Source organism: Lygodium microphyllum, chromosome 22 (genome assembly GCF_053477565.2).
Source record: "Lygodium microphyllum isolate KBCC chromosome 22, Lygodium_microphyllum_v1.1.10, whole genome shotgun sequence".
NCBI classification, from domain to species: Eukaryota; Viridiplantae; Streptophyta; class Polypodiopsida; order Schizaeales; family Lygodiaceae; genus Lygodium; species Lygodium microphyllum.
The window spans coordinates 30014404-30086492 of NC_141156.1; the positions used below are offsets into that span (position 1 = coordinate 30014404).

General features: G+C 40.3%; 1 protein-coding gene across 2 annotated transcripts; it reads right to left on the minus strand.

The window, feature by feature from the left end:
- Nucleotides 1–6737: 6737 nt before the first annotated feature.
- LOC148016998 (SMAD/FHA domain-containing protein) lies at nucleotides 6738–43378 on the minus strand. Of its 2 annotated transcripts, none has more exons than XM_087662409.1 (13): nucleotides 42967–43378; nucleotides 12658–12863; nucleotides 12463–12566; nucleotides 12192–12293; nucleotides 11885–11979; nucleotides 11625–11711; nucleotides 11321–11523; nucleotides 9392–9593; nucleotides 9207–9257; nucleotides 9019–9117; nucleotides 8865–8924; nucleotides 8562–8683; nucleotides 6738–8456 (listed from the first exon to the last, which is right to left on the minus strand). In XM_087662409.1, the coding sequence occupies exons 1-13, from the start codon at nucleotides 43198–43200 to the stop codon at nucleotides 7007–7009; spliced, it is 3015 nt and encodes a 1004-aa protein (XP_087518535.1). In that variant the 5' UTR covers nucleotides 43201–43378; the 3' UTR covers nucleotides 6738–7006. The 2 variants fall into 2 exon arrangements, with proteins under 2 accessions (XP_087518535.1, XP_087518534.1); XM_087662408.1 differs by having other exon boundaries at nucleotides 11858–11979; nucleotides 42967–43377.
- Nucleotides 43379–72089: the final 28711 nt, after the last annotated feature.

The following is a 72089-nucleotide window of genomic DNA, read 5'->3' on the forward strand; positions in this document are numbered from 1 at the left end:
TGGAGGTCACTCTCAAGTGTAGAGAGAGCATACGAGTTGTACTTGTGAGCAACTTACTAAGCAAGATTTCCTTCTTGTACTTGAGCTCCCTCTCCCTCTTGTGCACACATCTTTATACTCTCACTCTGATTTCTAACAACATCGACACAAACTATTCAATTTCAAGGTATCACTTTAATTATACCATTTACATGAAATAGAATGGAAAGAGTAAAATAAGAATACTCAAAGAATTTCGCAAAAAGAAATAGCATTATAATGAATAGGAGTCTAATCTAACTCAATATGTGGTATAAAAACGTAAGTATTAAAGAGTAGTCGATACAAGGATGGTAGCCACATGGCATGCAAATCTAAATAGGCACATTGGATTGGCACGTGAGATCTTCTATGACTCAACACATTGTGTGTTGTATAGATTATTTGATACAAGAGTTTCATGGATCATAACCAATAGGCATGGAGATCCAAATGGACATGTAAGATCAACAAATCAAAGGATTTTTAAACCTCCACTTCCCACATATCCATATCGTCAAGCACAAAGGAATCACTCACCACCATAGCAAAATGCTTGATCAAGAGTTTTGTGCTTCACCTAAACCTTGCACAATACCTCCATGTCACAAAAACATAGCACTTCAATAATAACAAAAATAAATAATTATTCATGAGTTCTTGCAATATAAAAGAGAGAATTTACTAGTAAGAGGTAGAATATCTACACTATTCTGTTGATTACACTAACAACAATAGATTTGAAACGTATGATCATCAAAACCTATTGAGATCATAAACATGAGAAAACAATGACTAGATTGTTCAATTGATGGATCCTTTACCAAAAAAATATCTAGATAGTTCATGGATACAAGTAACACAAAATTGGATGAATTTACCTATAAGTTGATTTGCTAAAGATACGATTGAATCGTTGTTGATCAAAACCTAAAGCTATATATCTTTGCTCTACCTTGTGTTCAAGTGTTGCAACAACAACTGATCCAAAAGTTAGAGCTAGCATCAAAACCTACTATAAAGATAGCAGAAAAAGGAAAACACAAAGGGGAAGAAAGAGAGTGTGTGTAAGTGAATGGGAGAGAGAAAGCAATGAGCATCTATCCAATCTTACCCAAATTGATCTTTGCAAAAAGACAATAGCAAGAGTTAGTATTTACATAAAGGTATATTGAAAAAACAATAGAAAATAGAAAAACTTAGAGAGAGAAAAAGAGAGAGGAAGAGAGAGATAAGCACTTATGCAAACTCACCCAAAATGATCTCTACAATAAAACCACAAGGGTTAAAACTAACATTATGCTATATTGAAAAGATAGCAATAAAGAAAATTCAGAGAGAGAGCAAGAGAGAGATCAATACCTTCACCTCTTGCTCCAAATGAACTCTGCAAGAAAACAACAATAATTAGAACCAATATCGAGGTCTATTGAAAACACAACAAAAAAGAGAACCAACATAGAGAGAGAGAGAGAGATGAGCACCTATGCCTCCTGCCCAAAACAATCTCTATAATAAAACAAAAATAATAGTAAGAAAGGACATCAAACCCTACTTAAAAAACATCAAACAAGAGAAATACAAAGAGAGATGGACACCTGTGTTTTACCCAAATTTTGGAGCTACAAGGAGAAGAAAGTGGAGAGGTAAGGAGAATGCTCAAAACCCTAATTACTCTCACTAGAGAGTTTCAATGGATATGAAAGTTTACCAAAATGGAGAAGAGAGGGAAAGTAGTCTGTTGTTACTAAACTTTTGGGTCAAACTGATTTCATGAGAGAGAAAAAGCAAAATTGAAAATTTGCCAAAAAAAGGGGGAAAATATGAGGTAAGAGAAACTGATTTTTGTGTACTATTCATTCACTCCTTTTTAAAATCCCCTACTATCCATTTTTTTAATCAAAAACCCAAGATTTGGAGAGAGAAGATTCACCCTCCTTGGATATCAACATCTAGCCTTCCTATTGGATATTCCAAAAGGCCCACATCTTAAACTATATTATTTCTAAGGGCCCATTTTTAGTCCAAATTTTTTCTAATGCAAATCCCACATTGATAGTGATGAAATTCTTAAGCAAGGCACTCTCCAACCCAAAGTTGGGAAAACATCAACTTCCCTTTGCTACTTGTTTTACATCTATAGATCCCAATGGCAAAGCTATTCCAACATATGAAACCCAACAACAACACCCAATGCCAATACTCAATCCAAAATGCTAGATCCCAAAGGAAAAATAACATAATCATCCAACTTAAAAAAGCAATAGCCCATGACATTTGCATCTAAACAAATGAAGATATCTAAAGAATTTACATTACCAAAGTAAAAATAGAAAATGCTATTAATAGCAACCACCCTTGATTGTTGCTAATTTTCTTCCAAAAGAATATCAAATTTCTACTATTTTCAACCTAGCAAAGGATCCAAACAAAGAGTCACTCTTGACTACCAATACCCTCAAATACATTAAGCCTACAGTTACTGCTTCCAAATCAAGAGTTGCAAAATCCTAGCGCTCAATTGTGACTATACTCGCCAACTCAACCAAGGAATAATTTTGTAGCACTTCATTGAAAATGGATAGAAAACTTAAGTAAAAGAAGACAATGCATTAATTTTACTAAAAGAATGCTCTATTTGACCAAAACCTCCAACAAACTCAAAACCTAAATTGATTGTATGGTCCTCATGGAAATGCTAGAAGAAACGGCATAAAAGAAGGATCAAGAAGTATCTAAGTGCCTCAAGGAAATTGACGATATGATAACGTACTTGCTTGGCTATTTTCCCAAGTTAACATTGTTGTCATGGCCTAGACGCATTAAAAACTTATAGCAGTACCAATGATATGAGAAGAGAAATGATACATTTACAATTGTTACCCACTAATTGTGAAGGATCTCTCACAACTTATTCTCAAAGGTAGCCAAGAGTCTCTAGTTAATTCCCACTTATCATACAATGCACTATCAAAAGAGCCTAGTGGAGATACATAAGCTAAAACAAAATGTAGAAGGAAGAAGAACATTTGAATTAGACTAGTGTACCATCCCAGTTTCAATTGCCAAAATCGGAAGTTTTCTAATCACAACCATAGAACAAAGATTATGAAGACTTCCACATGTGATCCAACATTTTCTCTGGCAATTGTATGTAAATTTCCATGAAGGAATTATTGCAACATCCTCTACTCAACAAACTCCTAACAGAGAAAGAGTTTCATGTTGCTAGTAAAATAGGCCAAGATAACATGATGCTCAACGTAATTGTCATACATCTCTTTCCTAGCCATGACACACACGTTCTTGACACTTATGCATCTCTTCGATATAACCCAAACTTTTATGAATAGCTCATTACATGGCCAAGTGACATTGTATCATAACGTACCATTGTTTGAGTACCATAAACTACCATTCTTCCTTTAAACATAAATAATCTCTCAATCAATTTTTACAAAAACTTTATTGCACACCAAGATTGTAAAAAACAAGAAAAAGTAAAATGATCACTATGTATTGTCAAGTTTGATTCATAACTACATATGATTCTTAACATTTTGTGTAGCATTACAACTAGCAAGCATAATTAACAAAGTTGTAAGAGACCAAGCTTGAAGTAAACACCAACAAAGGAAGGACCTCTTAGCATAAGACAAAGGAAGAACCTCTTAGCAACCTCAATACAAAGAAAAGATAAAGAGCGGGAAAGACCCACTATATGGCCTCAATAATTCAAGAAGATACTCGAGAATCGTGAATTGTTCATACCCTATTTTTTTCAATCAAAACACACCTTGACTTCCATCTCACTAGCAATCAACTTCCATAAGAGAAGTTGTAACTTGCCTCAACAATAGCTCAAGTTTTTCACCTACACTTCTATCAATAGATTATTTCTTCTTCAACAGTACTTCCATCGATATCAAAGATTTGCACATCACGTATACAACAACACACTTGTTCGAAATCACCCAAAATATTTTTAAAGAGAAACAAAAAATGAAAAAAAAAACACCCATGGACACAGCATTGCACTTGAGGGTTCTCAAGTTAGGGATGTCCAAGCCTTTGTTGGCCAATTTCGTCTTTAACCCCCTATCCCCTCTTTCAAAATTTCCCCCACATATACTCATGGCACTTGCCTATTGTTAGACTTTTCACCCTGATTCACTTGCATTTCTTTCCTTTACACCTACCAATACCAATTATTTTTCCCATCTCGAGTAATATCAATCTTCACCATCAACAATATATTTTGCTCCTCCCATAACCTTATCTCTCAAATCCCATCATTTCATCTCTCTAATGCAAGCCCAACCATGCTACCTTTGACAGAGATTACCAAGAGAATGGCACTCACCTAGGATTTTTTTAGATTAATTGTTGTTTAAGGAACCATATGTCCACAATGTGGGTATGTAATTTTTCGAATGTGTTACTTGTAGACATGGGGCTCTTATATCTTTGTAGAAACAAAGTGAGATCCCATCTCACTCTTATGCCAATTATAAAACCACCTAAGATAGAAGATCTACAATAGCTATGAAGATTGTGGGCAATTTCTATTATTTCTACATAAACTATGTTCACAAACTAGTGTATCCATAAAGCAGGAGGAACAATCACACAAGCCCTGATGGAAAGCAACAAGGTGCCCAACCAAAAGTGAAAGCCCTAATCCTAATGCATATATTTTGTAAAAGTGAGTAGAGAGCTCATTCTTGTGTATGCATTTTTTTAGTTCTTGCTCTCCTACCTACCTTGCTAGAGAGAGAGAGAGAGAGAGAGAGAGAGAGAGTGTGTGTGTGTGTGTGTGTGTGTGTGTGTGTGGTGTCGATTTCTGTATAAGTTGAGTGAGAAACCAACCAAGGGGTGAAGCTTATCTTCATCTCTTGCTTCCTTCTCTTCTTCCCCTCTTTCTTCCGGAGCTTGAAGGGTGAGGAGTTGAGTGAGAGGCTCTGTGTGAGGAAGACAAAGAGAGAGTTTGAGTGAGTGAGTGATGAACCATCACCCTCTTCTTCTCCTTCTTCTCTATCTTCTTCTCGTCAACATTGTAGCTGCACGATGCAAATATGGAATAGAGGCAAGGAATAATGGGGAGAGCTTAGACAGTTTAGATCAAGAGTACAAGCCACCTATATCAAAGATAATTGAGCCATAGGCATATCAAGCACTTGAAAGAATAAAAGTTGGCATCTAATGTCCTATTCTTGAGCTCTCATTGAGGTGAGAACATAAGTGTTGTGAATCATATAATCTTACCCAAAAGATGTGATAGCCAAAAAAGAAACCTCTTTGATTAGCCAAAATTTGTTATGATTTCCATTGTATCCTCCCTTACATTAAAAAGGCTTTGTTTATTATCTATTGCATGTTTTATTGAGGCCTTCGGCTGTGTTCATATAACCAAATTGAATCTTACAAAGTGCCATGGAAACTTCCACAAACTTACAAAGTTCCATGGCAACTTTTACAAACGTATATCATAAAGATCCTATATATTTCATTTGACATATTTATTGGAGGGTTCATGATGAGTATGTCCAATTAGTCATTGAATAGCCTCACATTCAAGCAATAGATTCAAGTTCATCATGCATATTAAATCTCAATGGCTAACCACAATCACTTGTATCAATTTACTTATAATAATGCATGTCCATGTCACAAAGATCTTCATGTATAACATGGCACTCTATGGTGTAGTAGCAAAGTGGACACTCAATTACATGGTTGAAGATGTCTTTGTTTGAAAAAGAGGACCTCAAAATCTGCGTCCGCGCCCCCCCCCCCCCCCATTTCCACATTTTCTACCACCACTTCAATGGCTATAAGATTATGCTTATCAATAGCCCACAAGATACATAATAATTAACCATAATCTCGAAATTTCCCTTATTGTAGTCCAAAAGATCAACGACCAAAACCCACACTAAGCCTTCATAACCATTGGTCATGAGATCCACAGTAATGCCAAAATCGCGCTCACAACAATCCAAGAGATCAACCACCACAACCCACACATTGGATTGAACTCTAGGGGTCTCCATTTGACTACTTTGATAACATGTCATCCACTAATTGCTTATATGGCTTCAAACTTAGCGAGAACTCCAGATTCCCCAACTTCTTGGGATTTTGTGAGACACACCTTAAAGGAACCCCAGGATTTCCAAAGTGCAATCACTGATTAAAGCAATTTTATTGGAAGTAGGTTTATCACACCATTTATCTCATGATAGTGCCTTACAAATCCTTGTTGTCAAGGGTATCATAGAATATTAGTGCATCCATATTACCGTTACCAACAATGTCTTTTTTCCGATTTGGTGAGATTAGGTTCCACAAAATGTTCAGCTTCACCACAGTTTTTCAGAGCTTGTTGATGCCTCGTAGGCTTACAAATAGAGATGAAAAAGAGACTCGTCTAGCATGATTTTTATCAGTTTTAGCATCTAAGCTTTGGCTTAGGCAATTTTTCCTTTGTTTTGTCCAGGTAATTTATGTGTTAGAATCATGACATCATATCTATTGGGTCTCATAAGCCACTTTAACCTCTTTAGAGACATTAATATTCTCTCACTGGGTCTCATAAGCCACTTTAGCGTCTTTAGAGATATTAATATTCTCTCTCTCTCTCTCTCTCTCTCTCTCTCTCTCTCTCTCTCTCTCTCTCTCTCTCTCTCTCTCGCTCGCTGGAACTATTAACACATCAGCATCACTGTCCTTGCAAAATTGAACAGGGTAAATTTGATACAAGCAGTTTGAATTCATGGCTCTATACTGGACAGTGTTGTCCTTGACAGATATGGTACAAGGGCTGCCTAGCACTCTCCTATAGGTGCCATTTAGGACCCACTCAAAGTCTTTTGGACATAGCAAGTGTTGGTGTAGTGACAGCCAAAGTATAATACAGTACAGCTGAAACATGCGTATGTGTACATGGTGTTATGGGTGGGGTTATTTAGTTTCCCCAGAATGTGTTTTAATACCTAGTAGAAATAGATGCAGACTGGCTCATGGGGTCTGACTCAGCTGACTCATTGTCACTTTCATGCTCCTCTTCCTCTTCTTCTGTATGCTCCTCAGAATCAGGTGCAGTTTCCATTACCCTGTCCAGCCCATGAAGACGGCTGAAGTCCGGAGCCACTATGCCAAGCATCACATTCAAATCTCTTCGCTCTTTCTCATGACGTGCAGATGTACGTGGAGAGAGCGAGTTTTGACTTGTACTAGTATCAGCTGTAAGACTTCCTCCCCTTTGCTCAGATAATTGCTTTTCTTTTGTAATATCTGCTTTAACCACCCCACCTGCATCAGTATCTGCATGCCCATCATTTGAGCCTCTCTGTGTTCCTCCCTCCATTTGAGACCAACCAGCATTATCACAATGTACAGAACCAGGAGTGCTATAAGCCCAGCTTCCTGGCGCCTCAGAGGCTAGCAAGTCAAGAGTGTTTAAAGGACCATTCTGTCTCCGCATTCCTGTCTGTTTCTGAACATCACTTCTATGCACATCGTCATCTTTTTCCTTTGCTGAGACAGCAGCAAGTACCTTTCTGTCAGGTGGTCTCCCTTGCTGATGTTTGTGACCAACACCTTGGTTCCTTTCAAGTGTTTGCCTCTTGCCCCAATCCCTACTCCCTGATTCATCCTGGTCTTCAAGCTGCATTGTCTCTCCTCCAGCCTGTTCTTCAAAGTCTGTACCATTTACCACCTTGTCTTGGAAATAGCTTTGAGAAACCTCCTTGGCCTGAGTAGCGTCATCCTTCCCATTCCCTAATAACTGTGTCTCATGGAAATACTTTCCAGACCCTGACTTCCCATGCATATTACTTTCAGATTCCAACAACTGTGTATATGCAACAATGGACTTGTGTTGAGCAGCCTCTTCTTTCCTGTTTACTACTAATTGGGTCTCATTTAGGGACTTAATCTCCATCTCCAGTACCTGTGTGTAACCAGCTTCACTTCCCACCAGTGCCAATGGTTCAGATGGTTTCTGTTCATTGAGTACTACCATGACTTGAATGTCTTTGGCTTCCTCAAGTTCATCCATTTGAGTGTCACCATTCTCGGTTTCCTCCAAAGGATTCTTGATGAAATCAATATGAACACCACATTCACCTGCAGTAGTTTGACTATCTGCATCATCCACATTTTCATTTTTTGTTTCATTCATAGTTTCACTATTGTTGTCATTGCTATGTTCATTCCCTTCTGCATCCTGACCATGCATTCCCCTAGCAGGAGTGTCAGACTCTTTGTTGATAGCATTTCTCATGTTCTCATGAACATGGTTTTCTGCAGTTATCTGATTTTCATCTTCCCCATCCTCCAGAACTTTCATCATTGCTTTCAGTTGTTCCTCTTGTTTCTTTTGAAGTGCTGCAATCTCTTCAGCTGTAGAATGAAATGCACGAAGTTGAGTTTCTCTGTGGCAATCAACAAGTGAAATTAGAACTTGTCAAAATCTTCAAAACTTTGACAATTGCCCCTTCAATGCAGTACTTTTTTCTAAAACCATGGCTTGCACTCACCTTAGCACAATCCGTTCTCGAGCCCCCTGCAATCTCTGCTTTTCAAGTGACAGGTCTCGAATCGCCGTTTCCATCTCAAGTTCTAGAGCAGCAAGTTTTGCCAAAGCTTCCTCCTTTGCAGTCTGCAATAGATGGCTTTTGATTAGCCATCTCCTGACCTTTTTATGTATTGCAATGGAGTGCTACTATTATCAAAGTATACTGATGACTTTTCTAGATTCTTGCCCACACACACAAAGCACCAATAAAATAGAACACGGATGCTTGAATTTATCACCAAGAATACTAGAGAAACATTCTAACCTTTTCCTTCTGCAATTCAGTAGCCATAGATTGCAGATCCTGCTCTTTTTCAGTTAGTTTCTGCAAACCACAAGCATTTTATATCCTGATATGGAATGAGAAGAAACTTTCCTCAATCAATCTTCAGCCACAACTTTAATCATAGGCTACTCACTTTTCTGGCAATGGCTAGCAAGGCTGATTCATCCTGAAGCCGTAACTCCAAACCACGACTTGTTCTTTCTGCACTAACCAAACTCTCCCTCGTATCATCCTGGTAACAATAAACAGATAAATGATGCTTCTGCCAAAAGACTTTGATCACCTAAAAAACCCTTTCAGACTCCAATCACCAAAACTTACCAGCTTACAACGCAGTGCTTCAATTAGAGAGCGATTATCTTTGTCTGTTTCCTGATACAGCCAACACGAGCCACAACTGTAAGACATGCATTTTTCCCCATTATCATATTTGCAGCACCCAAGCGGAAAAAGAAGATAGAACCATCTTTTGAATACTTTATCCCTCAGTAGAAAAAGTTTGGCACCTGAAGCTTGTTGATTGTCTCCAAGTTCTCTTTAATCTGGCGTGCTGCAGACTCAGATTGACGTTTAAGCTCTTCTGATGCTTCAGAACGAGCTCTTTCCACTGCAGCCTTCAAGTCTGCCTCAGCCTTTTCTCTGTCATTCCGTCGCTGATTCCGTTCATCTTCTAACTGCTCTTTAAGTTCAAGAATGTTGAGCTTCTGACTGCAAAAGTCATGATGATAAACAGACTTTTCACTTGCAAAGCTGAAAAGTAAAACATCTTACAAGGCTGAAACTGCTCGCTTTGTTAAACATTTTAGAAGGGCAGCCATCTTACATCTTCCAATAAAGCTATCTATGTATCATAGCCATTCACTACTGTAGACCTAAGATGAAATCATCTAGCTCCATCTGATAAGCAACGTTGTTCAACATTGAGTTCAGAAATGACCTAGGCGAGTCCTAGAGCTTTACATGGACACAACTACAAGGTACAAGGTGATATGCCCAACTTTTCAAAAATATTAAAAACACAATTTCAACAGCATGCTGATACCTAGAGAAATCAAAACAGATGTACCTTCAAATGAGTATGACAAGTCAAATGGAGGGCTTAACATGTGCTGAAGCTAGAATGAGCCAATATATGCATGAGCATAAAGGCAATAAAGAAAGAAAGTCCAAATTTGCATATGACCAAATCGTGTGTATGCAAGCACTTCATTCTTTGTAAGACAGCTCAAAACTGAATTTAAGAATCTCTGCTCATCTACAAAGTTAACCAAACACCCCAAGCACGCTTACTTGTCCAGAGGATGAGCACATACAATACACAAGGTTGCACTTTTGCTGCCAGAACACCAAGCATTACTGCAAGAGCTTATGAGAAGCAAGGAGTAATATGTGGGCTTCAATAGCCCATGGCTACCAGAGGAAATCTGACTTGGCTATACTGCCAAGTCCTTCCACAAAGGTCTGACATGCTGTCTCCATAATTATAGAGCACATGCTAACTGTAACAATCTCCAAGCTGCAGATAGTGAAACAAGCGGCAGAATGCTAAATGTCAATGTATGACTTCTGGCTCCTCTGGTAAGTGTCATTTTCAAGAACTTTCCTTTATTGGGGCACATTTCGTTGTGGGTACCAACTCCCAACCCAGAAGTCTGGCATCAAAATCTGAAAAACAGCCTAGTCATTGCCAGAATCTGCCTAACTTATAATTAAGTTCTGCAGGAGCATTGGAAGACCAAGGCATAGTAAGAGTTACACATCACAAGCTTGCTGAAACCTTCAATTTGTGGAATGCACAGTCCAACTGCTCAGAGACAGCAATTATCTGTGACTAGGCATTCATAGCAAATTCACCGTAAGACTTGTTTACAATGGACACTTCACATCCACTGCAACTCAAAAGCCTAAAGGACTGAAAGAAAGCCATTTGTAAATGGATTTGATAAAATAGCGGCCTAGGAGCTTGCTTGGATCTTGTAAACTTAATGATCACATGTTAATAAGTATTCAGCTGAATTTTTATTGCCACATTTGAGCTTATGGACCTTTTGAAAATTACAGACTAGCACCTCTCTTGGAGGACAAATGTTCGCAAAAGTCAATTTCTAGCTCAATAGTTTCTGTGCTACCAAGGTCAAGATGTAAATGAAGCCATTTGGTATCCAGAAAAGCAGCAAGTATAGTCCTCTGTAAGTACCACCTACCTAATGCTTCTTACTTTTCAATTTCAATGTTATGGTTCCCCTGCATCTGTTTTCAATAAATCTGAATAAGAAAAACTTCTAGCAAGGTTATTCAGGCAGAATGATACACAATACACCCTTGGAACGACAAAAGCTAAAACATGCCATCAAACCATTATATATATCCACACAACCACAGCAGAACAAATAGAAATATCAAAAAAACAGAATGACACCTCACAAAACGCATACCTCTTCATAACCTCATCTGCATCTTTTCGAGATTGATTTGCAGCAGCTAGACTTCGGTCATAGTCCTCTAACTTGCTCTGCTGCTGTGCACATAAGGAGGCATAATCCTCGATCTCCTTTTCCTTCTTTCCCAGCTCAAAGCGTAGATCCTGTATCTGGTCTAGGAAAGTAGCTGATAGCGTCTCTCTTAGCTCTTTGATCTCCTACAAAACAGAAAATTTATCTCAAAATTACAGGATATGATCATCCAAAATGCTAGGCATGATACTGTTCCAATCTGGGCAGGAGAGTGCTGAGAACCCACAGCATCATGTCGGGCTGTGGTAGCCCGAGATTCAGCACGCAGCTTTTCGATTGTCAAAAGGTGTGCTTCCAACTGATTTCGCAGCTCCTGCTTCCCTTCAAATGTAAGCCATCACTATCCGGACAATTTACATACACTGCAACTTCCTGAATTTTGTTTATCTCAATGCACACTATTGGTGAAAGTTATCCATCCATGGTCTTAATTAGTATCCAAAACAAGTAAATTGTCACCTCATTTGACCGCTGCAATCGCCTTACATCATCAAGTGAGACAGGACCATCGAGTGCTCCAATCCCTAATCCTTTAACACGTTTACTATCTCCAGATGTGGATTCTCCAAAATTCTCTTCATCTGCCAACCAAAAACCAATAAAGCCTTGTGATTTGCAGTCTGGAAAAGCTTTAAGTTCTTATCCCAGTTGAACTCGTTGCAAAGAAGCTAAATCAACTACTAAAAAGTAATCTGCTCGTTAACAACGAAAACTATGTAAGGATACTTACTATTTTCAACTACAAGTAAGCAAACTGATAGCTTAATATTCAAGCTTATTGAAAGATCATTACCATAGGCAGATTTCCTCTTTAAAATTGATCCATTAGTCTGACATGCGACTACTGTTGGCACATTTGATTTTACTTCCTGATATAGGAATGCAAAAGCATTTTCTGTTCAAAACATGACGATAGCATTACAAAGGGGAGGATATATAAAAAACAACCTGATGCTTCCTACTGGTTCAACTTGGGAATTTAGGCATAATATTCCAGTCAACAAGATGAAACCCCTTAATAAGAAGGAACTATTAAGTACAAAATAGATGTTTGCAAAGCTGACCATGCTCAGGAACATTCACCAAAGAAATAATGTCTCCATCCTTAATTCGTGCTTCAGGACTATCCCTTTTCAGTTTCTGGCAATTGATAAATGTCCCGTTTGAGCTGGGAAATGGAAGACAAAATTTATTCAAGAAGCTCCTTAGTTCAACTTTACTGCACATGAATTTTTTAAAAGAAGTTCCTTGAAGTAAACCTGGAATCCTTTATGTAAACAAGCCATCGTTCCCCAGAAACTGGCGTACTGCCTTGAAAAGGGATACAGCTCTCGTCAGCCTTGAACTGTTTTCTGAAAATCGTACAATGTTTTCCACTGACATTTATTGAGTCAAACCGATAAGCAGGATCTTTGACTAACCGACCCAAAACATGCTCGCTATTGTATAATAAGATGTGAGGACCCTGCAGATCATGTCAACAATGTCAGTTAACACATTTCCACAATTTATCATAACTAGTATCTTATCAAAATGTGTCATGATCACCAAAACAAATAATGCAGCCAGCCACACTGCTTTCATATGAGCCAAAGAGTGCACAAGCTTTTAGCCTTCATTTGGTAATGCTTATGAAAGGACAAGGGCAAGCTTGTTGGCTCAAGTGTGGAGCAATTGGGCGATTAATTTAATAGAAAATGAATGAGAATGAAAGAATTAATTGATGCACAACGATACTCCACAAATAAGCAGTGTATTAGAGAGAGAGAGAGAGAGAGAGAGAGAGTGTGTGTGTGTGTGTGAGAGAGAGAGAGAGAGAGAGAATATACAACGCTCAAGGCAATCACACTGAATAATGCCATACATATGTGCAAATGAGGTACGAAGTGTCTTTAAATGATAAAAAATGAAACCCAAACGGCTTAACCATCATAGGAAACCCTAAAATAAACCCTAACCATGGTGTCACTTAGCCAATTAGCGCATAGGACACTAGGGGTAGCAACTACATTTAATGACACATTTTAAATGTCTAATGAGCTTGGATCATGGATCAAAGGGCATCAATGCGTACCCCACGAGATGGCCTACAAACCCCCCTCCATAAATGGGAGAACTGATCTAGGAAAAAATGACAAAATCCTAGAAAATAAAAAGAAATATAAGGTCATGGTTGCACAAGTCCATCCTAATGGATACAACCACCTATCACAATAGAACGAATGATAGATCATGTTTTAAAAGGTATCATGAGTAGAAATAGCTGAATAGCTTGAAACTCTAATGGAGGTATAGCCTTCATAAAAAGATCTGTCAAAATGTCTTCTGAATAACCAACCTAATGACAATCCATGAATCCATGCATAAGTGAAGAAATAACCTTGAAGAAAAGGCAAGGGATGCCAATTATGATGCTTGATTAGGCAGCTGAATAATTTGTTGGTGATGGATTATGCCCCCCTCAATGGTGACAAGTTGGGAAGCCATAGGTCGATGAGGAACACCAACATAAATGACAGCAAGCGGTTGTTCGAAATAATGTTGTAATGCTGCAACTTGGACAGCATTGATCCTTGTTGGGAATAAAGGGCCATCGTGCCTTTTATATGTGCACAGGTGTGAACACACCCTTAGCACATTGTACTTTCATACATATATCTATCTAAAAAACCTAAAGTGGTACACTCGTCATTTGTACCGAAAAACGTGTTCACTCTCTACTCTGCTCTCTCACACTCTCTCTGTCTCTCTCGCTGCGCGTAACGACTGTCTGACTCGATCTCCGTGCCTAACCTTTCCCTACAAACTGGTATCAGAGCCAATGGCTCACTCAAGCTGTTGAGGGGTAGATCAACAGGTGTAACAGTCTTGTGGACTGTTGAGAGGTACAGGCGACACACAGAGTCTCGTGTAACAGTCTTGTGGACTGTTGAGGAGCGGGCGACAGCTACGTGACCAGTCGAGCTATGTGGCAGGTGATGGGCTGCACGACAGGGGCTCCACACGAACTGTCGACCTACAGAACGACAGGGGGCTGCACGACGGGGGCTCCACGATTGACTTGTGAACGGGCGACAGGGGCGACTGCACGGCCACCAGCTGACGCGGCGTGAGGAACCTGCAACAGGCGCCGTGTCCAACGGGGCGACCAGCATGAACGGCGAACAGGCGGCATCAGCGTCACAGCGCACGACTGATGGGTCAACGGACCCGTCATCAACTTTTTTTTTCTCTTCAAAATCCTTTGAAATTCCCCCCTCTAGCCAAGGTTTCGCACGCGCAAGCACAATATCTCAAATCTGTGCAAAATTGTCCCAGAAATTTGGGGCTTTTCCCGAATTTGGGGATCTCAACACAGAATTGGACAATCTGACTCAAAAATTGCAAAGTCGGTGCACATTTGCCCGGGAATTTTGAGGCTTTTCACATTTCAGTGAAATTCTTTCAATTTCACTGAAATTAATGCACGCAGGAATTGGAAAATTTGGGGATTTGTCCAAATTTGGTGTGAGCAAGATGCAAGAGTGATATTTGTCTCAGAAATTGCAGGAATTTGTGACAATTTGCCCCCGACATTTGGGGCATTTCATGTACATGCAAAAATTGGGCTGAAATTAACCCAATTTCTCGACATTGAGGCACATTGGACCCCGTGCAATTTGGGACTTTTGCGATTTGGGCAAAATTTGTGCGGCATTTGGTCATTTTATGTACATGCAAGTTGAATTCCGCGCAATTTGGACATCAACACTTGGTAAAATTTGGGGGTTTTGCTGAAATTGCTCTATTTTGGCAAAATTGGACTGTCCTATGCATGATAGAGGAAATGCATATGTGTGTTTGACGCTTTGAGCACAAAATTTTGGGGCTTTTGACCGTTCGTATCAAATTTTATGCTCGTAGGTACATGTACAACAAAAATTGTAGCTGAAATTTTGGGATTTCTCATGTAATGTGATGCACATGTCCTTGGAACAGCTGTAATCAGTTGGATAATGCTGTAGCACTTGGTTTGGCGCTTCTGAAAATTTAATTACAGATCTGAAATCTGTACTTCTGCGTGGTCATTTATTGCTGATTGGTACTTGTTTGTACCTTAGTCACTTGGGTGACAGTTTGGGCCTGCATTTGCTGGTTTTTTTGTCACATTTGGGCTGAAAATCATGGCTGGCAACAATGACAGCAGTAATCTAATGCACATAAAGAAGCTTGAAGGTGCACACAATTTTGCAGTTTGGCAAAAGCAATGCTACAATATCCTGTTACTAAAGAAGCAGGCAAAGCCGATCAAAACCAAAGGGGCAAAGCCCGCGGACATGGATCAGGATGATTGGGATGAGTTGAATGAGCTTGCACGCTCAACCATAGAGCTATCAATTTCTGATGCCTTGCTGTTCAACATTGAAGGTTTGGATTCTGCATATGCTATATGGACTAGACTAGAAAAACTGTATACACAAAAGAGTGTTGCAAGCAAAGTGTATTGGCTGAAAAAGCTTATGGATTTGCGTATGAAAGAAGGTACAGCAATGTCTACTCACTTGAGTGAGTTTAACTCCATTTTCAGCCAGCTGGTTGCCTTGAAGTTCATGATCGATGAGGAATTTAAGGCTACTTTCTTGCTTTGCACTCTACCAGAGAGTTGGGATACATTCAGGACTGCTATGAGCAATTCTAATGTAATCCTTTTGTATGCTGATGTAAAGAGTGTTCTACTTATGGAAGAGATGAATCGGCAGAACAATGCATCCAGTAAGTCTTCCAGTGCTTTGCATACTAGGGGCAGATCACAACAAAAGGGCAAATATGATGGCAAGCGACGCAGTAAATCACGTGGCAAAGATGTTGAATGCCATCATTGTGGCAAGAAGGGTTACTTTAAACGTGACTGCTACAAATGGAAGAAAGAGAAAGGAAAAGGCAAGAAGACACATAATTGCAAGGAAGAGAAGAAAGATAGTCAGCCTAAGAAGAGCAGTGTAAAAATTGAAGAGGTGAATGTAGTCACTCATGACAGTGACAGTGGGAGTGATGTACTCTTTGTCTCTTCACACTTTGGTGCACATACTCTACTTGCAGATACAGATGATGGCATGCATACCTGGATTCTTGATTCAGGTGCTTCCTTTCATGTCACCCCTCATCGTGAGTGGTTTTCTGCCTATACAGGGGGTCGATATGGTGTTGTCCATCTTGGGGACAACTATGCATGTGAGATTACAGGTATTGGCAGTGTGCAGTTACAGTTTCAGCACGGCTCTGTCTTTACACTTCACCATGTACGGCATGTACCTCAGCTCAAGAAGAGCTTGATTAGCACAGGGCAGCTAGATGATGATGGTTTTCATACCACCTTTGGTGATGGAAAATGGAAGATCTGTAAGGGATCTAGGGTTATTGCCAGAGGTTGCAAGAGTCATACTTTGTATCCACTTCATGTATCTAGTGTGCGTGACCATGTTGTTGCCGTGACCGAGCAGCCAAGCGTTTCTTTGTGGCATGGCCAGTTGGGACACATGAGTCAAACAGGAATGAAAGTGCTTTCTCGTTTGGGTTACTTACCTCGTCTTCGTTATGCTGATTTTGAGCATTGTGATCATTGTATTTATGGCAAACATGCACAGACTCTCACAAAAGGTCTCTTTCTTTGAAATCTTCTCCTCTAGAGTTAGTACATTCGGATGTATGTCAAATTAGTACATTCAAATGTATATCAAATGCCAAGATTATCTTTAGGGGAAAAGAAATATTTTGTCACCTTTGTCGATGATGCTACACGGAAAGTATAGGTTTACCCTATACGTAGCAAGGATGAAGTGCTTGACAAGTTTAAAAAATTATTGGCATTGGCTGAAAATCAGACAGATAAGACACTTAAGTGTCTTCGCTCTGACAATGGTGGGGAATATGTGTCCAAAGCCTTTCAAGCATTTTGTGACAGCAAAGGGATAAAGAGGGAGCTCACTGCCCCTCATAATCCACCCCAAAATGGAGTTGCATAGCGTATGAATCGAACCATACATGATAAGGTTCGTACCATGTTGTCTCATGCTGCATTACCCCATGGTTTTTGGGCAGAGGCTGTTATGACAGCCATTCACTTAATAAATCAGTCACTCACCAAACAGATCTTTGGGACGGGGGGGGTTTCCCAAGAAGCGTGTCGTGCAAACCACCTTCATATGCTCATCTGAAAGTGTTTGACTGCGAGGCTTTTGTGCACATTCGTAAAGAAAAACGCAGCAAACTTGAGCCAAAGTCCTGTAAATGCATTTTCCTAGGATATGGAGACGAGGGTGAAATGAGGTATAAATTGTGGGATCCTGAGAAAAGGAAAGCAGTACGCAGCAATGACGTTATCTTCCGGGAAGATCGCATGCACAAACAGCCCAAAAAGACTGAGGAGGTCCGTAGGGTTGTATTCCGGGAAGATAAACCTTTTGGACAGCAAAATGTACCTGTTGTACAACAGCAAATACCTGCTGTAAATGAACCTGTGAATGCAGGAAATTATGCTAGAAATGATCAGCCAGCTATTGCCCATGAAAATGAGCCATTACATGTCCAGGAATAGCCAGGACAGCAAGCTGTTAATGCTGATTTGCAGGCTGAAATGCCAGGACAGCATGCTGAAAATGGAAATTTGCAGGAACAGCCAGCAAACAATGACCATTGGGTTAGGAGATCATCTAGGGCTACTAGACAGCCTGACAGATTTGTTCCTGGTGTAATTAATGTGGCTGATTATGTCATATTGACAAACTGTGGTGAACCATCTTGCTTCAAGGAAGCAATGGACAGACAGGACAGCAAGAAATGGTATAAAGCCATGCTATCAAAGATGGAATCTCTTGAAAAAAATGGCACTTGGGACTTGGTGCAGTTGCCTAAAGGGCAGAAAACCCTTCCATACAAATGGGTTTACAAGATGAAGGTCACTTCTGGTTTCTCGCCAAAGTACAAAGCAAGATTAGTTGCAAAAGGGTACAAGCAGGAGCATGGAATTGATTTTGATGAGATTTTCTCTCCTATAGTCAAGATGACTACATTGAGAACCATTTTGGGCTTGGTTGCAGTTGAAGATATGGAACTCATACAAATGGATGTAAAGACTGTGTTTTTACATGGTGATTTGCATGAAGACATATATGCAGCAGCCTGAAGGGTTTATTGAACAAGGGAAAGAAAAAATGGTATAAAAGGAGTTTGTATGGGCTGAAACAAGCACCAAGAGAATGGTATCATAAGTTTGATACATTCATGCAGTCCCAAGGCTTTCATAGAAGTCAAGTGGATCACTGCTTGTACACCAAGAAGGCAACAGATGGCAGCCTGATTATCTTGGTTTTGTATGTTGATGACATGCTAATTGCTGGCAGGGATACTCATGCCTTGGATTCATTGAAGCAAAAGTCTTCATGCCAACTTTAACATGAAGGATCTGGGTGATGCAAATCACATTCTTGGCATGCGAATACTCAGAGATAGATCGAAAAGCTTACTCTATCTATCTCAGCAGGAGTATATCTCCAAAGTTTTGTAGCATTTCAATATGGAGGGGGGAAAAGCAATTGGGGTTCCATTGCCTCCATATGTGAAACTCAATGCAAAGGGCAGCCCTACATCTGATGATAAGAAGGCTGAAATGGCCAAGATACCATATGCTTCAGCTGTTGGCAGTTTGATGTATGCTATGATTGCTACACGTCCTGACATTGCTTTTGCAGTGGGAGTGGTTAGCAGATACATGGCAACCCCTGGCAAGAAGCATTGGGATGCAGTGAAAGGTATTATGAGATATCTCAAAGGCACAAAGTAGTTGTGCATCTGCTTTGGAAAGCAGAAGGCATCTGTTATTGGCTTTACGGATGTAGACTATGTTGGTCATACGGACTGCAAGAAGTCCACTTCTGGGTATGTGTTAACTTTCATAGGAGGAGCAGTCTCTTGGATCTCCAGGCTACAAAATTGTGTTGCATTGTCTACAACAGAGGCAGAGTATGTTGCTGCCACTGAGGCATGCAATGAGGCTTTATGGCTTTCACGTCTGGTGGGAGAACTTGGCATCTCAGAGTTACCTCTTCTCCATTGTGATAGTCAAAGTGCTATCATGCTAGCACGGAATCCTGTCTTTCATGCAAAGACAAAGCACATACAGATAAAGTACCACTTCATTAGAGATGTACTTGACAACAAGAGCATTGAGCTTGTCAAAGTGCATACAGATGATAACACTGCAGACCTTCTCACGAAGGGTCTTCCAGCAGAGCGGTTTGTTCATTGCCGACAGATGATGGGAGTTGGATAGATATATTTATTTTAGCTTTGTACATACTTAGACTTAGCTGATTCTTTTCTCCTCTTAAGGCACATTGCCTTTAGGTGGGAGATTGTTGGGAATAAATGGCCATCGTGCCTTTTATATGTGCACGGGTGTGAACACACCCTTAATACATTGTACTTTCATACATATATCTATCTAAAAAACCTAAAGTGGTACACTCGTCATTTGTACCGAAAAACGTATTCTCTCTCTACTCTGCTCTCTCGCACTCTCTATCTCTCTCACTGCGCGTAACGACTACCTGCCTCAATCTCCGTGCCTAACCTTTCCCTACAATCCCAATAATAAACAAATCATCAATAAATGGAATAAAAATCAACAAATCTGAAATATGTGGCACTAAAGGAACATGTGTCATAATAAGATCACTCACTAAAGGAGCATGATCAAGAGAAATTTCAGTATGTTGTTGATCACAAGTATCAAGACAATAAAGTCCTGATGTGAGAGTGCCAATCAATAAGGTACCCAACCATCATAAAACACACATCAAGGGTTAAGAAAAAGAACACAAAAGCCAAAAATAGCAACGGTTGAGATGGAAAGGAGGTTCTTCTTAATACCTAGCACATAGAGGACATTCTGTAACATCATGAAAGTGCCAAAAATAGCAGTAACTTGCATAATACCAATGCCTTCGATTGGATACGAGGCATTGTTTGCACATATGACTGTGCCCCCCTTAGGTATATGAGAAATGGATAAAAATAATTCTCGACAAGAAGTGATGTGCTTAGAAGCGCCACTGTCAAAATACAAGTGTGAAGAAATGCTCTAAATGCAAAAAGCATGAAACCAATTGTACAACAAAGTACAGACTGATAAACTCACAACACAGTTAAGATTAGGGTTAGGGTAACTCAGAGACAATGAACACAATGAACAATAAAGTGAATGAATAATTAACATGTAGTGCTCATGAAACCAGCCTTCCTCCTCGGATAAGGTGGTAAATAACCTGATTAAGCACTATTTACAGCAATTAACAAATTCACAAAACTGAAATGCACAGTTTACCATATAATCTTGGACATTGGAGACCCTGTTGACCCCAAAACTAGCACCCCTTTCGGTATTTATTTTAAAATTAATGTACAATGGGATTCTCCCAATCCCTTTCGATATTCCAACTCCCCTTGCTGTCCAAAATGACCAGCAAGTCTTCAATCTAATTTGCCCCTTGATTCGGGCAATCAATTGGCCGTCAACCGCTTTGATGGAGATGGAAAATGCCCCAAATTCAATGATTTGCTGGTCCCTCCAATCAAATAAGCTAAAAACAGCTTCAGCCCTATTGAATCCAAGTCTTGGAGCTTCCAATTTTTTGCATGCTTCCTGAGGCTATTGCTAAACCCTAATTTCTGCCTGCAAATTAGGGTTTACAACAGAGAAATCTGAAATTTCTCAGCCTTTGGTGATCTCAATGCTGTAATCTTCGAAACAAGGCTGTAGAAAGGCTGGGAGATGAGAGAGAATGCTGAGGAGAAAGAAAATTCAGACTTTCTTCATAAAGAACTAAAGAAAATCTGTCATTTACTGCGGCTACCTTGTCTCAACAACCTGTAGATGTTGTCACCTGCTATTGATTGGTCTTCTCTTGCCCCTAGCTGACTCAAAAGATCCTACAATGGCTGCAAATCAGACCAGTAGCATCTCCTCCCTCTCTCTTATAGGCTAAATATAGTAAAAATGTCTCTCCACCCTCTAAAGGCGTTTTTCAGTCTTGCATGGGCATTTTTGACAAGTGGCAGCCTCCCAAATGGTTTTTCCAGCATTATCCATAATTAAATATTAATCTTTAATCTTTAAATACTGAAAATTAATCTGATAATTATTTCGGTGCCTTGAAAAATAATTTGACTGGCCAATAACTAAATTGGTTAGGCACCTTCCATTCCAGAGTGTCTCTGTGCCATCTTTGACCATTAAATTGACATTAGGTACCATTAAACGCTACTTCCCTAGTGTCACTAACTGACACTTATGGCCAAATGAATGACGTAGGCCAACAACTAGCACCAAATACCACCAAGTATCTGTGCGGCATAACTTATAGCAACTTTTACCTTTGACATTCCATGATTTCCTCAGGTCCTGTGCTCGTAAATTTACTCTAACCCTAGTTACACCTCACATGTGCAACATTCACTTAACCATGTGATTAAAAATTAATCCACATGTTAAGTGAGGTTTCAAAAATACATATCCTCATGACAGCTCATGCAACAAACACACTATGTAGTGAATACTAAACCTCAAACTCTTGTATCTCTAGGATCAAGGCAAAGGTTATGAGCTGTAGAGTGTGTCATACTTTGAACGGATCCTAAATCATAGCAAAGATAGCCTCCAAGTGTTAAAAACCAACAAACGCATCCAAGAAAGGCTGAATCTGATGCAAAAGACAGTGCAAAAGAGAAAGACTAAAAACGCAGGTACCTAAGGAGAGAGAAAATCTGCACAACAATTGTTAGATAAAAACACAAATGACAAAGGTGAGAGAATGTCAAGCAGCAGCTAGAAATTGCAAATGCAACATTCAGAGGAGAGAGAAAATCCTCGCAACAATAGACAACAGGTGGTGACAGCATCCAACTGCAGGGCGACAACACCCAACTATAGGCGACAGCTCTTCCAGGCTTGGCGACAATAGCATACACGTGCAAAAGGCCAGAATCAAGTGCCAGATGGTAGCAGGTGGTTGGTGGAAGCTTTGACTGCGATATCCTGCACAAACGGAATATGGACAGTAGAGTTATGGCTCCTAAGACCTGCAAAAACGAAATTAAGGAAGAGTGATAAGCTACATGCATATTTACAGAAAGTTTAGGACACCCAAATTATGGTTTCGCATGTGGGATACAATAACTTCCTAGGATTGTATCTCTTAATAAAAGGTTTTTTTCATTAATTAAGCATGTTTTGGTGTTGTTTAAGTCAGGCTAATGCATTTTTGGCTCAACACCCTTGTGATAGATATTATTAAGGGAAACATCGTAGGTTCTTTTTGCCCATTAAATGTACTAGATAAAGATGCAGCTACTCCATATTGACCATGAGAAATAAAATCACTTGAAGGAAAACGAAGGATAGGAATACTTTCAAGTTCTTTTAGCTTCTTACCTAGTTTTGAGTTTATGAAGAAATACATATCTTTCTCATTACTTACAAACCAAAGCTTGTTATGAAAAGTCCCTTCTTGATGAGTATCTCCCAATCTAGCAAAAAATACAAAATCATTTGGCATAAAATCTAAAATATTAAGGTTTGTACCTGGCATTGGAGAAAAGTAGTATTGTGAAAATGATGTTTAATCCGAGCCAGTTTCCACTTGCAGATGGCCAATCCATAGTGAAAATTTTGAAGACCCTGCAAGATCATTACTTCTGTACACGAAATCTAAAGGAGAAAACTCAAGCTTATCTTCAACCTCCTGCTGAGCACTATGCATAAGAATGAGATCATACTTAGCGGTAGAAATTTGATATGGTCTATGGACCCCACGGTAGTCCAATCGTTCTCCACCCATATCTGATCAAGCAAGCTAGGAGGCCCATTCCTAATCGTTTTTGTCCATGTTTGGCTGGGATGTCCACTTCTGATCGTTTTTGTCCATATTTGGCTGTGGAGACTGGAGCGGTATTGTCAATGTCTTCGAAGTCATCTGACCCTCCTGTTGTTTCTGCTTTTGCGAATGAGCTTTCCAATCAAAGGCCAAGGTTTCTCAGAGAGTAATTAGCTCTAATACCATGTAAAGAAATCCTCTAAATGCAAAAAGCGTTAAACCAATCGTATAACAAAGCACAGACTGTTCAACTCAAAACACAGTTAGGGTTAGGGTTATGGTAACTCAAATACAGTGAACACAATGAATAATAAAGTGAATGAATAATGAATATACAGTGCTCATGTAGCAACAAAACTATGCAATGAATACTGAACCTTGAACTCTTGTATCTCTGGGATCAAGGTAGAGGTTATGAGCGGTAGAGTGTGTCGTACTCCGAACACATCCGGAATCGCAACAAAGGCAATCTCCGAGTATCGAACACTAATAAACGCAGCCAAGGAAGACTGGATCTAATGCAGATGGTAATGCAGGAGAGAGAGAGAGACTAAAAATGCAAGTACCTGAGGAGAAAGAATCTGCACAATAGCTCTTAGATACAAACGCAAATGACAGAGGTGAGAGAATGTCCGACGGCAGCCACAAATTGCAAACGCAACATTTTTAGGACAGAAAATCCTCGCAACAATTGACAACTGGCAACAATAGCATACACGTGCAGAAGGCCGGAATCAAGTGCCAGATGGTAGCAAGTGGCTAGTGGAAGCTCTAATTGCAATGTCCTCCGCGAACAGGATGTGGACAATAAAGTTATAGATCCTGAAACCTGCAAAAACGAGATTAAGGGAGAGTGGCGGACTGCATACATATTTATAGAAAGTTTGGGACACCCAAATTAGGGTTTTGCATGTGGGAGACAATAACTCTCTAGGATCGCGTTTCTTAATAAAAGATTTTTTTCATTAATTAAGCATGTTTTGGGACTGTTTAAGTCAGGCTAATGCATTTTTAGCTTAACACCAAGTAGAAGCTGCATTAGTCTATAAAAGGATCATACTGACACTCAATGAAAAAAGTATATTCCTTTTGCTTAGCAAGGTTGGCGGTCTCATTGTTACCAATGAGACCAGACTCCTCTTTCTTCTTTGATGCAAAGCGCTTACAACATTCAATAATGTCGTGCCCCATCTTTCAATAATAATTGCACCTCTTTGATTTGTTGGATGTACCTTTGGAGGGATAGGAAGATGATGGACTAGCACGAGAAGGTATCTTGGAGAAATTATTTGATGAAGAAGATGAATGACCAGCATGGGTATTTGCTAGTTTTTAACCAGCATGCTTGTACTTCACTTGATTTTGACATTTTCCACAATGGTGGGTAGAAAAGGCTTGTTTGGTCACCATGGTATCATTGCGATTGAGATAGCTTTGTTCTTCCTGCAACAAAAGAGAAACAAGTTCATCGAAACTGTAGGTAACTTGGTTACCCATAGTTACCAAACAGGAGGTGGTAGCAAAACCTTGATATGACTCTGGTAGACCATTAAGAATGATAGAAACAAGCTAATTATCTAAGATGACTTTATCAATGTTTAATAACTACTCAATAAGATCTTTGATACCAGAGTGATAGGCATCCATCGGGGACAAGGCGACAGGGTTGTGATGTGGTGGCTTGTTGGTTGGCAAGCGCCAATGACTTGATGACACAGCAGTGACACGATCGACTACGAACTATGACAGCTAATCAACGAGAGGGATATGCAGCACTTCAAGCGTAAGGCAACAGGCCCACGATCGTCAAGGCGGCCATCTCCCAACAAGTGTCATGGCAAGGCATGTCTGATTCCATGGTGACTAGGCAACAGCTATCGAGGAGGCCTATCGGCAGGTGTGGGTGAGGTGGTCCCTTTTCTTCTTCTCACCGACAATTAAGGCGCGACTTAGCACGTGTATTGGAAAGGCATATCAGGGGCAGTTGGTCGAGTGCATAGCAACATATTGTCTATGCATGGCTTTAAGTGACGTGAGACTGGCAGCAGTTGGCTAATTAAGAAGTAGGTTGGCTAAACAAGGGCGAATGCCATAGACACGGCTGGTGATTACCACAACAAGATTATGTCGAGAGAAAGTCCATCAAAGGTAGCAACATGCAAGGACTAGGTCGGTGGTGCAAAGAGACCAAGTGGCAACCACGATGGCCGGATCGGTGGTGTCCGACCGTCAATCACCACTTGTTGATGTTGATAGAGGCCGGTGCAATGGAACTGACTTTAGATGGCAACCAACCAAAATGTGGCGCTCAATGGCAATGGCTGCATGGAAAATGATTGCGAGTAGTGACGAGCGAGATGAAGAAACTTTACTTTGATACCACTAGTAGCCCAAGTGTGGAGCAATTATGCAATTAATATAATAGAAAATGAATGAGAATGAAAGAATTAATCGATGCACAATGATACTCCATCAAAATGAGCAGCAGTGTATTAATATGAGAGAGAGAGAGAGAGTACAACGCTCAAGGCGATCACACTGAATGATGCCACACATATGTGCAAATGAGGCACGAAGTGTCTTTAAATAAAGAAAAATGAAACCCTAATGACTTAACCGTCATATGAAACTCTCAAATAAACCCTAACCCTAGTGTCACTAAATACCTAGGACAATAGGGGCACAACTACATTAATGACACTTTAAATGCCTAGGGAGCCCGGATCATGGATCAAAGGGCATTAATGTGTAGCCAACGAGATGGCCTACAAAGCTAATGAAAAACTTCAAACCTTATAACTTTAAAAAAAGACCTCTAACTAGTCTTGCAAAATATTGACCTCCATTTTTGCAAAGTTTTTCTATCTTATTTTGTTACTATTGATAAAAACTCGGTCTTTATACAATGACTGAAGAATAAAATAGGTCCCATCCCTTTATGCCTTGCTAACACAATATATTCTTGGTATCACAGTTTTGACCACTCATCCATATTACTCCAATTGAATCATTATATATAACTAGTCATGCATACATGAGTATGACAATATAGAAAACTAGACTATTATGACAATGCAAAAAAACTCCATTGAGATGGGACACTAACAAGAGCAATTATCCTAAGCCACTTCCACCAAATCCTAGACCCTGACATCCTCTAATTTAAAAAAATCAAATATTGAAGCATCCCCTTACAATCCAACCCATACACAAGACACACCAAAAGCTATATCCATGGCATAGAACTACAAAGGGGATGGACATTAGACTCATCTCCCACTGTAGAGCCAAATGGACTCACATCTGAGCCTCACGCAACAATGTATCGGGCCACAATTGCATCCCAAGAGCTGCCATCCATATCAACAGCCCACACCATCCCAATGTACATATGCAATAGCCATTAGACCTAAAGTCCAAAGGTGGAGACCACATAATAAATGTACATAGCAGGCCTTTGAGGCATGGATTTCTCCCTAATGCTACAAAGTCACCTCCTTTGCATATGCATGAACCACTGCATATACATGTGAGTATGCAACCGAAGAGAAACACAAAGACAGAGAGAGAAGGGAAGAGAGAGTCTGATACGGATGCATAGAAGAGACAGACTGCACTAATCTGAAAATGAAATGCTGAATACAATCTGGACATCATTCCCTGCATGCAGCCCAAGATGTCAGTGAGGACACTAGATCAGGCTGATTGCAGAGGAATCATGTGGGCTAACCAGAGAGATGGCCTGCAATCAGCTGCATCAATTGCAGCCATCCTGACTCCTGCATAAACAAGCTGCCAACCCTCTACAGTGTGAATGCAACCCAGGATGGCACTAAAACTGAAATGCACCAAAGCTGTTCACTAACCAGCAGTGTGAACACTCAAACTCTACTGTCAAAAACTGAAATGACAGGGCTGAAACTGAAATGCATGAATAGTCTGGACTCCTATGTCTCTGTTAGACTCTGACGGAGCTCACAACTAAGAGATGACAAGCATGGAAAATATAGGAATAGCATGTTTGAAGAGCTTCATGCAAAGCAATTCTGCCAATGATGATGGAAGAGATTGGTTTTTCCCAAACAAGACCAACTTAGCTACGTGTGGACAATAGAGTGTCCTAGCTCTAGCTAAGAAAAGATCTGCCAAGTTGTTTCTCAATGGGTACATAAGACAACTCTATTTCTCCGACTGACATCCGCTCACGACCAGGTAATGAACTTCTATATGCTTTGTGCAATCATGGAACACTAGGTTCCGTGCAATGGCCAAAGCACTTTGGCTGTCAATGTAGATAAGTGTCGAAGCCGCCTGGCGCACATGAAGATTTGCAAGTAACTTGCCGAGCCAAACACACTCCATTGCGGCTGTGAATGTTGCTATGTACCCGGCTTCACAACTGGAAGTAGCAATTGTAGACTGTTTCTTGTTGAACAAAGAAACAAGAGATGTACCCAAGAAGAACCAATTGCCACTATGAGAGACACTAAAATCTGAACATCCAGCCCAATCACTGTCAAAATATCTAGCTGCCTTTAAGATACCAAATGACACGCTTCATTGCTTGGCAATGAAGGTCTGAAGGGCTGTGCATAAATCTGCTCAACTGGGAAACATCAAACTGAAGATCAGGCCTCCTCTCAAGCATCCAACAGGTTGTTGATATAAAGTAATATCAAAGGGTCCACTACCATCATCAAATGTAAATTTGAAACCAAGCTTCAAGGTGTTGGGAATAAAGGCCCTTGTGCCTTTTAATGTGCTCAGGTGTAAACACACCCTTAGCACATATATATATATATATATATATAAAACCTAAAGTGGTACACTCGTCATTGTACCCACTAATCGTGCACACTCTCTACTCTGCTCTCTCTCTCTCTGTCTCGCTGTGCGTAACAGACACTGACTGCCTCGATCTTCGTGCCTCTCGGTCACCACAAACTGGTATCAGAGCTGCAGTCAAGGCGTTCGCACTTCTTGGAGTTCGTGCAGGTCAACAGGTCATGTTTCTATCAGGCAACAATTCCAAGGTGCAAGCGCAGGTTAAAAATGTCATTTCTAGACAGACGACAGGTCGTCTTCTGACCTGGCAAGCAGGCATGAACCAGGCGACAGTTTTCAGGCACATGACAGGTTAGCGACTGGCTGGCGGCAGCTTCCGACAGCAGGCAACTGGCAGGCAACAGCTCCCATGGCATCAGGCAGCAGTTTTCTACAAGGTGATAGGTCACGACGATAGGCGGCTGCTCAACACGAGCAGATTCGTCATTTTCCTTTGCAAAATTTTTTATTTTTTCAAAGGTTCCCTGCAAGCAAGCCCTTTGCTCCCTGACAAGCGTTCGTGCGTGTAAGCATAGTCAGGATTTTGGGCAGATTTAGCCCCAGAAATTTGGGGCTTTCCCCGGATTCGGCGACTTTAACGCAGAACTGGACAATCTGACTCGGAAATTGCAAAACCAGTGCACATTTGCCCGGGAATTTTGGGGCTTTCACATTTTAGTGAAATTCTTTCGATTTCACTAAAACTAGTGCACACATGACTTGAAAATTTTAGGGATTTGTCCAAATTTGGTGCAAGCAAGACACAACAGTGATATCTGTCTCAGAAATTGCAGGAATTTGTGCCATTTTGTCCTTGACATTTGGGGCTTTTCATGTACATGCAAAATTGGGCCGAAATTTACCCAATTTCTCGACAATGAGCACATTGGACTCCGTGCAATTTGGGGCTTTTACAGTTTGAGCAAAATTTGTGCAACATTTGGTCATTTTATATACATGCAGATTCAATTCCAGGCAATTTGGACATCCCACAACATTTTATGTACATGCAAATTCAATACTTGTAGAAGATCTGCAACAAATCACACAACATGCTCTGGGCCAATAAGCTCAACACCTGTAACCCACTCTATTGCAAGTACATCTGCTGACTTTCCTATCCCCGATGCATCATGTGAAGACATGAAATACATTTCCCCACGAGAATAAGCAACCATACCGTGAATGGATCGCTTGCGTATATCACTCCAACCATCAGCAATCAAGGAAACTCCATTTTTAGCCCACATGCTCTTTCTAGTCACTGCTGCTTGCTCAACAAGGTGCTTTTCCTTGTCAAGCAAAGTGGTGCATAAGGTCTCTGGTGATGGAGGTACATACGAAGGGCCATACTCACCAATCTTCTTGCACATCAATTTAAAATACTCTGACCTGGCTCCACGAAATTGAATGTGGTCATGATAAAAAAAGCGTGCCACTGATGTATCCACCTCTTTCTTCTTCTTGGGATCCCAACTAGCATCAAGTGTGCTTTGTCTACGTGCAACATGTGGCGTTAATGCCATGGCCGATGCAATGCCTACAGCAGGTGTGGAGGTAGCACTTCCTGATACTGATCCTGCTCTAGATACATCTGATGGGGATGGTGTCACAAAAGTTGCAGGGTCAACTGCAACACGTCCTGGTCTAGATGCAAGATAAGCTTGTTGACTTGCTACACGGTCACAAAGCTCCCTTTGCTTCTCCAAAGTCACATTCGGACAAAACTGTACCTCTAAATTTGGCTCATGTAGGAGATGAGCTCGGACCTGATTATGCATGAATATTAAAATGAAACAAATGGCAATTGATATTCCATATTCTAATATTTAAGTAACTTTGAAAAATTAAAATCAATAAAAATTTGAAATACAAATGCTCGGCTCAATGGATTACCTTGTTTGCTCCACTAGTTCACTTATATGGGCAAAGCTTGCAAGTCCATGGTCGAGATCATCCACCACTCAAAGGGCGGTCAACATTTACTTCTTCCCACCATGACCATGTTGAGATATCGAGCTCCACTCGTGATATGCCAGGGTGACCGTTGTGCATTTATATCACCGACTTCTCAATTGCAGATGCGGTTGGTACACCGCCCATGAATAATAGCTAGATGACAGCTATCCTTATCTACTCTAGTTCGCGGCTCAGTTAGTATGCCACCTTAGTTAGTTGAGTTTGGTTTGAGACCCATATATAGGGTTCTTCTATTTCTATGTACTTGAGTTCTTTTTGGCTTACACAACTAAGAAGAGGAAAACTGTTTTCAGCCTCCACCTTTGTGTGTATTCCCCCATTGTGCAAGCAAGAAAGCTACAAGTGAGACTCCTTCCTTCTCTCCCACAATCTTGACATGGTATCAGAGCCTTGTTCGTGGTAAGGAGCTCAAGAAAGCAAACCAAGTTCGCGGTGTTCTGGTAAGAGGACCAGTGTTGCTTTCATTTTTCTGTTTTGGGAGCAAGTCTCTACAGGTAGCACAGCCGGAAAGTGCAAGAGTGCATTGTCTTAGATTGAGACGCCCTTCGCGGTGTAGCAAGAGGGCAGTATATTTGAGGCCATTTCGGGGCCTGTTTTAAAGGCGGAAGTTTTCTGCACGCACTCAGGAAAAGACCCTATTTTATGCTGTGCGACCACTGTTCTACAGGTCGGTGAAAAGTTACTGTAGAAATTGCATCGTATGCTTGTGCGCAGAGACATTGGGAGTTACAGAATCATCCTTGTTGCCTGTTGATGCAAAATCGTCACTAGGAAGTGATTGTGTGGTCAAATACCACTTTCGTCAGTTTTGCAGATTTGCCCTTGTGAGGCTGAAGTTGTGTTCTTTGCAGTGACAGAATTTTTTGCAGTGCTCTGTAATGGCGTCTGATTCTCTTTCACAGATTGTCACTGAAAAGCTTGACAAGAACAACTTCCAAGCATGGAAGTTCAGAATGACGAATTTCCTTATGGGAAAAGGATATTGGGAATTCGTTGTAGGAAATGAAGAACCAGTTCTTCTTGATGTTTCCAATCAACAGCAAATGCAGGCATTTAAAGCATGGCATGAGAGCGCCAGGAAAGTTATGTAATGACTGTCTATCAGCATTTCAAACTCTATGATTGTGCATATTCAAGATGCAAGTACGCCAAAGGAGACATGGGATACTTTGTCAAAAATGTATAGCACAAATACGCAAGCCATGAAAATGCAGCTCAAGCAAGAGTTGCACGATGTGCAAAGAGAAAGTATGAGCATCAATGACTACCACATGAAAGTGAAGAAGATTGCAGATGCACTTGCTTCCATTGGGTCGCCAGTGAAAGATGATGATTTAGTTTCTGTGACCTTGAATGGTCTAGGAAAGGATCATGCACAGTTCCGAACATCCATTTCCGTTCGTGAAAGATTTCCTGATTTTGAGGAGTTGATTGCTCTTCTAATTTTTGAGGAGCAGAGAAATGGTGGTGCATCTTCTTCAAGAGGAACTTCAAAAGAAGCTGTCTTCTACTCAAATGCTGGAAGAGGTAGAGGCAGAGATAGAGGAGGCCGATCTGGAGGCCGTGATAGAAATCAGAATATGCAACAAACTCAAGAAAACCAGTCCTATGGAGGAGGACATGGTAACTCTAGAGGCAGGGGAAGCCAAAGAGGTCGTGGAGGATGGCAAAGAGGCCAAAATGCAAACAGCAATGTTGAATGCTACTATTGTGGTAAAATGGGTCATATGGCTAAAGACTGCTATAAAAAGCAGAATGACATCATGAATGGAAAATTGCAAGGAAATTATGCATCTTCTAGTAGACAGGGTGATGACAGAAATGAGCATTTGTTTATGGTGCAGCACATGACCAATTCTGTGACAAGTGCAGAAGAAAGCAACGATGTGTGGTATGTTGACTCAGGTGCATCAAACCACATGACAGGTCATGCAGAATGGATGCAGGATGCAAAGAAAATGGAAAAACCAGGATTTGTGGAGACTGGTGATGATACTACACATCCTATTGTGCAGATTGGAAAAATTCCTTTGTCTATGCAGGATGGGAAAAAGAAATACCTGTCGGATATATTTCATGTCCCGAATATCACCAAGAACTTGGTTTCTGTTGGCCAAATGGTTGAACAGGGCTTGCAGGTCAGATTTAATTCTCATGGATGCTTTGTTGAGGATATGAAAAATAAAGGTCGGTCAATAGCAAAAGGAAAGAAGAAGGGCAGAATGTTTACGTTGGATGCAGACATGCCTGAATTGAGTGCAGCAATATTTGCACATGGGACAGGTGTAGTTGCAGATATTGATATCTGGCATAAATGCATTGGTCATGTTAATGTACAGCAACTTAAATCAATGCAAGCCCAAAATATTGTTGCAGGATTGCCTAAATTCAAGGTTGCAAAAATGCATAAGGTATGTGAAGCCTATCAATTTGGAAAACAGGCAAGGAAACCATTTCCTAAACATATTCAAGAGAGTAAGAAGCCATTGGAATTAATCCACTCTGATGTGTGGACTACTAAAGCTGCATCTCTTGGAGGCTGTCATTATTTTGTCACTTTTATTGATGACTATAGCAGAAAAGTTTGGGTGTATTTTATAAAAAAGAAAAGTGAAGTTTTTGGGCATTTCAAAACTCTTAAAGCTATGGTTGAAAAAGAAACAAGCCTACAAATAAAATGCCTAAGGTCAGATGGAGGGGAAGAGTACCTCTCAAATGAGTTTGCAAGGTTCCTGCAGGAGCATGGCATAAAGCAACAATATTCATGCAATCATACCCCACAATAAAATGGAATTACAGAAAGGAAAAACAAGCATATTGGAGAGGTATCTCGTGCCATGCTCAATGAAAAAGACTTGCCAGATTTTTACTGGGCTGAAGCAGTTGCTACAGCAGTCTGCATAATGAACAGGACTCCCACTGCAGCAATACATGGGATGACTCCAGAGGAGAGGTATACTGGTAGGAAACCAGATATTTCTCATTTGAAAATTTTTTGTTGCATTGCCTATGTTCATGTGCCAGATGAGTTGAGATCCAAGTTGGATCCAAAAGCTGAAAAGTGCATCTTTATTGGTTATTCTCTACAGCAAAAAGGGTATAGATACTATAACCCTTCTACTCGTAAGTTTACAGTGAGCAGAGATGTTGTTTTTGATGAGATGAGTAGCTGGTATAAACCAGTAAATGTGATTGATAATGTAGATGCACAAAATGGTAATGCTACACAGAATTCACAGCAGCAGTCACAAGATATAAGTGGGCCTGGAGCGTCCTCTAGCAGTGGTTCACATTCTTCACCATGGACAAGCAGATTGAGATCAGGAGAATCTTCTCAAAGCAATGTAGATAGTGGTATGCAGGTATCACGAAAAGGAAAAGAGAAGGTAGATCAGCCTATGTTTGATGTGAATGCAAGTCACTCTTATGTGGATGGTGCATCCAGTGACTTAGAACAGAGCATTGATGATGAGTTGGGTATTCCTTCTATTGTTACACCTGGAGTAAGGAAAACCAGGGATGTTTTAAGAGCACCTGGGAGTGAACCTACTTTGCGCAGGTCTACCAGAGCTAGGTATCCTGTGGATAGGCTAAAATATGATGAATTTACAGCCATTCACTATGCATATATGGTCAAAGTGATACAGGAACCAGAACCCACTTCTTTTGAGCATGGGAAAAAAAAATGGGAGAAAGCCATGGATGAAGAAATGGATGCCTTGGAAGCAAATGCTACATGGGAATTGGTACCTTTGCCTAAAGATAAGAATGCAATTGGTTGTAAGTGGGTTTATAAGGTGAAACACAATGCAGATGGTTCTATAAATAGATACAAGGCAAGAGTAGTAGTCAAGGGATATGCACAAACATATGGCATTGATTATGAAGAAACATTTAGTCTGGTTGCAAGGATGGCAACCGTAAGAGCAGTCATTGCTATGGATGCATCAAAGGGATGGTCTTTACATTAGATGGATGTAAAGAATGCCTTCTTGCATGGTGATTTGCAAGAAGAGGTCTATATAGAGCAGCCACTAGGTTATGTGCATGTTGTTCATCCTGAGTTTGTTTGCAGGTTGAAGAAAGCCTTGTATGGCTTAAAGCAAGCACCTAGAGCATGGTCTGACAAGATAGGATAGTATCTTGTCACTATTGGCTTTCAGATTTCCAAGGCAGATTTCTCACTTTATGTGAAAAAAACAGAGAGGTATTATGTTGCTTGTCATTTATGTTGATGATTTGATTATCACAGGTGACAGTGATGAAGATATCCTTCATGTGAAAATGCTATTGAAGCAGAAGTTTGAGAGGAAGGATTTGGAAGAGCTGCGTTATTTCTTGGGCATTGAGGTGATTAGATTACCAAGTGGAATATGGCTCTTGCAGAGGCAGTATGGATTGGACATACTGTCCACATATGGTATGACAGGCTGTAAGCCTATTTCAGTTCCTTTGGAGCAGAATGTGAAGCTGAGCGCAGATGCACGTGAGCTTCTGGAAGACCCTATTACCAGGCCAGATTTGAGCTACGCTGTTGGATTGGTAAGTCACTTTATGCAGGCTCCAAGGAAACCGCATTTGGATGCGGCTAGATGCATACTCAGGTATGTGAAGTCCACATTGCAGTATGGACTACTTTATGAGACCGGGGTTCAAATACAGTTGCACGGATACACTAATGCTGATTGGGCTGGTAGTATTTCTGATAGACGATCTACCACTGGATATGTGTTCTCTTTTGGGAGTGTTGCAGTCACTTGGAGCAGCAAGAAACAGCCTACAGTTGCCTTGTCGAGCACAAAGACTGAGTACAAGGACGCAGCAATGGCTGCATGTGAGGTAGCTTGGTTGCATAAGCTACTTTAGGATATGCATCAACCTACAAATGGACCAGTTGTCATTTATTGTGACAACATGAGTAGTATACACTTGGCAAATAACCCAGTCTATCATGCTAGAACAAAGCACATTGAGGTGCATTATCACTATGTGCGGGAGAGGGTTTTACTAGGTCTTATTGATCTAGTTTATGTCAGCACAGAGGATCAGATAGCTGACATATTTACGAAGGCATTGGGCGCAGAGAAGCTGCGCAAGTTCAGAGACCTGCTTGGTGTGCAGGAATTGGGATTGAGCTCGAGGGGGAGTGTTGAGATATCGAGCTCCACTCGTAATATGCCAGGGTGACCGTTGTGCATTTATGTCACCGACTTGCCAGTTGCAGATGCGATTGGTACACCGCCCATGAATAATAGCTAGATAACAGCTATCCTTATCTACTCTAGTTCGTGGCTCAGTTAGTATGCCACCTTAGTTAGTTGAGTTTGGTTTGAGACCCATATATAGGGTTCTTCTATTTCTATGTACTTGAGTTCTTTTTGGCTTACACAACTAAGAAGAGGAAAACTGTTTTCAGCCTCCACCTTTGTGTGCATTTCCCCATTGTGCAAGCAAGAAAGCTACAAGTGAGACTCCTTCCTTCTCTCCCACAATCTTGACAGACCAATCATCGAACCTTCTTCCTCGACCACCAACCCGACGAGCAGGGTGGGAAGATGAAGCCATTTATGATTTCAGGCTGAAAATTGAAGGCTCAAGAGTTGAGAGAAGGAAAAACTGAAAGCTGAAAATTGAAGGCTCGAGAGAAGGGAGAAGGCTCAAGAGTCAAGACTCACTCAAGAGTTGAGAGAGAAGGGAAAAGGAGAGAAGGGAGAAGAAGAAGAAAAGAGGAGAACTTGGAACTTGGAGAAGAACTTGGAAGGAAGACTCAAGAGAAGAGGAGAAAAAGGAAGAGAAGGAAGAAGAGAAGGAAGAGAAGAAAGCGAAAGAAGAGAAAGAAGAAGGAAGAGAAGGAAGAGGTTGGAGGTGGGAGGAGAAAGAAGAGAAAGAAGAAGAAAGAAGAAGAAGGAAGTAAAGAAAGAAGAAGAAGGAAGAGAAAGAAGGCGGCTGGGAGCAGGCGAACTAGGTGCAGGCGGGAGCAGGCAAACTGGGCGCAGGCAGGCGCAGGCGGGAGCGGGACGCAGTTGCAGATCATCCATGCAAGATAAACGAGCGGCCGGCCGCAGGTAAGTTGTGCCACATGGCGTTCCCTGTCCCGTTTCAGACAGGGAACACAGTAGGGAACGCGCCTTCCCTGTCTGAAACGGGACAGGGAACATTCCATCAATTGGAAACGCGGTCCACGATGGATACATGCCGGGGACGGCGATTCCACGTGCCAAGGGCCCGTTCCGGCCGTTTCCTGTCACTATGATGTCAACAGAGATGAAGTTGGCTCGTGCACCATTATCAAAGAAAATCAATGCATGTTGATCCCTAATTTTGCTCCATGCTCTGCACAACTCAGTAGCATCATCATTGAGCTGATCACTAACAATATCGGGCACCAATCCCACTAATGTTTTAGGCTTCTTTCCTTTAGAATCTCCCTGATTTTCTGATTTTCCAGCTTGCTGCCTATTGGGACAATCCCTTGCAATGTGTCCCTCCTGTTCACAAATAAAACATTTATTTGCAGCCATCAATTTCCTACATTGTGCAATGTTTTCAAGCCCTTTCTTTGTTGTTTTGGCCTCTTTTCAAGCTGATTTTCAAATCTTCCCCTTTTCTCAGTCTTAAACAACTTTTTATTCAGCTTCTCCCCACTCTCTAGGAAACCTGAATCCTACCCACACAACAAAGCATCGGCTGTAGCAGCAGTCTCTATAAGCTAAGACATGCTAGACACAGTGGATTTAATGCAAAAAACCTTCATTCCTTTGGGCAGCCCACAAACATATTTTTCCACTTGATCATGAAGGGGTACAAGGCGATAAGAAGTAATAAGCAGCAATGCATCCCAAAACTTCTTATTATATTGCTCCAAATTCTTACATTCCTTAGCATCCAGCTTATTCCAAGATGTGATGATGTCCACCTCAAAGGTACTTGTCAACCAATTCCTTAGCATCCAGCTTATTCCAAGATGTCATGATGTCCACCCCAAAGATACTTGTCAACCAATTCAATGCAAACATTTGCTTGAATTGTACCCACGTTGACGGTGCTCTACCTTGCATCAAAAGAGTGGACCACCACTGTAATGCATTCCCTTTCAAGAAAGTGGCTGGCTTTCGAATCTTTGAGGACTCCATGAAATTCCCCCTGAGTAGGCTGCATCAAACTGCTGAATGAAAGTCAAAGCTTTCAGCTTATCTTGTACACTGCTGAAGGACTCAAACTTCACTCCTTTTCCACCCTCATCATAGTCTTTTGCTGCCCCTTTGGGTGTCAAGTTGTCATACACTGGCTGCTGCAAAAAGGGCGCATTTGTTGAGTTTACATCAAAACCAACGCCAAACGGAGCATTTGCATGACCAACATTCATTCCTTGAAGCATTCGGAGGTGTAGATGCAGTACCAAACATGCTACTTTGTGCCCCAGGCATCAAGCCAATGCTGCCATACATAGGGTTTTGCATATTTCCAGCCATACATGAATACATTGGGCCTTGCACACCATGCATTGGTTGTTGCATACCATTGGGATTTGTGCCATATATTCCCATATGCGGTCCTTGTCCAATCATAGTTCGAAAAATCGTACTTCCACCAAAATATCCTGGGGCAGCCACACCTAGTTGTCCAAAATCCATTGGATTGGCACTTCCGTGATGGCCTTACATTTGCATTCCTTGCCCCGTAGGTACCAACTATTTTATTTCATTAGCATCTTTGGGAGCTTCAAATGAAGGGTTTGGTGTATCTTGCTGTCCCGGAGGTGTAGAAGACGTCTTCTTCTTCTTGCCTTTGCTGTCCTTCTTTGGAGCATTCAAAAATCGGGTAAATTGAGGATCCTTTGCCAATTCAGTAAAGAGATTTGCTACTGTCCTCATCCGATTCTTGAACTGGTCATCAAATTCCTCTTCACTTTGCTGGTCATCAGCCTCCTTATGCCCTGGAGGCCATGCATCTTGCCCAACAGTAACATTTTCATCTTGCTGTCCATAATTTGAGCCTTGTCCAAGGTCAGGCATTGCATTTCCTTCATTCCCATGTGAATGTTCATACTGAGAGACATCATCATTGCTTGAGTCCATCTCACTGTATGAAGACATATTGCTGTAATTTCTCACCTGAGAGTAAAAATCAGCACTAGCACAAAGCTTTGGCTTGCAATCAGGTGCCTCGGGCCCACCAAATCAAGGGATTGAGTGGTATCCCAGCAATGGAACCATGTAACCAACCTTCCTTCCATGGATGGGTGGTAAATCCCTGATTACAGCTAAATTACAGCAGCAAACAATTAATGCAAATCTGAAAATACAAATTTACCTACTGATCTTGGACAATGCACACCCGATTGGTCCCAAAATTGGCGCCCCTTTCGATATTTCTTTAGCTTTATTGAAGAATAAGTTGATTTACAATGGGATTCTCTGAATCCCATTCGGTATTCCAACTTCCCTTGCCGTGATGAATCACCAGCAAGTCTTTAATCTGATTTGCCCCTTGATTCGGGCAATCAATCGGCCTTCATCCGCTTTGATGGAAATGGAAAACGCCCCAAATTCAATTATTTGCTGGTCCCTCCACTTGAATAGACTAAAAACAGCTCCAGCCCTGTTCAATCCAAGTCTTGAAGCTTCCAATTTCTGGCGCGATTCTCGAGGCTGCTGCTAAATCCTAAATTCTGCTACATATTAGGGTTCACAACAGAGAAATCTGAAATTTCTCAACCTCCAAGGGTCCAAATGCTGAGATCTTTGGAGCAAGGCTGTGAAATGGCTGGGAGATGAGAGGGAAAGCTGTAGAGAGAGAAAATGCAGAGTTTTGTCGCAAAGAATGACTGAAATCAATCAAATGCAATTGTTGTTCTGCCACAACAGCTTGTAAATGCAAAGAACTGAAGAAAATCAATCATTTACAGCTGCTGCCCTATCTCAACAGCCTGTAGATGCTGCCTCCTATTGTTGATTGGTTTTCTCTTGCCCTTGGCAGCCTCAAAAGGTCCTCCAATGGCTGCAAATCAAACCAGCAATCTCCCTCCCTCTCCCTTGCAGGCTGAATTTATAGAAATGCTTCTCTCCAACCTCTAAAGACGTTTTTCAAGCTTGCATGGGCTTTTTTGACAAGTGGCAGCCTTCCCAAATGGTTTTTTCAGTATTTTCCATAATTAAATATTAATTTTCAATTTTTAAATACTAAAAATTAATCTAATAATTATTTCAGTGCCTTGAAAAATAATCTGACTGGCCAATAATTAAATTGGCTAGGCAACTTCCATTCTCGAGTGTCACTGCACCATCTTTGACCATCAGATTGGTGTTAGGTACTATTAAACGCCACTTCTGCCAACAACTGGCACCAGATACCACCAAGTACCTATGCGGCATAACTTATAGCAACTTTTGCCTTAAACATCCCGTGATTTCTTAAAGTCCCGGGCTTGTAAATTTACTTTAACCCCAGTTGCACCTCACATGTGCAACATTTACTTAATCATATGATTAAAATTAATCCACATGTTAAGTGAGGTTTCAAAAATACATGTCCTCATGAGAGACCACTTCTTCAATTTACACACTTTATTTAGGGTTTCGCACTAGCAACCTCAAAAAAAGCCAGTGTCTACATTTTGGCCACTTTCAATGGGAGCCCAAACAGTGGTGCGCCACCCTAGATAGCTTATGCCTATAAATATGTGGTCACTTCATTCATTCTACACTCCTACCACCACTCTCTTCAATCATTCTTCACCCCTCTTTCTCCGTCATCAGACACCCTTCCCTTCTCTCATCAGCCCCTTCCACTACCCTCACACCCCTTCAAGAGGACATTGCAGTTCGTGGCTCGTGACTGCCTTCACCCTTCCTACTCTGCTTCAGGCACACCCTGTTCCATCATCAAGCCTTGCGTTTGGAGTATCTTCCACTTGGCGTCACCATCATTTGCTTGGCATCAACACCCTTCTCCTTCAAGCTCCACCTTCACCTGCATTTTTCAATGTGGAGATCTTCTCCTTGCTTGGTGTCATCATCTCCAACTTGGCACCAACATCCTAGCCTCTGGTAGCAGTCTCCATCATCGAGCATCAATGATTTCATCACTTGTTTATTATAGGAGCTGCTGGGACTTGCATCTTTGCAACCTAGCTCCTCCTCCATCACTTGGCATCAATCGTCTATCATAGAGGCTACTGGGACCTACGTTTTTGCAGCCCGACTCATCCTCCATCATCTAGCGTTATCATTATCCACCTGGCATCAACGTTTGGGTTACTCTCCCTACATTTGACAACTTTGACACTCTAGGATTTGCGTTATGCTACCCGAGTCACTCCCGGACATCAAAGGACTTCAATTTGCTCCCTTAACAGCTGGTGATCATCTTCCACATCTCTGATGGCATCAAAGCACTACTGTTTGCTCCCTCAACTATTGTCTTTCGCCTCCCAATGATTACTTTGATAGCCCACTGCCCGGAGGACTACCTTTCGCTCCCTTTACTGTGCAAATTCCCACAAGTACTGCCACCTAATTCAAACCGGACATTGCAATAATCTTCTAAGCTTCGACTCCATTGTATCAACTTTTCTTCTCATAGCATGATACAGTGAATCATCACCATGTTCTTGTGTTTCTGAGTTTCTCTTCTCTCTCAATGTTTGCCATACACACACTATATTACTCACCGCAAACCCTACTGTCTCTCTGCACTGTCGCTTATTTTGACATGATATCAAAGCATACGTATTATTTTTTACTCTACTGCCACTACAATTCTTCAACTTGTTCCGAATGGAATTCCACACTCGAACTGCTTTTACAGCAGCTAATTGTACATAGAAGCTGCCTCTTGTGATTCGGGATCCATTCAAAATATGACACTCTCTAATTCATCTCTAGCACAATCTACTTTAAGACGCAAAGGCTGAAGGTTATTGTATTCACTTTGCACAAGATGTTTTCAGTATTCATTCTTGTTTCGCTCTGAGTTACTCTTCACCTTTGAGTTCTACTATTTATCATTGTGTTTTGTCATATCCTTTGTGTTTATCTTCTTTCTTTACATGGTATCAAAGCTAGGTATACATTAAAGATACCTAAGCCTTAATCTAAAAGCACAACATAGGAGAGAAGTAAGAACACAAAAGGGAAGATGACTTCAAACAAATCATCACCAACCTAGTGGTCAGTGCCATATGCGCCTCGTCCCATCATTAGCCGACTTTTTTCCAATTGATGCAGGTGATGCTTGCCCATCACCTTCAAGCTTACCCTACTCGAACCATGTATATCGATCCAACCCTACCGCATGTCATCATCACTTGCTCTTGCTCATTGACTTGTGCGCCATGTCAACTCAATATAAGCTTTTAATTTAAGGTTTTAATTAAACCCTATTTAATTAAGTGAAAAACATTCTTATTATGAAGCAGTTTGTATAAGAATTTTGGGGTTTTTTAATTATGTGCCCAAATTTCTCAAAATTTCTTCACACGAATTTGGGGCTTTACACACTGCTACCTATCTCCATAAGATTAAAGACTCTACCAACCCATTAAAGCCCACCTGGGCATTCACAATCGACATTGGCTGAAAAATGACCCACCAACATTGATATCAAGGTGAAATTTTTATGTTATTAAAATTAAAAATTAAAAAGTATACATCATTAAAAAATAGTAAGTTTTATTTACTCGAAATTGAGCACACACCATGCATGCACTAAGACCTTTCCATCACTCCCTAAATAATTGTGTAGGGTCCTCTACCTAGATTTTAATCCACAATGAGTTATACCTCTTTTTATTTTCTTTTCTTCCAATTCTCAAAGGAGTTATATTTCACAGTAGCAACAAGAGGGGGGTAACCAATTTTTCATGGTCTCTGCATTGAACACGAGAGGCAAATCTTGACATTAGGACTGTGGTCGTGTATAGTGTGTGTCTAAGCCACACTAGTATTTGATCAACCTCTTAAGTCATGCATATGCACTTTTGAATCATATCCTTGATCATGTTTCACCACTACCTTTGAGCCACGTTGGCTTTTGATCCACCTCTTCGAAATGCACACACATCTCTAAGCTTGTCGATAGACCTATGTCATGACCTTGCTCATGTTGCATCTCTCTCATTTATGTATATCCCCTCTCATGAATCACTGTGTGGATTAGACACTACCTCTTCAACGCACAACCTTCCCATATTCCTTTTTTCTATACTTTAAGTCATAGGTTCAATCACCTATGACCCAAGAAGGGAGGTTTGTTAGTTATTATTCATTCCCATCTGTGAACACAAAATGTGTGTAAAAGTGTGTATCTAGGTGTGAAGTTTGAACATCTTTTACACCGCTTAGCATTAAATAGGATCAGAGGTGAAAGTGGATACTTCAGCCTGTAAATTCAGGCCCTCCGAGTTGTATTTTTTACAATCAATCAGTCTTTTTTGTTTTGCTTCAATCTGTGTGTAATCAAAACCATCCAACAAACGAAGGCATCGTCACATCATTCTCTAGGTTCAAACAAAAACGTTTTCCCCTGGTTCAATAAGTTCTCAAATGTGTTCTGAGCTTGTGAGTTTTCACCCTCCACTCCGCAGACACGATCATTTGTACAATTGATGCAAGCCCTGATGACTCTACTCTCACTTCTGCGCCTGGTGAGGAATGTTTGGATGAAAACTATCAAACCAAGGCATCATCATCATATAGGTCCAAACCAAAACGTTTTCCGTGGTGCAATAAATCCTCAAATGGGTTCTGCGCGGAGAGCGCATGAGCTGCTAGAACCAAAATTCCCGAACTTCCCGATTACTAACAAAATGCAGAAAGAAAAAAAAAAACAAATAAGCAGAGGCACAGTATGCACCTGTGGTCTAGCTTTGGCCTTGTCGGATATGGCGGTGAGAACCCCCCACACGTCAGGTCGCAGGGGGGGGAGGGAATTCTGGGAGCCGAGCTGCTGCTCGGGTGTGCCTCGCACATCTTCTCTGGCGATGGGAGGGGAAGGAGGAGGGGTGGCCCTTTTCTGGTTGTGATTCTTGTTATCAGGAGATCCAGATGCCTGCTTGACCTCGCCTTCTGTCACAGCTTGGTCCTCCATTATAAAAGAAGCACGGGAATCCCTGTGTGTGTGTGTGTGTGTGTGTGTGTGTGTGTGAGAGAGAGAGAGAGAGAGAGAGAGAGAGAAAATGAGTTAAGAAAGAGAAAGAACAATGCCCTGCGCTGTCAAGGGATTGAAATTTAGTTTAACGTTCCCATTTTTTCCAGTTCTGGTAAGCACAGTTGTTGCAATGAGCCCTTTTTACGGGGTCGGCTGCTTCTAGATGACCATCATCCATCATCGAGTGGCCATAGCAAAGGCATAACCCTAAGCTATCCCCCGAAGCCATTGGTTGGAACCTCAATATTCACAGAAAACGTTTTTCTAACAAGTATTATACTTTTTAACTCAAAAATTTAAAAAGAATTTTAATCAAATTGTATATATAATTTTAACAATTAAAAATTGTATAAAACTTTAAATTTAAAAAATAATATTTGACTTTGATTTTTCGTGAACATTACGTTTGGCATATGGTAAAGGGACTAATAAAGGGTCATCTAACCATCTCCATTATATCTTTTTTTTTCTAACATATTTACATAAACTTTCTAAATAGTCATACTACTAGGCACTCCACACCTAGATACTCTAAGTTCTAGTGCTTCACACTAGTGTTATGTCAACACTTCACACCAATGTCAATGAGAGAGAGGGAGAGAGAGAGAGATTGTGTGTGTGTGTGTGTGTGTATAACACATACGAGAGAGAGAATGCAACAATAAAACCGTCATCACAAGAGAAATATAGAGAACTATAAAACTCTGTGTCTGTGTGTGTGTGTGTGTGTGTGAGGTATAACAAGTGACTTGCCATTTCATTTTGTTTGAAACTATTGTGTGTTGTTATGCAACTCTTAAGCTCCAACCATGGATGCATCATAAAGGAGGTAATCAACCAAGTATGCAATTGTAGCTAGCACAACAAAAGAGAATGTTGGAGGGGTTGAAGCATCATTGCCATAGCATAAGCTTTAATCCACATCCAGCTACTCTTTCTATTGTTGCTAATCACCTACATCAATGTGACAGTCGCTTCCTCCATTAACAATGGCTTCCCCTAGTGGGTGAAGGAGCCAAAATTACTCCTGAGAATACACTAGATTTGGGGATTGAGATTACACACACAGAGCGATGGATAAAATGATTTCGTTACTATATTAATATTTGTACCATATTATATGTTGATACTATAATGTGTGTGTGTGTGTGTGCGCGCGCGAGTGTGTGTGTGTGTGTGTGTGTAATATTAATATATTAATAACATAAAGTTAACATATTCTTATATTAATATTAAGATGATACTATATTGTTGTTGTAACAATGTGTCAATTGTTAATATTCATAATAATGTTAATAATACTATAAATAGTATTGATATTTATGTTAATAATTTTAAGATAATAATGAATTTTATTTATTCCATTATAAAAATATTTTATGAGATGTGTGATTTTAGATAATAAGGTTTTGTATTAAAGCATTATAAAAGGTCAATAATAACAAGTTACAAACTTTTTAATATTGAAATATTCCTAATATATTACTTGCATAACAATTAGAGGTTGCGGCTTTGCACTTTCCTGAAAGTCTATACGATCAGCCCCCTAATGGGCTAAGTTTAGCATTAGTGGGTTGTAGTTGTGGGCAGCCAATTTGAGTTCAATGATCGTGAGTTAAGATATTAAAATCAACTCCCTCATCAATCAATGCATCAAAGGTATGTATTTGTTGGGTAGTAAGACCGTTATGCGCAGGTAAGTAGGTGCTACTGCCTCTTCATCCTCCTCACCAATTTCTGTTATTGTGGCAACTCGAACCTTCATAGGGGACTCTAGCATGGAAGGCTCGTGCATTAGATGTGTGGGGGGGTAGTACTTCTTTGTCATGCGACTACCGTTGAAGAAACCTATGCCCTCTCCATCTAGGGTCTCGAGCTCCACATTGCCGGTTTGACTAGTGAATAAAATATAAAATATTTTATATTGATATTATTTTATTATTAAAGCAAAATTTATTGTATAAATACTAACTTATTTATTTATATTGAAAACATTTATGTTTTACTATAGAAGCTTATATTTATTATTCATTATGAATAAAATGCTAGTTCATTGTTAACAAAATTATCATTTTTATTTATTAAATTTTAAATAATATTAATATTTATTGTTTAAAATTATCATTTTTTATTTGCTAATTCCTTGGCTAATTGTCCTTGATTATTAGATTAATCTTTAATGCATTTGTTAAATTAGTTGTTGATTTAATTAGTTTAGTTAATATTTGTTAAATTCCTAAATTAATGATTAATTTTATCTTAAATAAATTATTAATTAGTTGTTAGTTTAATATTAAATTAATTGTTAAACTATGTTTAACTAACATCTCTCTCTCTCTCTCTCTCTCTCTCTCTCTCTCTCTCTCTCTCTCTCTCTCTCTCTCTCTCTCTCTCTTTCTCTCATAGCAAGAATAGCCAAGTGGAGGGGTGGAGGGTAAGGCAAGCACATGAGGCAAGTCAAGCGGCAATAGCAAGTGGTTTGCAACTTAAGATGAGGCCATGCTTAGCGACTACAAGCATGTTAGGGCCAGGCAAGCCAATGGCAATGGCAAGTTGGGATGCCGCGGAGGCGGAGAGAGAGAGAGAGAGAGAGAGAGAGAGAGAGAGAGAGAGAGAGAGAGAGAGAGAGAGAGAGAGAGAGAGAGAGAGAGAGGTGCTCTTCTTGTTCTCTATTTTTGTCTTGTTATTAACAAAGTACGAGGGATAATCTAACTATTTGCTTGTTGATGGTGTGGTAGCAAAGTAAGGAGGATAAACCAACTCCTCTAAAAATAATTGATGATAAATCAATGCTAAGTCCATTGGTCCAAAAATGTCACTTTTACTTAATATCAACTAGTAAGTATCTAAATCAAGAGCAAGAAACTAGAAATAAGTAAAAGTAACCGACCTAGCAAAAAAAAAAACTAGAACCATACTTTTCTATAGAAAAAGGAATTAAAAGGGCAATGCTCCAATGTTGCCAATGTAAACTTGTTTCTTTTTGGGTAAACATAAATATTGCAATGGCCCCTTTTCAAGGAGATGAATATCATCAATCATGCTAACCATAACAAATGCATAAGCTTGAGCTATTATCTACATATCACCTATAAGGCTTGCATCAAATGTATTATCTACCAGATTTCCATGGGCAAAAGCCTTAGGGTTTTAATTTTTATCTCTCACGATTGATCATGCTTTGTCAACTTTGTTGAGGACATAGGGCCATACAATACAATATCTTCCTCTGTCACATGTATGATGTGACCAAATTCTTCCATGCAAGCTTAGGCATAGGGTTGTCTCAAGTTTTGGCACTTATGAACCCTAAGTTACACCTTTGTATGAGAGCCTTGTGTCAATGACACAACAACTCCACCATCTCCAAGCCTTCAACTCATTGGTTGTAATCTTACTTATATCTACCTCTACCAAACTTGACAATATTACTAAAGAGTTTTTATTCTTAAAGCCAACTTGGTTCTTGAGGATTTGAGTTTTGCCTTGAATCTATCTCCAAGCAATAATAACATTTTTTAGCACCCCCAAATGATACCTATGAAAGTGAGCAATAAGATGAAGGGCCAACCCTACTTTGTCAAGACTAGGCTAGCAATATGAGACTGACAAAACAAACCATACATGGGGAAACATAATGACAATGATGAAACATGCTCTTAATGATGCCAGGAGGCATATTCCACAGTGGATTTCGTAAAACTATATTTATTTTAGCTGAAGACCGCTAGGTATTCACTTTTGTTAGGTTTTATCTTATTATTTTCTAACAATTGTGAATGCTTTAGTTGATGTGTAGAGCAGGCGGCGATGGCATTGGGTAGCACCGGGTGGTGGCGTGAATTCAAAATGCCTAAAAGATTTATTATTTTTTATGGGCACACCTTATCACTAAAGCATGGCGCTAATATATATTTAGGCGCGCTTATTTATTAAAGCGCTTGACAAACATTTATTATTTTGTATGCGCATAGGCGCTTGGTTTAATACTTCATCATTTGACATTGTATTTGGGCACAACGCGACTTTTGGATGCCCAAACGCTTTACTTTATAATTGGACAAAAGCAAACACAAAAGCCAAAAGCATGCTATTTGTAAAGTGGGCTATTATTGAGCTTGGAGATAAATAAATCTATAAATACATACCTTGTGAAGCGCTCACACAAGTCATGGGGGGAGATTGCACCCAATTGGTCTTTTTGTCTCATGTCGTGCAAACTCTCTTTTTGCTTTTATGAAGATTTTGTAGAGTTCTTTGTTCTTGGGAACCTTCCGATATTCACTACACGCACATACAGCATCCGATTTGCGCACCAGTGGTATCAAAGCGAAGCTGAGATCAAGAGCTTCCAATCGCTTACAATCTTGTGCAAAGGCGAAGCTCCTGGAACAAATGGGCTCTATGGGTTGTCTCACGACAAACCATCAATACAGGCATATTCCTGGCAATGAAAAACCCTATGATGTGCTCTAAGATCTCGAAGGACCTCCCAGGAGGTGGAGGACCACTAAGGAAGCCCCTTTGTGAAGACGTTTTTTCTTTTCTCAGGGAAGTAGAGAAGGAGTTTATTAAGTTTGAAGTTCAAAAGCTTAATAAGCTTAAAAGAGCTTAAGCTCCTCAAAATTTGACGATTCGTGGCAGAAGAATGATTTGGTTACCACTAATTCCATTGTGAAGATGTCGCCATCCTGCTATGAATCCGCAAAATTATTAAGCTTTTTAAAAAGCTTAAAGTTCTAAAGCTTACACTAAAGCTTCAAATCAACTATGAATCTCCACCATAGTAGCTGTTCACACCATGATATTCTCGAACCGGTCTTCAAGCCTCAGCAAGTCTCTATTTCCACCTGCAACTTGGCAAAGTTGATTCATAGCAAGTAGGCTGTCACAGGCAGTCTATGCGGAAGACTATTTCGCTTGGTAGAAGATTGTAAAAGTAAAAGCCATATATATATATATATATATATATATATATATATATATATATTAAAGCAAGCCTTGTAAACCCAAATTTGAGCTACTCTCATCCTTCTAATGAGATTTCGAGTGTGTGAGGTTGTTTGAGATTTTTGCATAACGTCTGATCATCACATGGATGATTTAATGGGTGAAGGTGATTTACCAGAGCTGACTATGGAGCAAAAATTGGATCTAATCATGATGCAACTTCAAGAAGAGCGAAGAGCATGTCAAAATTTGCAAGCACAATTGGCCACACTTCAACAATCCACTGTCGATCAAGATAGAGCATAACCTGAAGATGTTATTCGACGTATGATTGATGCAACACTCAATGCACAGACTCTCAGGAAAGAAGCCAAGATAAGTAAAAGAAATTTCAACTTCCATACTTTTAATGGGCAACGTGATGGCAAAATTGTTCTTGCTTTCATCAGTCAGTTTGACAACTATTTTCATGAAGAGCAATATGCTGAAAAAGATAAACTTAAATGCGTCACTAACCATCTAGCAAACAGAGCATAATTATGGTGGACTGTTGTCTGCAAGAGTGTTGATTGTCCCTCTACTTGGGAAGCCTTTCAAAAGAAGTTTTTGCAGAATTTCCTTCCACCTCAATTCCATGAAAAAGCTATCAAACAATGGGATCTCCTACAACAAAGAGATCGTGAATCCACCCCACAATACATTGAGCGTTTTTGGAGTGCCTTACTTCAACTTCGAATGCTTGAAGATGTTCCTGAGGCGACCCACAAGCGCAAGTATATGACCAGTTTGCTTGGTCACTTTTATACAGAAGTGAATATGTTCAAGCCAAAGACTTTGGAGGATGTGATTTCTTTAGCGCATGATGCTGAGGATAAAATTCATGGACGAGAAAAGTGACTGCAACAATTCTCAATTAATGGTAGCTTTAGTTCAAAGCAATTCAATTCTAACTTCTGAAGATTTAATCCAAATCGCTTTGTTCCTTCTTCTTTTCGTAAATCTTGGACTCGACCTCTTGCTGTCAAGAAAAGATTGTTTTACATGATGATGGAAGCACACATGATTTTATTTTCGCAAAGTTGGTAAAAGAATTGAACTTACCTACTGTTCCAATTCATTATCGCATAAGCATTCTTAGGCACTAGATACAATGGTACACAATAAGTTCATGATTTAGAAATTAAAATTGGTGATTATGTCGAGTGAAGAAATTTCTTAGTTGTGCCTTTGCAAGCTAGTGATATTATTTTAGGAATGGCTTGGCGTCACAAATATAACCATGGCATAGATTATTTCACACATTCCATGAAAATTCATTTTAAAGGGAACCAAATCACATTACATGGATTGTACACCTTTGATAATTTTCCACTGCTTAGTCACACACAAGCTAAACGTGCATTAAGAAAATGTAGTAAATCATATTTAGTATGGGTGAATGAAATTGAAGCTAAGGAAAATCAGATGCATCTTAGGCATGTATAATTTCTTTCACAATTTAAAGATTGTTTTGATGTTGATTTACCACCTAGCTTACCATCTACACATCCTGAAGACCATAAAATAGACTTAATCCCAGGTTCTCAACCACCATGTAAAGCCACTTGTAGACATAATCAGATTGAGCAAAAAGAAATTCAAGCACAACTTGAAGAACTATTGAAACCAAGGACTCATTAGGCCTAGTAGTTCTCCTTTTTGTGCACTTGTCCTATTAGTCAAGAAGAAAAATAATATCTATAGAATGTGCATTGACTATTGTGACCTAAACAAAATCACAATTAAAAATAGATATATGATTCCTAGGGTAGATGATCTCATGGATAAACTACAAGGAGCCACTATTTTTAGCAAGATAGATCTCAAATCTGGATATCATCAAGTACAATTGGATGCACCTGACATTTTCAAGATTACATTTAGAACTCAGTTTGGTCATTATGAGTTTCGTGTTATGCCTTTCGGATTGACCAATGCACCAGCTACATTCAATTGTATGATAAATCATATATTTTTGAAGTATCAGAATTGTGTGATTGTTTTCTTTGATGATATTTTGATTTTCAGTAAGAATGAGAATGAGCATTGTGAACATCTATCTTTGGTTTTCAAATTGTTGAAAGAGAATCAATTATATACTAACCTTGATAAGAGTGAATTTTTCTAAACCCAAATTGAATACTTAGGTCACATTGTTTTTTCTGATGGTATTCGTGTTGATCCTAAAAGATAGAGGTAATTTTGAATTGACCAATCCCTAAAAATGTGCATGAGTTACGTTATTTCTTAGGTCTTGCCAACTTTTATAGAAAATTTGTGAGAAAATTTTCATTACTTGCATTGCCTTTTTTGACGGAATTGTTAAAGAAAGTTGTTGTGTATCATTGGTTTGAAAATCAGCAAAAGACATTTGATTTGTTGAAATGTGCTTTAACACATGCACTTATCTTGCAATTACCTGATTTTAATCGACCATTCTTTCTAGTAGTCACTGATGCTAGTGGATCAGGAATAGGAGTTGTCTTCATGCAAGATTCACATCCATAGCCGATTCTAATTGCAAACTTAAATATTCTAAATTGAATTATTCCACCTATGATAAAGAATTGTTAGTAGTAGTTCAAGCCTTATGTCAATGGAGACACTATCTAATGAAATCCAAACTTATGATTAAAATTGACTAGTAAAATATCAAACATCTCCTTAGCCAGCCACAAATTTCTGACCGTCATATTAAATGGATTGCTTTCATTCAAAGTTTTCATCCACTTATCCAATATCAACCAAGTAGAAAGAATGTTGTTGCAGATGCATAAGACCAAGTATTTATAATATTTCCTTTCTATCCTTTGATTCCCTTATTCCTATGAAGCATACATATGACCATGACCCCGGTTTTCAAGCTGATTGGAATAAATTAGTTGCTAATAACTAGATTCCAATTGATTGTTTGTCTTATTCTAATGGATTTATGTTTTATGAGAAAAGATTGTGTGTCACTGTTCAATTTCAATCATTTGTATTGCATGAAATTCATTGTCCTCCATATGAAGGACACGGAGGTATTATTTCCACTTTAAGAACATTGGTTGAAGATTTTTATTGGCCACAAATGGAATCTGATGTTTCTAACTTTGTTTCTAAGTGTTTAATTTACCAAAGAGTAAAGCGACACCATGGTAAGCAATATGGTTTGTTAATGCCTTTACCAATTCTTGAACGTCCATGGGAACATATTTCAATGGATTTTATAACTGGTTTGCCTAATACACAAGCTAATCATGATATGATTTGAACCATAGTAGATCGATTTATCAAACAAACATATTTTCTATTGTGCAAGAAAACATTAACCGCATCTCAAGCTGCACAATTATTTGATAAGACTGTTTTCACTAATCATGGTTTGCCGAGTGTTATTATTTCTGATCGTGATTCTAGATTTTGCAATAATTTTTGGACTACTTTGTTTGTTAATTTGGGTACTAAGATAGATTTCTCATCTACATTCCATCATGAAACCAATGGGCAAACAGAAGCTACTATTAGTACAATTCTGAATCTTTTGTGTGCATACACAATTTCAAAACCACAAACATGGGATACACATTTGCGCCTACTTCGATTTGCATACAATAATACACCACACACAACTACTCAAAAAACATCTTTTGAAATCATTTATGGACATAGATTGCCTACACCTGTCACATCATTGTCAAATAAAGTTAAAGTTGCTGATGATATTGCCAATATGCATGCTACTATTTTTGCTCAAGTTAAAGATATGATTACGAAAGCCCAACAATCATACACTAAACAAGCTAATAAGAAAAGTAAATCCATGAGTTCCAATGTTGATGATTATATATGGTTACACATTGAAAAGAGAAGATTGCAAAGTGTTGAGAAACACTCTGTTGTTAAAATAGCACATAGGTTTTATGGACCTTTCAAAATAATTCACAAGATCAATGACAATGCATTTAAATTAGAACTACCCAAACATTAGAAGATCCATAATACTTTTCATATCAGTTTGCTACGACCTTTTAGAGGCCAATTACTTGTCCACCTTGTCTATGAAAACCCTCCTTTGTTAGAAGAAGAAACTGAAATCCTTGAACCTGAAACTATTCTAGACATTGACTTTATGACCACTAGAACTGGTTGTAGATATTCTAGATATTTGGTTAAGTTTAAAAATCATCCTCTTGAAGAAGCCCAATGGATGCACTCCCGCAACCTAAGTGCTTACCCCTCACTGCTCGCTCCAGATTTAGCTAATAGCAATTAAGGTCAATTAGTATCCCATCTTGGGGGTATGATGCCGGAGGCATATTCCACAGTGGATTCCATAAAACTAGAGGCATATTCCATGGTAGATTCCGTGAGGTTTTTTTGGTGGATTTCGTAAAACTATATTTATTTGTCGGGGCTTGTACACAAGGTGGATTTCTTGTGCAAGAAGTTGATGAGGACGCCTATCCTTTTCTGATGTCAGATTAATTTAATGTGCATATGGGTGATTCCACAAAATACATATCAAAGTATTGACGTTTATGCGTTTAGAGTGCGCACTCGAATTAAATTAAGGTTAGGATAGAGTTCCAACCTATTTAATTATTTGTAGCTGAAGACTGCTAGGTATTCACTTTTGTTGGGTTTTATCTTATTATTTTCTAACAATTGTGAATGCTTCAATTGATGTGTAGAGCAGGCGGCGATGGCATTGGGTAGCACCGGGCAGATTTACTATTTTTGATGGGCACACCCCTTATCACTAAAGCATGGCACCAATATGTATTTTAGGCGCGCTTATTTATTAAAGCACTTGATAAATATTTATTATTTTGTATGCGCATAGGTGTTCGGTTTAATATTTCATTATTTGACATTGTATTTAGGCACAACCCGACTTTTGGACTCCCAAACGCTTTACTTTATAATTGGAAAAAAGCAAACACAAAAGCCAAAAGCATGCTATTTGTAAAGTGGGCTATTATTGAGCTTGTAAATAAATAAATCTATAAATACATGCCTCGTGAAGCGCTCGCACAAGGCATGGGGGAGATTGCACCCAATTGGTCTTTTTGTCTCATGTCATGCAAACTCTCTTTTTGCTTTTATGAAGGTTTTGTAGAGTTCTTTGTTCTTGGGGACCTTCCGGTATTCACTATGTGTGCAAATAGCATTCGATGTGCACACCACTTAAAGCAAGAGATCCTCCAATTTTGTATTGTGGTGTCTATGTATGTTGAGAACTTGATTCCCTTTAAGTTTTAGAACCATAAGTTAACCTTTCTTAAAGTTATTATAACATGGGAGATTGTTGGAAGTAATGGATGTTATGGACTAACTTGGTTTTTTATGTTGGTAACTATACATGCTTAAGCACTTCTCTAACCATGACTATGGTTTTCTCTACAAGCTTTCAACCTTAGTACATGTGTAGCTTAGTTCTAATTGACTAACATTAGTTAATCTTCCCATGTGTGATTTGAGGCTTGAATTTCACAGTTTCTCATATATTGATAGCTTCCACCTTTCTTACCTTAAATATAGTTATTTTTCCTAGAATTCAATGTAGTTTTTAGTAAGGACTTCCCAACTTCTCATATGTTTTTTTTAAAAAAAATTATGTGTGGAAAATATATTAGATAAAGAAAAAGATATAATATGATTTCTAGTTAGGAAAAGATATACAATCTCAAGCTTGTCCTATTTGGTCAAAAGAATAGTAGAGATGACTACACAATGAAGTAGTGGAATATGATTCGTGCATCAACCATCATGGCTATTTGGTCATGTAGGAACAACTAAATATTCGGGCCTTTGGCTAGGTTAATATTACCATTAGATCATTGATAAAGTATTCGAAGTGATATCCTTGCCTATTTGAAATCATTTTGTAGCAAAGATAAGTCCTTTAAAGCCTTTCAAAAAAGCCTTAAAAGAGTCTAAATGAACTTCTCATATGTTAATAGCTTTCACATTATTGCTTGTAATTGTTTGTAGCAACTAAAATGATTTGAGTACATGTGAGAAAAAAACAAGCTTTCTGAGTGGGCTTTTCTTAGCAACCTCCATTTCTTGTTCCACATAGTCCACTTATTTCTCCTATTCTCTTGGGCATATATCAAGCACCACTACTGCGCCCCCCCCCCCCCCCCCCCACCACCACTATCTCCACTACCACCATTGCCACTATCACTACCGCTTCCACCACCACCATCCCCTCCCATGTTTCTCCCCCCATGTTAATTACCTCAAGTACAAGTGTGTGTGTGTGTCTCTCTCTCTCTCTCTTTCAATTAGAAACTTTTTGCTTTCTCCCTCACACACACACACACACACACACACACACACACACACACACAATTAGCAACTTCTCTCCCTCTCCCCCTCTTAATTTTGCAAGGGTCAAGGGTTTGCATAAGGTCCATTGTCTTAGACACTTTTAGCTATTAATATTAGGACAAAAAGAATATCACATTGTTACTCCCACGTGCATATATACATTCACGTACCTCTCACTTTTACACTGTGATATATCACTTCCATTGTGCACACATAAGTGAAACTACATCACACATGTTTTCACTGCTTTCAATTGAACATTATTGTGTGGACTTACTACAAGAGAATACAATATCAAACAGTTTATTACACTTACTGCAATAACGTGTGATATCTATTTTTTTTCACATTGATCGAATACTTAATTGCAATACAATAATATTATCTCATTATTACTCAATCCATTATGCACATATACATTCACATGCATGCATGTATCTACACTCCACCCTTCCTTAGATATTTTGCATGATGCATGTATCTACACTCCACCCTTCCCTAGATATTTTGCACTTGCTTTATTTACACATCTTATAGTATTGCAATTGAGCAAATGCCTATCATAATCTCCTTCACTTGCACATTCCTCTCTCTTTCTCCTCTTCCCTCTTATCCTCATTTCATTGTGCTGTAAATAAATACAATCAAATAATTCTGAAAGTACATATTCATCATGCACATCAAATGTCAATAGAGTTCCATTGTTGGAGGGTGGAATTGGTGATCCCTAACAAAGCCTAGGATTGAACCATGGAAGCACGCTAGCTTAGTCAAGTAGGGAAGCATGTGCTTTAGGAGGGCTATGTCCATGGGATTTCCCTCTAATGGGGATGGACATATAAAGGTGGGTGAAATTTTGTGCATCTTCTCCATGCTATCATCCACATGGGCTAAAGCACGGCCAATCAATGTCATCAAAACATTTTAGGAAAAGGGGCTTTGTGTAACTCCTTCCAAAAGAAGTGGTTGTAGGATTTTGCTCTGTACTTGCCTTATCCATCTTGAAATACAAAGGTTGGTGCTTGCTTTGACAACTTTACACATTCACTTCTTATCAGTTGGAGTAGCTCATTTAAGTTGTCTTCCTTCACGGAACTCCAAATGGCAATGTCAAATAGTGTGTATATTTCCTTAAAAACATTGCGAGCCCTAGCCGCAAAATCACCCATACCTATCCACTTCTAGGGGCTTCACCGATAATAATCCCTTTTGCTTTGGCTACCTATGTAGAAGCACCCCATTCACATCAAATACAATTAATTTTTGGGTTGTGGAAGGTAGCTATACATGGCATGTGGAAAGGTGAGCATCCATGTATTGGTATGATGAAAAGGAGCAACGAAAAAGAGCACTACATATCAGTTAAACATTGTACAAGTTTATGTAAATATGTTACCTTTTCTCTTAGATATCTTCCATTTTCAACAAAGTGATACATACATGCAATTTGTCTATTGGAATTCAGTGCTACCAATGCAAGGTCACCACATCCCACATTGCAATCTAAAATAGTGTCCCCTTCTTTTGTGTACATTTTGCAAGAATGAGCTCCAAAAAGCCTTGCCATGTTGCATGCCACCTACACTATGTGGCATTCATATAAGGAATTAGGAATCTACTAAATGTCTACAAAACATCTTTGCAATAGTTTAATAATGTTGGATCTCATACTAACCTCTTAGCGGGGATCCTGATGTATCTTGCACCTAGTCATTCATAGTAATGTCATCTTTTGTAAACCTCAAAGGGATAATTCCATTGCCAGTGACATTTGAATGCATGTACACTAGAATATATAACATACGTGCTTGCATTTAAAGTATGAAATACTAATTTTAGCAATTGCACTCACTAAACAGAGCTAGCAAGTGTGATACGTAAATAGTATCGAGCATGACCATATCATGACTTTAAAACTCTCAGCTCTCTACCTCCAATGACATAGATAGGCATCTTGCAATGAACAACCTGTGCCATGTGTAAGGCCCAACACTTCTGCCTTGACTCCATTCGTCAGCCCCATCCTCCACAACTTGCTCAACGAGCTCTACCATGCCGTGTGTTGTGGTAAGGAAAGGTAACATCCATGTGTCTCGAGCACATGATCAGCTAGATGCATGGCATCGACTGAATCTGCCTCAGTATGGGAGTTCCACGATGGAATTCCATCCCCCAATCCATGCATGGCACTATCTTAACAGGGAGACAAACCACCATGATATCACATGTTGTGTTTGTGGTTTCTTTGTCAACCTTAACCATCTTGTGTTGGTTGACCTCCTCCAATGTCTCTGCCAATTAGCACAAAGCCTCACTTGGCTAGTCATTTTGTAACACATTTCTTGTCTCGAATGGGTCACACAGAATAACCATCATGGTGGCATGGGAGATAATGACTTGCAAGGGCTCTTCCATACGGCTTTCAGTGTGGACCTCTGTACATTGACTCCTCGATTAATAATATATTCTTCTTACTGAAATTTACTATAGATAATATTCTTGATACACATTTTTTTACTTGTGTGTGGTTGGCACATCTTGCACCATTGTAGATTTGTGGAAGATAATGTCTTGCAAGAGGGACTTCCACGTGACTTTTAGTATGGCCCTCTGCACAATGACCTCACAATTAGCAACATATTCTTTCTTCAAAATGTTACTATAGATAGTATTCTTGAGGCCACGTTAGTTTACCAGTGTTTGTGGCTAGCACATCCTCCACCATTATAGGTTCTTAATAAAAAATTGTATCCCTTGCAAAAAGACAAACCATTCTTATTGATATTGTACTGTAACAGCTCCGTAGTAGAAATACGCATTTCGCATGAATACCCTCTTAGGTTGGGATAATTAGTAGGGACAATATTTTTCTTTTAAATCAGGCAAATTTTTTTATTATTCCCTCCTTTCCCCAGCCGACTGTCGTGTTGGGGGAGAGGGAGGGAATGGTGGATGACTAAGAATCCTTGTTGGATGCTTTGGACGGAGGAGGCTCATGCGTGAGGCCAAGCAGGGGAGGGAGGATCCCCCTTTCCCCCACCTATATAAATGGAGGGTGTGCAGGCTGAGGGGGACGGACGGAGGCGCTGCCGTGAGAGCTTGATGAGGGGGTGAAGTGTGGACCCTATCCTGCCGCTGTGGTCATGAGAAAAGGAGGGAGTGAAGGTCGTTGGACTGCAGTGCTGCCGTGGGCTAGGAATCGATGCCCTCAGTCATGGGATGCCGCCATCTGCGCCAGTCCTCCCGCCTCCTGGTCTGCCGTAATGCCGCCTAGGAGTTATTCCCCCCCGGTTTTTAAACCCTTTTAGCCCTTTTTCTTGGGCTTTATAAGCCCTTTCCCCCCAAAAGAATTAAGAACTTAAAGGTCTTATTACCCCCCGTGTTTTTAATTTTCATTTAGGCTCTTTCTCATTGGCCTCGGAATCATCCCCCTCCCCGTGTTTAAGCTCTATAAGCCCCCTTTTCCCCAATAAGAGTTGGGCGTAGAGGTCTTATTACCCCCGGGTATTTAATCCTTCTTAAACCCCTTTCTTTAGGCTTTGGAACCACCCCTTTCTCCAATAGCATTTAAGGCTACTTTTTCCCCCCTTGGAAGTTCCTCCCTTAAGATTCTATAAGCCCATTTTCTCCCCAAGAAAATTTCACCTTAGCCCTTTCCTTTCCCATGAAAAATTAACCCTTGGAGCTCTCCCGCACCTTGTTTCTTTTCCACACCTTTCTATTCCCCATTCGTGTGAGTTTACAAAGGCCATTAAGCCTTTCCCATGGCTTAATGGGTCTTAGTCGTGAAAGCTTCTGAAACACCCCTTTCGAACTTCCGACTCCAAGGAGGAAGCCTTCTAAAACTTCTTTCGACGGACGGTGCAAGTTATTGCGAAAGAGAGCCATGGTGGAATAGCAAAAAGAAGTTGTTAAGTTGCTTCCACGGTGAAGATGCCTCCTAAGAAAGTCCAAGGCGCAATCGCGGCGGATCATCTCCGGGCATCCACGTGGATATCTCACCCCAAACCCAGGTTTTCCTTCCTAATTTTTATTTGATATTGTTGTAATTCAATCATGCAAGGGTAATTGTTAGAAATAGGATATATTTTTGTCCTAGATGCTCACGACGGAGGAACTTAGTCGTTAATACTTTTAATGAAACATGCAAAATAAAGAAAGTATAAAAGCATTTCTAGCAAATAGCTTATGCATTGAAATGAATTATAAGACTAGATTATTATCCATTAAAATAGTATACTTCGGTTAAGCCTAGAAGTATAAATTGCATCTCGCACTATTAACCCATATCACAATGAATCATCATGGAAAGTGCAAAGCATGAAACCATTCTTACAATGCATAAACTTTATGAAATTATCGTTGTCAACTGCATAAATTAGCAAGAAAAAGGTTGCTTATTTAGCATGAATTTTGTTCGCAAAGAAAAGGGAAGATTAGTTGAAATTAACCTAACCTATCCCTGACCTCAAATCGATAAGTTAGGGTTGAAAAATCAATTTACGCATAGTCAACGAATCATGTGGAAGTAATCTCGAAATTATCTTCTAGAGTTAACCAAATTGGCATAAAACTAAAACACCTAAGCCGCGGAGTACTCGTTCGGAATAAGTTAAATTCCAAGAAACGCCTATACCTTAAATACTTGCCCACATTCACTGAATGTAGGGACAGTGAAATGTAATCATAAAATGAGCTAGGGTTTGTCCCTAAGAATCTTACAAGATGAAACTTGGAAACCCTAGGTCTAACGATGTCAGCCTAGTAACCTGAAACAGATTGTTTCGTGACTCCATAGACTCATAGTTCGATGCAGCACTTGCGCAACAAGTGCGGAGTCATATGATCTTGTGATTGGATCATAAGGGGATGGCCAAGTTCTTGCAATGAAGTTGGCATGTCCTTACGCAAGTTATCTTGCAAGAGGATGAATAATCATCCTAATTTAGTAGTCTTTCTTGAATAAAGAAGATTGATTGGAAACTAAAGACCAGTCGATAAACTGAAGTACCCAATGAACTTAAGGTTTGACCAAGTTGGGTTAATAGGGTACGCCCTAACCTAGGATATAGGGGATCTTGCCAAGCTGCAAGTCATCCCGGATCGAGTGCTGGATGCATTCGAAAGGAAGGATTCATTCCTTAGCAGTTTGCCAACAAAAACGATCAATGGAAATGTTTGTGCTTGCTACAGATTTTAGAGCACTATTTGGCTTTGTTTGATCAATGAATTAAAAGATAAATGGATATCTATACTTCAGGTTGAAGGCCTGAAGGGAGAGGCAGCTTCAGTTACCCCCGACTGCCTGCCTGACCCTAACCAAGGGGGTTGTTAACCACACCGGGCAAGTGGACCGAACTCGCTGTGAGATGTCTCTCCGTTGAGCGCTACTTGGAGCAGGAGGATGCTCAGGTGCCAGGGGGCTCTGGCTGTAAATCCCTCGCCTTCCGGGTCCTGCACAAGAGGCTAACGTGACTCGGGATTGGATCTCGAGGCCCACATACTAGTCTATGGGTGGAAACTTAGATTAGTGATCCCTGTGGATTGCTGGATAGCCTTCGGGCGGATTGTGGATAAGCCTACAGGCTGGACTCTTTGTATTTCAAAGATAAATATAATGACCTGTTAATAAGGAACTTGTCTGATATTGTTTTTTTTAATATCAAGTGATAAGATTATGTGAAGGAACCAGTGCCTAATGGGTTAATTAAAGAAGCTGGTTGTTACATGTCCAACTAATGTGTTAGGTAATTAAATAACTAAAACAACCTGAGGAAAGTGCGGAGGATGGGCCATAGGTCCGTCCTACGGATGGGTGGTCCCGGTTGGCCGGGAACTTTTCTCAAATCACGTTGGCTAGTAGGAAGATCGTCAAAGAACACGAACAACAAAAGCGTTGACCTAGAGTTATGATTGAACCCGATTTACGCTGTTTTAGGGGAACGGAATGGGACTATGCCTTATGGCAGAGAGGTTGAGCTTTGCATCCCTCTCGTTTCCCATTCTCCTTGAACCAAGTGCAGCTTGAATCTGCTTCAGACTTGGTGTTTCTGCGTAAAGTAGTTCGCTTGGGTTTGACGTTAGTTGCCATTAGGAAATGACCAATAAAGAAAACCCTAATTCAGGTTGATCCTAAGTGGGAATGGCCGGATTACTTCCGCTACGTGGCAGACGCAGAAAGCCCTAGATCGCAAAACCCGTAACATTCCATGGGAGTGCCGAGTGGAGCTTTCTAGACATCCTTTCCGATGGACTGCTAAGACATGTCCTGAAGATACAAGTGGAGACATAACAGTTGGTATCAGAGCCAACCAACAACGAAATTGTTTTATGAAATCTTAAGAAGTTGAAGTAAAGCAAATGTTGCTGTCCAAACATTTCCTTACCTTCAATGCTGTCTTGCAGAATTACGAAGCGTGGAACAAGTTCTTAGTATTTCGAATCATGTTTATGACTGCAATGCATTCTCCGCATTATCGACAAAGGGTTGAGATGATGAACATCCTAGAGTAGATCTATAATCCATCACCTTTGTACATGGAATGAAGATGGACGGGTGCTTCAGGAATCTACTATATAGCCGCCCATCGGTTTGCTTATCTACAAACCAACCGAAAGAGGATCAAGTGGTTGGAAGACCTGAAAGTCGTGAAGTTGTTCATTTTTGTGGAAGCTCACGTAAACTCAACTTTACATATTCAAGGTCGGAGGGTTGAGATGAACTCATATGTATATGAGGAAGTAACCCATGTAATCCCCGCCGACAGGATTAAAGTGTTGGGCCGCCATGAGAAGAATGGATTCCAACGGAAAGGATACCCTGAATTTCCAATGACTTACCGATTCCTGAAGATCCATGACCCGAAACCATACTATTATACAGTTCTTGTAGATAAATGTAATACAACGTTGTTCTCCCAAACTAAATGTAACAGTTGGCTTATCATCGCAAGAAACGTTGTGTTCCGAAAGGGCTATGCCCATATAAATACAAATAAGACTTCTTTTTATGAATGTCTGATTGTGCATGAGAATTGATAAAAAGTTAAGTAGCTACATTGCTTACGTGATAGCAGAATTGAAGATGTAATATAAATCAATAACGATTATCGTATAATAACGTTAAGAAACCTTTATCCAGGCACAACTCCAGGTACAGGTTCCTAGTTCGCCTCCTACATCAAGTACTGCTGTAATCCAGGAGAAGAAGTTCCTTCTCAAGAAGATTAAGCCACCCGAGTTTGACGGGAGAGGCATATTCGTCCAAGCTAATGCTGAAATTTGGATTGAATCCATGGAGGATTACTTGGAAGCAACCGGTACTGCACCCACCAATCAGGCTATGCTCGCCAAGCTAAAGCTCACCGGCGAAGCCAGGCTTTAGTGGAAGCAATTGTGAAAGGATCAAGGGATCGCGGAGGGATCAATTACCTGGGAGAAGCTGAAGAAAGCCGTGCAGGGAAGATACCTACCACCTGCATATCGCACGCAGAAAATGAATGAGTTCTACGAGTTAAAACAACTGGGGCTCACACTTGATACATACTATTCTAAATTTGTCTCACTTCTTAAGTATGCACCGTAGATGGACATGACACAACAGGTGTCTAAATTTTGTGCGGGTTTAAATCCACCAATCAATACCCGTCTCAAATCTATGCGTCCATCAGATCTTCAGGACGCACTCATTCGAGCGGCGCCTATAATTCAGGAGGTGTAGTCTAGACCAAGGGATAACAAAGCTTGGTCTTATAATGACCCGAATAGAGGAGCATTCAAACCTCAGATAAAGAGAGTTCAAGGTCATAATCAGGGACAAAGAAAGAAATCAAGGACTAACAACGTCAACAACTTTGTTCCTACTCAAGGCAATGGCCGAAACCTCCGTTGTTTCCACTGCAATGAACCCGATCACTTCAAGAGGCAATGTCCCAAGCTTGGTGGAGGACATCGCCAAGCGCCTTTCCAAGGAACATGCCATGGTCAAGGAGCCGCTACCTGAGGAAGAGGAAGAACCGCCTGCGTTGCCAATAGGCAAATGTGCGAAGAAGAAGATCCGACCATGGAAGCAGAGTTTGAAAGGGTGACAGTCCATGCCGCCCTACACAAGAAAGGGCCGAATCGCCAGTTCTCGGTGATTCAGACACCGTCGGACTATCAAGGTAGAAGTTTCAAGACCTTGATTGATTGTGGCAGTACACATTTCTTTATCTCACCAGCTTGTGCAAAAAGATTAGGAATAGCCACAGTAGAAGCACCTACCTTGCTTGTGGAATTGGCAAATGGTCGTGAGGTTACTTGTACCAGGCAAACTGCTAAGGTGGAATTCTTTCTGGGAGGAAAGAAGACTTCGATCAAATTTAGAGTCATGAATTTAGGTATCCACGAGTGTCTACTCGGAATGGATTGGCTTAAGCCTAATGACGCCCACATTCATTGTGGAAAGGGTCAAGTTTCCTTTCGAAACTCTGGAAGGGAATTAGTCACAACTCAAGGCGAGGCTAGAGTGCCAAGAATTCAATTGGCCAAAGTATCTCGGATCATAAAAGGAGTCAGAAAAGGATTACATGTCTACTTGATCAAACTCAACAAGTTAGATCAGAAGCAAGAGTCTAATGAAGGACCTTCTTGGCTAAAGGAATACGCGGACGTGTTCCCTGAAGAGTTGACAGAACTCCCGCCTCAAAGAGAAGTGGATCATGAGATTAGGTTAGTACCAAGAGCTGCGCCAATTGCAAAGCGACCTTATAGAATGTCCATACCAGAAGCAATTGAGCTGAAGGAACAACTCAAGCAACTACTAGATCAGGGCTACATCCGGCCTAACAGTTCACCGTGGGGAGCTCTAGTACTATTCCAGAAAAAGAAAGATGGGACACTTCGACTATGTATTGATTACCGAGGGTTGAATCAATCAACGGTCAAGAATAAGTACCCTATTCCTAGAATAGATGAGCTTCTTGATCGTCTTCAGGGTGCAAAGATCTTCTCCAAGATTGATCTCAGGTTGGGTTACTATCAAATAAGGATCAAGGAAGAAGATATCCCAAAGACAGCTTTCAATACAAGATATGGGCACTTTGAGTTCCTAGTTATGTCATTCGGACTTAAGAATGCACCTGCAACCTTCAACAGGTTAATGTAGGATATCTTTAGGCCATATCTTGATGATTTCGTGCTTGTCTTCTTTGACGACACTTTAGTCTATTCCAAACAGGAAGAAGATCATGAACCCCAACTTCAGATTGTCCTTGAGACAATGAGGTCACATAAGCTGTATGCTAAGATGAAGAAGTGCGCATTCTTCAAATGTCAGATTGAATATTTGGGATTCATAGTATCAGGGGAAGGAATCTCAGTGGACCCAGCCAAGGTCAGAGATGTGCTTGAATGGCCAATACCAACATCTATCAAAGAAATACGCAGCTTTCTGGGATTGATAGGATGGTATAGGGTCTTCATAAAAAACTATGCTTTGATTGCATCACCTCTGACGGACTTAATAAAGAAGCAAACTTTCATTGCATGGTCAACTCCCGAACAAAATAGCTTCGACAGATTGAAGCAAAGTTTGGTATCAACACCTATCCTAAAACTTCTAGACCTCAATAAAGAGTTCGAGGTAGTAATTGATGCTAGCATACTTGCCTTGGGATGTGTGCTCATGCAGGAAGGTCATCCTGTAGCATACTCTTCAAGGAAACTGAAGAGTCATGAGAGGAATTATGCTACGCATGATCTGGAATTGCTAGCTGTCATCCATGCTCTAAAGCTTTGGAGACACTACCTATTGGGTAACAAGTTTACTCTAGGAAAACTGACCATAAGAGTCTCAAATGGATCTTTACCCAGAATGAGCTCAACATGAGGCAACATCGGTGGATTGAAGTGTTGGAGGAGTATGACTTTGAAATCAAGTACTGACTTGGAAAGAGAATGTAGTTGCCGACGCACTCAGCCGCAAGGCATTCCTTAATTCTCTAATCCTGCAGAATCCATCAATAGCTAGATCTCTAGCTACAAAAGTATCTATGCCAAACAATCCAATACTTGAGTTAGCTAGAGAGGATGCATGCCATGATCCAACCTACCAAACAATGCTGAGGGAGATCTCTATCAAAGATCAGAACCAAAAGCTGCAGGCTAAGTATCATGAAATCTCCATTAATAGTGGACTTGTCTACTATAGAATAAGGTTGTGTGTACCAGCAAGCCAGTCACTTAAGCAGAAGATATTGTGGGAAGCTCATGATTCCCCTTTTGCAGGACATCCTAGCTATGCCAAGACTCTCAATGCAGTTAGGAAGAGCTACCATTGGGAAAGGCTCAAAGGTGACGTTCTCAAATATGTCACCGAGTGTCTATCTTGCCAATGTATCAAAGCTGAACATGTCAAGATGCCAGGGAAACTGCAACCGCTTGACATTCCCCAAATGAAATGGGAATTCACCAGTATGGATTTTGTTGTAGGCCTACCCCAAGTCCAGGGAGGATACAACTCCATCATGGTTGTAGTTGACATGCTTACTAAGGTTGCACACCTTATTCCAATAAAGACAAACTATAAAGCCTCAAACATTGCAAGATTGTTTATCAAGGAGATATTCAAGCTACATGGTTTACCCAGAAGAATCATTAGTGATCGTGATTCTCTCTTCACGTCACACTTCTGGAGAGCTATCTTTGAAGCTATTGGGACTCAACTCTGCTTTAGCACCGCTTATCATCCCCAAATGGATGGCCAAACAGAGCGAGTAAATCAAGTCATGGAGGACATGCTTAGGGCATACTGCTGTCGTGAGCCGAAGAGGTGGATTCAATACTTGCCCTTGGTTGAATTTGCCTACAATGCTTCTTACCAACAAAGCATTCAGATGACCCCTTTCCAAGCATTATATGGTCATGACTGTCGAAGTCCCCTAAACTTCTCAGATCCAACCTTAAGGGTTGAAGCTTCAAGGCAGATGTTGGAAGAGATGGATGACCAAATAAAGTCAATAAGACAGGACATCCAAGCTGCCAAGGATAGACAGAAGGCATATGCGGATTTGAAATGTCAAGATAGAGTCTTTGAAGAAGGAGACACGGTCTTCATTCACGTACGCCCTAAGAAGAGTTCCCTATCCTTAGTAGATTGCAAGAAGCTAAGTCCAAGGTATTGTGGACAATACAAGATCCTCAAATGCCTAGGACCTAATGCTTATAGATTGCAACTCCCTGAGAACCTAAAGGTTCACAATGTATTCCATATCAGCTTATTGAAAAAGTATGTACCTAATCCTAACCATGTACTTGATGACCAACAAGTTGTAATACCTAGCCAAGGAGTCCTTGAACTAAGGCCTAACAAGATCTTAGATGTTAGGGAGAGACAACTGAGATCTAGAATCTTGAGAGAATGCCTTGTCCAGTGGAAAGATTATCCCGAAGAGGATGCCACTTGGATAGATGAAGGCACTCTCAACCATCAATATCCCCAGCTTATCTCGAGATGAGGACATCTCGATTTCTCCAAGGGGGAGAGAATGTAACAACTCCGTAGTAGAAATACACATTTCGCATGAATACCCTCTTAGGTTGGGATAATTAGTAGGGACAATATTTTTCTTTTAAATTAGGCAAATTTTTTTATTATTCCCTCCTTCCCCCAGCCGACTGTCGTGCTGGGGGAGAGGGAGGGAATGGTGGATGACTAAGCATCCTTGTTGGATGCTTTGGAGGGAGGAGGCTCATGCGTGAGGCCACGCAAGGGAGGGAGGATCCCCCTTTCCCCCACCTATATAAATGGAGGGTGAGCAGGCTGAGGGGGACGGTAGACGGAGGCGCTGCCGTGAGAGCTTGATGAGGGAGTGAAGTGTGGACCCTATCCTCCCGCTGTGGTCATGAGAAAAGGAGAGAGTGAAGGCCGTTGGACTGCAGTGCTGTTGTGGGCTAGGAATTGCTGCCCTCAGTCATGGGATGCCGCTGTCTGCACCAGTCCTCCCGCCTCCTGGTCTGCCGTAATGCCGCCTGGGAGTTATCCCCCCCCACGTACTTTTAGAAGCTTCCAAGCTTCTGGGGGGGGAGGGGGGGCTCTATAAGCCCCCCTTCCCCCCCAAAAGACTTAAGGCCTTAAAGGTCTTATTACCTTTTCCCCCCATGTTTAATCCCTTAAACCCCTATCCCTTGGCTTTGGGATCACCCTCCCCCCCCCGGTTTTTAACCCCCTATAAGCCCTTTTCCTTGGGCTTTGTAAGCCCTTTCCCCCCAAAAGAATTAAGACCTTAAAGGTCTTATTACCCCCCGTGTTTTTAATTTTCATTTAGGCCCTTTCTCATTGGCCTCGGAATCATCCCCCTCCCCGTGTTTAAGCTCTATAAGCCCCCTTTTCCCCAATAAGAGTTGGGCGTAGAGGTCTTATTATCCCCGGGTATTTAATCCTTCTTAAACCCCTTTCTTTAGGCTTTGGAACCACCCCTTTCTCCAATAGCATTTAAGGCTACTTTTCCCCCCCTTGGAAGTTCCTCCCTTAAGATTCTATAAGCCCATTTTCTCCCCAAGAAAATTTCACCTTAGCCCTTTCCTTTCCCATGAAAAATTAACCCTTGGAGCTCTCCCGCACCTTGTTTCTTTTCCACACCTTTCTATTCCCCATTCGTGTGAGTTTACAAAGGCCATTAAGCCTTTCCCATGGCTTAATGGGTCTTAGTCGTGAAAGCTTCTGAAACACCCCTTTCGAACTTCCGACTCCAAGGAGGAAGCCTTCTAAAACTTCTTTCGACGGAGGTGCAAATTATTGCGAAAGAGAGCCATGGTGGAATAGCAAAAAGAAGTTGTTAAGTTGCTTCCACGGTGAAGATGCCTCCTAAGAAAGTCCAAGGCGCAGTCGTGGGCGGATCATCTCCGGGCATCCACGTGGATATCTCACCCCAAACCCAAGTTTTCCTTCCTAATTTTTATTTGATATTGTTGTAATTTAATCATGCAAGGTTAATTGTTAGAAATAGGATATATTTTTGTCCTAGATGCTCACGACGGAGGAACTTAGTCATTAATACTTTTAATGAAACATGCAAAATAAAGAAAGCATAAAAGCATTTCTAACAAATAGCTTATGCATTGAAATGAATTATAAGACTAGATTATTATCCATTAAAATAGTATACTTCGGTTTAGCCTAGAAGTATAAACTTCATCTCGCACTATTAACCCATATCGCAATGAATCATCATTGAAAGTGCAAAGCATGAAACCATTCTTACGATGCATAAACTTTATGAAATTATCGTTGTCAACTGCATAAATTAGCAAGAAAAAGGTTGCTTATTTAGCATGAATTTTGTTCGCAAAGAAAAGGGAAGATTAGTTGAAATTAACCTAACCTATGCCTGACCTCAAATTGATAAGTTAGGGTTGAAAAATCAATTTACGCATAGTCAACGAATCATGTGGAAGTAATCTCGAAATTATCTTCTAGAGTTAACCAAATTGGCATAAAGCTAAAACACCTAAGCCGCGGAGTACTCGTTCAGAATAAGTTAAATTCCAAGAAACGCCTATACCTTAAATATTTGCCCACATTCACTGAATGTAGGGACAATGAAATGTAATCGTAAAATGAGCTAGGGTTTGTCCCTAAGAATCTTACAAGATGAAACTTGGAAACCCTGGGTCTAACGACGTCAGCCTAGTAACCTGAAACAGATTGTTTCATGACTCCATAGACTCATAGTTCGATGCAGCACTTGCGCAACAAGTGCGGAGTCATATGATCTTGTGATTGGATCATAAGGGGATGGCCAAGTTCTCGCAATGAAGTTGGCATGTCCTTACGCAAGTTATCTTGCAAGAGGATGAATAATCATCCTAATTTAGTAGTCTTTCTTGAGTAAAGAAGATTGATTTGAAACTAAAGACCAACCGATAAACTGAAGTACCCAATGAACTTAAGGTTTGACCAAGTTGGGTTAATAGGGTATGCCCTAACCCAGGATATAGGGGATCTTGCCAAGTCGCAAGTCATCCCGGATCAAGTGCTAGATGCATTCGAAAGGAAGGATTCATTCCTTAGCAGTTTGCCAACAAAAACGATCAATGGAAATGTTTGTGCTTGCTACAGATTTTAGAGCACTGTTTGGCTTTGTTTGATCAATGAATTAAAAGATAAATGGATATCTATACTTTAGGTTGAAGGCCTGAAGGGAGAGGCAGCTTCACTTACCCCCGACTGCCTGCCTGACCCTAACCAAGGGGGTTGTTAACCGCACCGGGCAAGTGGACTGAACCCGCCACAAGAGGTCTCTCCGTTGAGTGCTACTTGGAGTAGGAGGACGCTTGGGTACTAGGGGGGCTCTGGCCATAAATCCCTCGCCTTGCGGGTCCTGCACAAGAGGCTAATGTGACTCGGGATTGGATCTCGAGGCCCGCATACTAGTCTACGGGCAGATACTTGGATTAGTGATCCCTGTGGATTGCTAGATAGCCTTCGGGCAAATTGTGGATAAGCCTATGGGTTGGACTCTTTGTATTTCAAAGATAAATATGATGACCTGTTAATAAGGAACTTGTTTGATATTGTTTTTTTAAATGTCAAGTGATAAGATTACGTGAAGGAACCAGTGCCTAACGGGTTAATTAAAGAAGCTGGTTGTTACATGTCCAACTAATGTGTTAGGTAATTAAATAACTAAAACAACCCGAGGAAAGTGTGGAGGATGGGCCATAGGTCCGTCCTACGGATGGGTGGTCCCGGTTAGCCAGGAACTTTTCTCAAATCACGTTGGACAGCAGGAAGATTGTTAAAGAACACGAATAACAAAAGCGTTGACCTAGAGTTATGATTGAACCGGATTTACGTTGTTTTAGGGGAACGGAATGGGACTATGCCTTATGGCAGAGAGGTTGAGCTTTGCATCCCTCTCGTTTTCCATTCTCCTTGAACCAAGTGCAGCATGAATCCGCTTCAGACCTGGTGTTTCTGCGTAAAGTACTTCGCTTGGGTCCGACGTTAGTTGCCATTAGGAAATGACCAATAAAGAAAACCCTAATTCATGTCGATCCTAAGTGGGAACGGCCGGAATACTTCCGCTACGTGGTAGACGTGGAAAGCCCTAGATCGCAAAACCCGTAACATTCCATGGGAGTGTTGGGCGGAGCTTTCTAGACATTCTTTTTGATGGACTGCTAAGACGTGTCCTGAAGATACAAGTGGACACGTTACATGTATAGTGGAAAGAAAAAAAAAACATGAGTCATGCTTGTTTACCGGTAGCTACCATGTCCCCCCCTGGCATGGCTAGTCCATGTTTTGGATTCTTTCCTTCCATATACATGGAGACACATCACTATTAACATCATATAATGATAGAATGTTTTTAAGCTCTAACATTATTGACCACGGCATGTGTGAAATTCATGAGCATTGTTTCTTTACCTCTCTGCATACATGCCACATCCTCTGTCACCTCAAATCCAAGATCTTCTATTCTTTCACCCTCTGCACAATAAAAAACATTTTTGTTGGTACTTCGGTGATGAACAAGATTTAGTGTCTTCACATAATGAGTTTTGTGCATAAGCAAGCTTACCATCTCGATGCTTTGTAATACATGTGTCAATTTGATGTGATGTCGTGTCCTTGGTTATTGCCTCACCACTTCTCATCGCTATCATGCATCTCTCTATAGTGGCATGTAAGGTAAGACTCCCCATCGCAAGATCTGGAAAAACTTGCTCTATTCTTCTATCCATGCCAATGACACATACCTCCTCAGTGGTGCCTTCCACTACAAATCAATTCGCTTGAAAATATGTCAACGGATGGAACAATACAGATCCTTTGGAACAATATGGATGAACATGTTATAAATGGCAAACTTTCAACTTTTAGTTGTCTTACATCTACTACTTGAGTGCATTGTTTGTTGCATTATTGGGATTGTGATCTGCTCTTTAGTGGTATCAATCAAGGGGTCTACATGGTTTGGTGGTTACAATTCATATTTAGCGAAATATTTTCACCACAGGAATACAAGAGATGTCCAAGCTATAGTACTTTAAAACATCAAACATTTTGGGTGTGGAGAAACCAATTAATTGGCGATTGATGAGGGCTCCTTGGCCTTTCTTCGATAATATTAGGTGTGCATTTGCTTTTCTATTTTCTTTTTTTGACAACTACACTACTAGTATCAATTTCTTATAAATCCATCATAGTCTCTTTAGGAGACAACAAAATGTAATATACTCCTAAGAAAGTAAGTCATTTTACTTACCATGCCTCTAGAACCTTGTGTCTCTTGCGTTTGTTTTTTCCTTGAGTATTTTTTGTATAAACCTTTCTCATTGGAGGGGTATTCACCTTCTAGATAGTTGAGGAAAATAGGGCATCTTCGATATACCTCCTCATACCACTGTTGCTTTATATGGTAATCCTCATTCATGCATTGATCATATTGCAGATCCACCCAGTCCTTGCATTCTCTCAGTAGAGTTTGTATGCCCCCCCTCTCCATGTGTCTATGCACGAACCTGATAGGCAAAGTCACTGTTACATTTCTAAAATGGATTGGCAAGATAGCACTGCAAACATGCTATAAAAGAAGGATATTGTGAACTACATGTATAAAATTCTCCATGCTGCCAACTTCGATGACTTTATGACTCTATATCTTCATCTGGCTTAAAATTATGGAAGACGGTGCGAAACATTTGCTCTCCATGTTTTCTCTTTACAAATGAGTGGAACCCCCATTGGCTAAAGAAGCATGATGACTTTGAGGCAGAAATCAACGATACCGATTAGGCCTTTTTGTCAATTCGCATGTTTTATGTTTGGGATGGTAACCATTAGCTCACAGCATGGATAATGAGATATGCACATGTGAGTGCCCCTAAGTCATAGGGCCTTAACATTTTGCAATGTGTTTGTTGCGTAAGCCATCATTAACATAATTGATTATTTACAACAACCTTTCCAGACAACACGAGGCAATATGTGCGTGTTGATTGTCACCTTGTGAAAGTGACAAGTGTGGCAGAGTGGGAGATTTTGTCAGCTATATCTCGTACAAACAGGTATGCAGTGGACTGTTTCCTCATATTCTTGGAATGCCTTTGTGCACTAAAGGTCACGTGGATGATGAAATATGTAGGAGACCCTGATACATAATGTACACAAGTGGCACAAAATAGGGCAAGCTAACCACACAACTGTTTTTGACAAGTTAAATGATGATGCAAAGACATGGGTGCAAGTGCACAGAAAGCTAGCGCCCAATCTTGCATGGTACAAGGCACCATTGATTGCACTTGCCCACGTCATGTGGAAGGTAGGTAGTTCTTCAAGCTAACTTAACAAAGTTTTTTCTAATGCAATAACATTGTCATTAATTACCAAGTGCAGGACGAGTATGATATGGCAGTGCGGCTCCAATATGGGAGGGTTGAATGAGGAGAGGGTTGAATGAGGAGAGAGTATACACATTGGCATCCTCAAAGCTAAACAAGGCAGATCATGCAAGGATGTTGAAGGCTATGGA

Excerpts from the sequence above, each read along its gene's own strand:
- LOC148016998 (XM_087662408.1), bottom strand. The coding sequence starts at position 43,200 with ATGGAGGACCAAGCTGTGACAGAAGGCGAGGTCAAGCAGGCATCTGGA. Across the intron at positions 9,258-9,391 it reads AGACAATCAACAAGCTTCAG|GAAACAGACAAAGATAATCG; the intron begins GTGCCAAACTTT and ends TGGCTGTATCAG. Across the intron at positions 9,118-9,206 it reads AAGCACTGCGTTGTAAGCTG|GATGATACGAGGGAGAGTTT; the intron begins GTAAGTTTTGGT and ends TATTGTTACCAG.